General features: G+C 38.0%; 1 protein-coding gene across 5 annotated transcripts; it reads right to left on the bottom strand.

The window, feature by feature from the left end:
• Nucleotides 1-19,334: 19,334 nt before the first annotated feature.
• Nucleotides 19,335-71,624, bottom strand: AKAP11 (A-kinase anchoring protein 11). 5 transcript variants are annotated; one of them, XM_009248613.4, is made up of 12 exons: nt 70,886-71,624; nt 56,251-56,350; nt 50,127-50,243; nt 46,892-46,939; nt 45,441-45,575; nt 43,821-44,085; nt 38,753-43,253; nt 34,012-34,167; nt 29,467-29,550; nt 28,651-28,697; nt 24,904-25,064; nt 19,335-23,484 (listed from the first exon to the last, which is right to left on the bottom strand). In XM_009248613.4, exons 2-12 carry the CDS (start codon nt 56,299-56,301, stop codon nt 23,344-23,346), a joined length of 5,706 nt encoding a protein of 1,901 aa, XP_009246888.2. In that variant the 5' UTR covers nt 56,302-56,350; nt 70,886-71,624; the 3' UTR covers nt 19,335-23,343. The 5 variants fall into 5 exon arrangements, with proteins under 5 accessions (XP_009246888.2, XP_009246889.2, XP_002824265.2 ...); XM_009248614.4 differs by lacking the exon at nt 70,886-71,624 and adding an exon at nt 70,587-70,679; XM_002824219.6 differs by lacking the exon at nt 70,886-71,624 and adding an exon at nt 70,441-70,633.
• Nucleotides 71,625-72,089: the final 465 nt, after the last annotated feature.

The following is a 72,089-nucleotide window of genomic DNA, read 5'->3' as shown; positions in this document are numbered from 1 at the left end:
TATTCCCATTGCTGCTGTAACAAATTCCACAAACTTAGTGCCTTACCATACACATTTTATTATCACACAGTTCTGGAGTTCCGTCTGACATAGGTCTCACTGGGCTAAAATAAAAGTGTCATCAGGACTATCTTTCCTTCTGGAGGCTCTGAGGAAGAATCTATGTCCTGCCTTTTCCAGCTTCTAGAAGCCACCTGTACTCATTGGCCCTTGACCCCCTTCCTCCCTCTTCAAAGCCGGCAAGGATGCATCTCAGACTCTCCCTCTGACCGTGTTGTCCTCTGACCATAGCTGGGAAATGTTTGCTCAGTTTAAGGAGATTAGATTGGATCCACTTGGATAATCCATGATAATCTCCCCATCTCAAGATTCCTCCTTTTATCCCATCTGCAAAGTCCCTTTTGCCATGTAAAGTAACACATTTGCAGTTTCCAGGGATAGGGACCTGCACATATTTGGGAGATCATGAGTATGTCTACTACAAGTTTGGTTTTGTTTTCATTATAAAGACAAAAGAATAAATATTTGAACTTGAGGACTTGGAGACTCTATCAGGTTACACTGGAAAAACATTGATTGCCTTTTTCCCTCAAGTTCATTCAGAAAGAACAAAAATTTCTTCTCTTGGGTAAGAAAGACAGAATCACTTTCATGAAGTTGCACCCATATCCCAGGATATGAATTTTTTCCTCCCACAGGGCACTGACTCTTCATTAAAAATATTTTAATGTGTTCTAGATGCCAGACATATACCAATCCTAAAAAATAACCACAACCAAACAGCAAGAGGAAAATGATGGCATAAGGTGATGGTTCTTTTCAAAGGTAAGAGGGTTTTTTTTAAATTACTATTGTTTTAGTTTGAAATATTTTTTCATGTTGGATGCACACTAAGAGCATGAGATCTTTCCCCAGAAATGTTACTAATGAGAAGAAATAACCTAGGAAGAACCCAAATAAGCAATAGCAATTTTTTTAAAACCTTTTATTCATCAGAAAAATATCAGAGTCATTAACACATGGAGCCAGAGATCAAAATAGAAACATAATACCAATACATTTGAGACTTTCTTAGGGACATAATTTTTAAAGACTTAAAGATTGTGAAGTAAGTATGTTTATCTACATATATCAATGCATCTTTTGATGCTAGCTTATTACTTGCAAGTGTCCTGCCGATAATGCATATTGTCTGTCACCTGGCTTACGGCTTTAGCCCCTTTTGGAGGATAATCATAAAACCAAAAACTGTTGGGGCAGGAAGGAACCGCAGACCATGCAGTCCAGTCCACTCATTGTGCAGATTCGGAAACAGGCCATCGGGAAGGACAAGTGACTTGCTCAAAGTCTTACAAGTAACTAGTGGCTCAGCCAAAACCAGAGCCTAGACTACAAACTGTCAGAACATTGCTTTTGACCTGTTGGGAAGGGGTAAAATTCTCCCTAGGCACTCATTCATTCATCCATCCATCCGTCCATTCAACCAGCTTTGCTGAGTGCCCACCACATGCAAACACTGTTCCAGGGCTGGGGATGCAGCAGAGAACAAAACTAGGGGCCTTCTGCTCTTGGGGGTGAAGAGATAACAAATATATACTTATGCCAGGTGGTGAAAGGGCTAAGAAGGAACATAAAGCAACATAAGGGGCTCACTAGTGTTGGAAGGTTGCTGCTGTTCACAGGTGGTCAGGGAATACCATACGGATAAGGTGACATTTGAGTAGAGAGTAAATTTGGACTAAAATTTAGAGAATGCTTAGAATAGAGGCTAATTCTAAACAGCATGGATATCATGAAATGTTAATAGAAAATTCCAAAAAGGATAGTGAGGATGTATATGAAGGGGAGGCCAGTGGGAATCAGTGAAATAAGGAAGGAGGTGGCTTAAACAGAGAAGGAACGCTGGTGGTGGCAGTCTGCAGTCTGCTCACCTGAGCCTCCATGCACCTAAGCAAGTGTGACCTCCGAGGAACCCCCTGGAACTCACCTCTGCTGTCTGCCTGGCACAGGTCCAGGTGGTGCCTATGAAGACAGGCCCCATGACCACAGGGGAGCAGTTCTGGCCTGAATCTGAGGAGGGAACCTGGGCAGAAAAGGATTTCCTTTTCAGTAACCAAAGAACTAAGAAAGCCCTCCTGATTCTGAGTGGGGATGGAGGTGGATGAGCCAGCAAGAAAGGACCTCAAAGGTCAGGCCAGATTAGAAGCCAGCCTATTTGAAACAAGGAATGCAAGCGACTGAGAAACAGTTCAAATCGTCAAGCTAATTGTGCCCAAGGAAGCTTTTCACAAAGTGTAATTCAGGCTTTTTGTAAACCATAGACTGTGCTGCTGTACCACCTTGAGGCTCCAAGTAACACTGCAGCTTTAAGAAAGTAGAGTTGGTCATCAATGCCGCTGGACTTCCGTGGTCTCTGCCCAAAGCCTCCTTCTCACTGTGATAAAATTCTATGTACCCCTGGATTGGTGGCAAGCACCGCCCTGTAGTGAACCCCACGGGAGAGGCTGCAGGGCTTTTTTTGGGAGAGCAGTGTACTCAATGGCTGCCACTCAGCCCTGTGACGCTAAGACCAGCCCAGCCTGGCTGGGAGGTGCATGGGCACCAGTGTCTAGCGCAAACTGCCAGGATGGCCATCTTAGCCTACCCCGAGCTCAAGCACCTCAGATCCTGTCCCTTCACGCTCAATCACAAGGCAGCTTCTGAGGCCATCAGACGTCCCTACTCATGGCTGAGGACCACAGTGGCCATTCAGCAGCTTTGCCTTCCTCTGCATACCCTGTCCAATGGTGTCCTTCCCTGTGCCGGTATTTGTTCCGGCTAGAAACTCTGACTTAAAGCCCCCTCCTCCACCTCTTCCCTCATCCCACCCCTGCACTCTCCTCCTCCAATCCAGTCCCTTGGCAGGACAGCAGGCACTTCCTAGTTACAGCCTCGGGGTTGGGATTTGGATAGCCAAGCCTCTGTGTCAGGAGACGGGGTGGGGGCGTCCAGACGTGGGAATAGGGACTGGCGGAGTGGGGTGCAAGACCGAGGCAGAAATAAGACAGGCAACTGCAGCAGCTTCTCTCTGCCTGCCTCGGTGGAGAGCAGTCTTCCCCTCACCCTAACCCACCCCAATTTTAAGAGGCGAAAAAGAAAACCCAAGTAATGTGTGCTTTTCAGGAGGCAATTGGGGACACAGAAAAGTTTTCTGGCTTTTTTTTTCTTTTTAATAAACTACTTTCACTTTGCCTAAACTTTTTTTTTTTTTTTTTTTTTTTTTGGAGACAGAGTCTTGCTCTGTTGCTCAGGCTGGAGTGCAGTGGCATGATCTTGGCTCACTGCAACCTCTGCCTCCTGGGTTCAAGTGATTCTCTTGCCTCTCAGCCTCCCGAGTAGCTGGAACTACAGCCCGGATAGTTTTTGTATTTTTTTTTAGTAGAGACGAGGTTTCGCCATGTTGACCAGGCTGGTCTTGAACTCCTGGCTTCAAGTGATCCACCAACCTCGGCCTCCCAAAGTGCTGGGATTATAGGTGAACCACCACACCTAGCCTAAACATTATTTCTTTCAAAGTTTTATCTCTTGTTTTTGCAAAAATTCCAGAAGCCACCTTATTAATACACCCACAACCTCTTTGATCAAATCTTGTTGAATAATATATTTTAAACTAATTTTCCACCATGAAATACAATGTACATTTAAAATAGTATATAGAGGACATGTGCAATCTGAAGAAAGATCATAAATTAAAAATCCAGGGGCATAGAACTCATAGATAGAATATTACTAGTACCTTAGAAGCCTGTGTCATATCCTCCTCTCTTCCCCCACCTTTAAAGGTCACTGTCACTATCAGGAAATCACTATCCTGAATTTTATATACAATTTATTTCTACTCTTTTACCATAGAATTTTAGCTTGTTTTTTGAATAGTCCAGAAAAATAAACAAATACATGTATAGCCCTCCCTAAGAAATTTAATATGTATTCTGTTTTTGCTTGGAAATTGTTAGGTTTTTTTGAATCTATGGATTATCATCTTTCATTTCTGGAAATTTTCCAGCCATCATCTTTTCAAATATTAATTCTGCCCTGATTCCCTCCTTCTTCTCTTCCATACTTTTTAGGCATGAGTTAAATCTCCTTTCCCTCAAGGTCACTTAAACTTTTTTCATATATCGCATTTTTGTCTTTCTGTGCCTCATTCTGGATAAGTTTTTCTAATTCACTAATTCTCTCTCAGCTATGTCTAATCTGCTGGTAAACTCAGTTGTTGAGTGTTTTATTTCAATTATCTTAGTTTTGATTTTTGAAAGTTTGGGCCAGGTGCAGTGGCTCACGCCTATAATCTCAGCATTTTGGGAGGTCAAGGCAGGCAGATCACTTGAGGTCAGGAGCTCGAGACCAGCCTGACCAACATGGTGAAACCCCGTGTCTACTAAAAATACAAAAATTAGCCAGGCATGGTGGTGGGCACCTGTAATCCCAGCTACTCGGGATGCTGAGGCAGGAGAATCACTTGAACCCAGGAGGCAGAGGTTGCAGTGACCCAAGATTAGGCCACTGCATTCCAGCCTGGATGACAAGAGGGAAACTCCATCTCAAAAAAAAAAAGATTATTTTTTGAATCAGTATACTTTCAGCAAGTAGATGACCCTCCATGTTGTGGGTGGGCCTCATTCAATCAGTTGAAGGCTTTAAGGAAAACAGACTGAGGTCCTGCAAGGAAGATGAAATTCTGCCTCCAGACTGTCTTCAGACTCAAGCTGCAACATCAGCTCTTCTCTGGGTCTCCAACTTTCCTGCCTGCCCTGAGAATTTTGAACTTGCCAGCCTTTGCAATTGCATGAGCTAATTCCTTAAATAAGTCAATCTCTCCCTCTCTCTCTCTATATATATATATCTATAGGTCTATAGACAAAGATACACACACACACACACACACACACACACACACACAGACACACAAATATCCTATTGTTTCTGTTTCTCTGGAGAAACTGACCAATACATGCAGCTTCTCTCTCCCATGCCGCATCAGCCAATCAAACCTGAAGCTCAAGTTCACTGGGCTTAGCAAATGCCTTCAAAGCCAAAGTTGGTTTTACTGCCTGCTTACACATTTCTACCTTCACTGGGTTTTTGGCCTGCGTAAATCTTGCCTTCATGCCAGCCCAACAATACATTTAGGAATATTTTTTATATTTTATCCAAAATGTTTAATTGTTTCCCATGGGTGGGTTGGTCAGAGTGGCTCATTCTGCCATATGAGTACAGATGAAGTCAGTAAATGAGCTGCTTTATTGTGCTTTTCCTTAACTTACCTTGCAAACCATTTAATCATGAAATGTGGCTCATCCCTTGGTGACCTCTATCATCTGGGCATTGCTGAGCCATCTTCTTTTTGCAATATTCAACTTACTGCATCAAATAAATAATAATAGTAATGATTATAACAATATAAATCTGATTCAAAATCACCAAGAAGCAAGGTAAATCCTTCCTTGCTAAAGTTCTCTGATGGCTATGGAGTGTGGGGTTACATCGCATCACATTACGAACATCTTTTAACATTTCACTTTCTCTCCCATCCCCCCTGGATGGAGGACTGTTTGCTCCCCAACACCTGCCATCTCTCCTTCCTCTCATGTTATCACCCCGCTTTCTCTCATCTCTTGGAGAGAGGAGGCGGGATGGAGAGGAGGAGGTAGATAATACTCAGAGATCACTGGAAGGTGTTACACCTGAATGGCCAGCATAATGTAGGCAGAATACCTGGAAGAGGTGCTGGGGCAAGATGAGCTTGATTTTAGACATACTGGACTCTAAAGACAAAGGGAAAAGGGAAAAGACCACCCAATAACTGAAAAAGAGGGACCAAGAGCTTGAAAAGGACATTCGTTCTTTCGGTAATTTTTTCTTCAGACCATGTTTTGAGAGACATGGAAACCATGCATGAAATGGCCTCTATTGCTGTCAGCTCTGATGGGCAGCAAAAGAATGAAGGCAAAGAAAGAAGAAACCCACATAGTTAAGCTGAGATAATAATAATTTGTGCCTGGTTTCTGGAAGGCACCCAGAGATCCTTTTTACGTGTTGTCCTTCTCAAAATTTATCTACTTAAAATCCTTACTTTGTAAAGATTGTCAGCTGTATCAATCTGAAGCTCAAAGCAACACCACATAAGAAGACAAAGAGAATCCGACTATGTAACAGTCAGAACAAAGAGCCCCAACCAAGATACTTCCAGCCATGACAATGGCCAGATTCATCATTGCCAAACTTGAAAAGGCTAAAGATCAGTGTGGGGGTTTTAAAATGTTTTTGACAAATATTTATGAAATAAGGGAAATTTCACTTGTTTAAAATATGTATGTGGGAGTAAAAAACAGGAAAGAAATATACTATTAAATAAATAATTGTTATCTCTATGTGATATGGTTTGGCTGTGTCCCCACCTAAATCTCATCTTGAATTCTAGTTCCCATAATCCCCACGTGTCATGGGAGGGATCTGGGGGGAGGTCATTGAATCATGGGGGTGGTTACCCTCATGCTTTTCTCGTGATAGTGAGTTCTCACGAGATCTGATGGTTTTATAAGGGGCTTTTCCTCCACTTCGCTCTGCACTTCTCCTTGATGCCACCGTGAGAAGAAGGACATGTTTGCTTCCCCTCCCACCATGATTTTAAGTTTCTTGAGGCCTCCCCAGCCATGCTGAACTGTAAGTCAATTAAACGTCTTTCCTTTATAAATTACCCAGTCTCGGGTATGTCTTCATTAGCAGTGTTAGAACAGACTAATACACTATGTGTTATTACAAGTGATTTTAATTGTCATCTTTTTATATTTCTGTTTCTAAATATGGTGATAGATTGTAGTACAATGGACAGAACTTGGGCATTGGAGCCTGCCAGACCTGGGCATTCATTACCACTATGTTAATTGGGTAAGAAACTTAACACCTCTGAGCCTGAGCTTCTCACATGAAAAACAGAAATAATAATGACAGGGTTGACACTGGATTCAATGATAGGAAATGATTGCCATAGAGAGTAAACAGGAATTATTATATGAGCCTGCATTATAATTTAGGTTCTCACTCTTTCATTTTCTATTTTAATTATTATTTTAAACAGTGCTTCTTTAGTATTTCCTTATAAGCTCAATTTCCTTCTTACAAAAGTAATATATCCTTCAGTAGTTTTTCTCAGCACAGTTCATTGTAAACTCTTTCAATCTGTTAGAAATTACTTTAAATTTACATTCACTCTTGAAAAATAGTTTTGAAGGATATGAAATTCTAGACTGACTTTTTTAAAATCAGCACTTTGAAGACATAATTTCCTTTTGGCTTCTATCATCATCTTTGAGCACACTACTGTGAATCAATTTTGTTTTGCAGGTAACCCATTTGTTTTCTCTGGTTGTCTTCAAGATGATCAGTTTTGCAGATATTTTTTAGATGCGTGTGCATGTGCATACACACGCATGATGTGAAATATATACACAGAATTGCTTAGAATCTATCTGGGCAGTTTAACCACAATCCAAAGTCAAGAAAACAGAATATTGTTGGCACCATGGGAGGCTCCTGTACCTTCTTCTCCCCTAGAAGTAACCAGTATCCTTACTAAACGATTTGGTCATTTCCTGTTTTTTGAAACTTTCAGATTTGTATCCAACTACAAATTACAAAAGCCAATCTAAGTTTTGAAAAGTCCTGTATAGCACAGTGCTGATGGAACAGAAACTGGTAACAGTGGTTATCTCTGGGGGTGGTGGGGGTGCTCGGTGGCTAGAGAGTGGTGAGAGGGATACTTGTCACTGTACATTCTTGTACCTTTTGGAATGTAATACCATATGCATATATAACCCTTTCAAGAAGATAAATTAAAATGTAAAAGAAAATTAAAAGGATATTAACAGTTAATCACATGGAGCTAAGCAAAAAATAATAATAATAAAAGTCCTTCATGTGAATTAAAATATTAGAAGTAATTAAGTTGGATAAAATATGAAACATCTGGAGGCCCAGTGGCTCAAACCTGTAATCCCAGCACTTTGGGAGGCCAAGGCGCGTGGATCACCTGAGGTCAGGAGTTTGAGACCAGCATGGCCAAGATGGTGAAACCCCGTCTCTACTAAAAATACAAAAAATTAGCCGGGCATGGTGGCGGGCACCTGTAATCCCAACTACTCCGGGGGCTGAGGCAGGAGAATTGCTCGAACCTGGGACGCAGAGGTTGCAGTGAATGTAGGTCGCACCACTGCACTCCAGCCTGGGCGACAAGAGTGAAACTCCGTCTCAAAAAAAAAAAAAACACCTTCTTGAACGCATTTTTTTTTTTTCTTTTATTATTATTATTATTATACTTTAGGTTTTATGGTACATGTGCGCAATGTGCAGGTAACTTACATATGTATACATGTGCCATGCTGGTGCGCTGCACCCACCAACTCGTCATCTAGCATTAGGTATATCTCCCAATGCTATCCCTCCCCCACCCCCCACCCCACAACAGTCCCCAGAGTGTGATGTTCCCCTTCCTGTGTCCATGTGTTCTCATTGTTCAATTCCCACCTATGAGTGAGAATATGCGGTGTTTGGTTTTTTGTTCTTGCGATAGTTTACTGAGAATGATGATTTCCAATTTCATCCATGTCCCTACAAAGGACGTGAACTCATCATTTTTTATGGCTGCATAGTATTCCATGGTGTATATGTGCCACATTTTCTTAATCCAGTCTATCATTGTTGGACATTTGGGTTGGTTCCAAGTCTTTGCTATTGTGAATAATGCCGCAATAAACATACGTGTGCATGTGTCTTTATAGCAGCATGATTTATAGTCCTTTGGGTATATACCCAGTAATGGGATGGCTGGGTCAAATGGAATTTCTAGTTCTAGATCCCTGAGGAATCGCCACACTGACTTCCACAAGGGTTGAACTAGTTTACAGTCCCACCAACAGTGTAAAAGTGTTCCTATTTCTCCACATCCTCTCCAGCACCTGTTGTTTCCTGACTTTTTAATGATTGCCATTCTAACTGGTGTGAGATGGTATCTCATTGTGGTTTTGATTTGCATTTCTCTGATGGCCAGTGATGGTGAGCATTTTTTCATGTGTTTTTTGGCTGCATAAATGTCTTCTTTTGAGAAGTGTCTGTTCATGTCCTTCGCCCACTTTTTGATGGGGTTGTTTGTTTTTTTCTTGTAAATTTGTTGGAGTTCATTGTAGATTCTGGATATTAGCCCTTTGTCAGATGAGTAGGTTGCAAAAATTTTCTCCCATTTTGTAGGTTGCCTGTTCACTCTGATGGTAGTTTCTTTTGCTGTGCAGAAGCTCTTTAGTTTAATTAGATCCCATTTGTCAATTTTGGCTTTTGTTGCCATTGCTTTTGGTGTTTTAGACATGAAGTCCTTGCCCATGCCTATGTCCTGAATGGTAATGCCTAGGTTTTCTTCTAGGGTTTTTATGGTTTTAGGTCTAACATTTAAGTCTTTAATCCATCTTGAATTGATTTTTGTATAAGGTGTAAGGAAGGGATCCAGTTTCAGCTTTCTACATATGGCTAGCCAGTTTTCCCAGCACCATTGATTAAATAGGGAATCCTTTCCCCATTTCTTGTTTTTGTCAGGTTTGTCAAAGATCAGATACTTGTAGATATGTGGCATTATTTCTGACGGCTCTGTTCTGTTCCATTGATCTATATCTCTGTTTTGGTACCAGTACCATGCTGTTTTGGTTACTGTAGCCTTGTAGTATAGTTTGAAGTCAGGTAGTGTGATGCCTCCAGCTTTGTTCTTTTGGCTTAGGATTGACTTGGCGATGCGGGCTCTTTTTTGGTTCCATATGAACTTTAAAGTAGTTTTTTCCAATTCTGTGAAGAAAGTCATTGGTAGCTTGATGGGGATGGCATTGAATCTGTAAATTACCTTGGGAAGGATGGCCATTTTCATGATATTGATTCTTCCTACCCATGAGCATGGAATGTTCTTCCATTTGTTTGTATCCTCTTTTATTTCCTTGAGCAGTGGTTTGTAGTTCTCCTTGAAGAGGTCTTTCACATCCCTTGTAAGTTGGATTCCTAGGTATTTTATTCTCTTTGAAGCAATTGTGAATGGGAGTTCACTCATGATTTGGCTCTCTGTTTGTCTGTTATTGATGTATAAGAATGCTTGTGATTTTTGCACATTGATTTTGTATCCTGAGACTTTGCTGAAGTTGCTTATCAGCTTAAGGAGATTTTGGGCTGAGACAATGGGGTTTTCTAGATATACTATCATGTCATCTGCAAACAGGGACAATTTGACTTCCTCTTTTCCTAATTGAATACCCTTGATTTCCTTCTCCTGCCTAATTGCCCTGGCCAGAACTTCCAACACTATGTTGAATAGAAGTGGTGAGAGAGGGCATCCCTGTCTTGTGCCAGTTTTCAAAGGGAATGCTTCCAGTTTTTGCCCATTCAGTATGATATTGGCTGTGGGTTTGTCATAAATAGCTCTTATTATTTTGAGATACGTCCCATCAATTCCTAATTTATTGAGAGTTTTTAGCATGAAGGGTTGTTGAATTTTGTCAAAGGCCTTTTCTGCATCTATTGAGATAATCATGTGGTTTTTGTCTTTCGTTCTGTTTATATGCTGGATTACATTTATTGATTTGCGTATATTGAACCAGCCTTGCATCCCAGGGATGAAGCCCACTTGATCATGGTGGATAAGCTTTTTGATGTGCTGCTGGATTCTGTTTGCCAGTATTTTATTGAGGATTTTTGCATCAATGTTCATCAAGGATATCGGTCTAAAATTCTCTTTTTTTGTTGTGTCTCTGCCAGGCTTTGGTATCAGGATGATGCTGGCCTCATAAAATGAGTTAGGGAGGATTCCCTCTTTTTCTATTGATTGGAATAGTTTCAGAAGGAAGAGTACCAGCTCCTCCTTGTACCTCTGGTAGAATTCGGCTGTGAATCCATCTGGACCTGGAATTTTTTTGGTTGGTAAGCTATTGATTATTGCCACAATTTCAGCTCCTGTTATTGGTCTATTCAGAGATTCAACTTCTTCCTGGTTTAGTCTTGGGAGGGTGTATGTGTTGAGGAATTTATCCATTTCTTCTAGATTTTCTAGTTTATTTGCATAGAGGTGTTTGTAATATTCTCTGATGGTAGTTTGTATTTCTGTGGGATCGGTGGTGATATCCCCTTTATCATTTTTTATTGCATCTATTTGATTCTTCTCTCTTTTTTTCTTTATTAATCTTACTAGCGGTCTATCAATTTTGTTGATCCTTTCAAAAAACCAGCTCCTGGATTCATTTATTTTTTGAAGGGTTTTTTGTGTCTCTATTTCCTTCAGTTCTGCTCTGATTTTAGTTATTTCTTGCCTTCTGCTAGCTTTTGAATGTGTTTGCTCTTGCTTTTCTAGTTCTTTTAATTGTGATGTTAGGGTGTCAATTTTGGATCTTTCCTGCTTTCTCTTGTGGGCATTTAGTGCTATAAATTTCCCTCTACACACTGCTTTGAATGCATCCCAGAGATTCTGGTATGTTGTGTCTTGGTTCTCGTTGGTTTCAAAGAACATCTTTATTTCTGCCTTCATTTCGTTATGTACCCAGTAGTCATTCAGGAGCAGGTTGTTCAGTTTCCACGTAGTTGAGCGGTTTTGAGTGAGATTCTTAATCCTGAGTTCTAGCTTGATTGCACTGTGATCTGAGAGACAGTTTGTTACAATTTCTGTTCTTTTACATTTATTGAGGAGATCTTTACTTCCAAGTATATGGTCAATTTTGGAATAGGTGTGGTGTGGTGCTGAAAAAAATGTATATTCTGTTGATTTGGGGTGGAGAGTTCTGTAGATGTCTATTAGGTCCGCTTGGTGCAGAGCTGAGTTCAATTCCTGGGTATCCTTGTTGACTTTCTGTCTCGTTGATCTGTCTAATGTTGATAGTGGGGTGTTAAAGTCTCCCATTATTAATGTGTGGGAGTCTAAGTCTCTTTGTAGGTCACTCAGGACTTGCTTTATGAATCTGGGTGCTCCTGTATTGGGTGCATATATATTTAGGATAGTTAGCTCTTCTTGTTGAATTAATCCCTTTACCATTATGTAATGGCCTTCTTTGTCTCTTTTGATCTTTGTTGGTTTAAAGTCTGTTTTATCAGAGACTAGGATTGCAACCCCTGCCTTTTTTTGTTTTCCATTTGCTTGGTAGATCTTCCTCCATCCTTTTATTTTGAGCCTATGTGTGTCTCTGCACGTGAGATGGGTTTCCTGAATACAGCACACTGATGGGTCTTGAGTCTTTATCCAGTTTGCCAGTCTGTGTCTTTTAATTGGAGCATTTAGTCCATTTACATTTAAAGTTAATATTGTTATGTGTGAATTTGATCCTGTCATTATGATGTTAGCTGGATATTTTGCTCGTTAGTTGATGCAGTCTCTTCCTAGTCTCGATGTTCTTTACATTTCGGTATGATTTTGCAGTGGCTGGTACCGGTTGTGCCTTTCCATGTTTAGCGCTTCCTTCAGGAGCTCTTTTAGGGCAGGCCTGGTGGTGACAAAATCTCTCAGCATTTGCTTGTCTGTAAAGTATTTTATTTCTCCTTCACTTATGAAGCTTAGTTTGGCAGGATATGAAATTCTGGGTTGAAAATTCTTTTCTTTAAGAATGTTGAATATTGGCCCCCACTCTCTTCTGGCTTGTAGGGTTTCTGCCGAGAGATCCGCTGTTAGTCTGATGGGCTTCCCTTTGATGGTAACCCGACCTTTCTCTCTGGCTGCCCTTAACATTTTTTCCTTCATTTCAACTTTGGTGAATCTGACAATTATGTGTCTTGGAGTTGCTCTTCTCGAGGAGTATCTTTGTGGCGTTCTCTGTATTTCCTGAATCTGAATGTTGGCCTGCCTTGCTAGATTGGGGAAGTTCTCCTGGATAATATCCTGCAGAGTGTTTTCCAACTTGTTTCCATTCTCCCCGTCACTTTCAGGTACACCAATCAGACGTAGATTTGGTCTTTTCACATAGTCCCACATTTCTTGGAGGCTTTGCTCGTTTCTTTTTATTCTTTTTTCTCTAAACTTCCCTTCTCGCTTCATTTCATTCATTTCATCTTCCAGGGCTGATACCCTTTCTTCCATTTGATCGCATCGGCTCCTGAGGCTTCTGCATTCTTCACGTAGTTCTCGAGCCTTGGTTTTCAGCTCCATCAGCTCCTTTAAGCACTTCTCTGTATTGGTTATTCTAGTTATACATTCTTCTAAATTTTTTTCAAAGTTTTCAACTTCTTTGCCTTTGGTTTGAATATCCTCCCGTAGCTCGGAGTAATTTGATCGTCTGAAGCCTTCTTCTCTCAGCTTGTCAAAGTCATTCTCCGTCCAGCTTTGTTCCGTTGCTGGTGAGGAACTGCGTTCCTTTGGAGGAGGAGAGGTACTCTGGTTTTTAGAGTTTCCAGTTTTTCTGCTCTGTTTTTTCCCCATCTTTGTGGTTTTATCTACTTTTGGTCTTTGATGATGGTGATGTACAGATGGGTTTTTGGTGTGGATGTCCTTTCTGTTAGTTTTCCTTCTAACAGACAGAACCCTCAGCTGCAGGTCTGTTGGAGTACCTGGCCAGCCGTGTGAGGTGTCAGTCTGCCCCTGCTGGGGGATGCCTCCCAGTTAGGCTGCTCGGGGGTCAGGGGTCAGGGACCCACTTGAGGAGGCAGTCAGCCCGTTCTCAGATCTCCAGCTGTGTGCTGGGAGAACCACTGCTCTCCTCACAGCTGTCAGACAGGGACATTTAAGTCTGCAGAGGTTACTGCTGTCTTTTTGTTTGTCTGTGTCCTGCCCCCAGAGGTGGAGCCTACAGAGGCAGGCAGGCCTCCTTGAGCTGTGGTGGGCTCCACCCAGTTCAAGCTTCCAGGCTGCTTTGTTTAGGTAAGCGAGCCTGGGCAATGGCGGGCGCCCCTCCCCCGGCCTCGCTGCCGACTTGCTGTTTGATCTCAGACTGCTGTGCTAGCAATCAGCGAGACGAGACTCCGTGGGCGTAGGACCCTCTGAGCCAGGTGCGGGCTATACTCTCCTGGGGCACCGTTTCCTAAGCCCGTCGGAAAAGCACAGTACTCGGGTGGGAGTGGCCCGATTTTCCAGGTGCCATCTGTCACCCCTGGAAGGGGAACTCCCTGACCCCTTGCGCTTCCCGAGTGAGGCAATGCCTCGCCCCTGCTTCGGCTGGCGCACGGTGCGCTCACCCACTGACCTGAGCCCACTGTCTGGCACTCCCTAGTGAGATGAACACGGTACCTCAGATGGAAATGCAGAAATCACCCGTCTTCTGCGTCGCTCGCGCTGGGAGCTGTAGACCGGAGCTGTTCCTATTCGGCCATCTTCTTGAAAGCATTTAAACAGCTAGTAAGATATTCAGGATGCAATGGGTTAAATATCTAGCAAAAGCAAAGAACCCCAAGAAGTAAACCACTGAGCATTCAAAGCCACTCTTTCATCCTAAGACTATTTGTCAAACCTGAAGGAAAAAAAAACTGTGATACAGGATAGTATTTTGGCAGACTCACAAGGCCAGAAAGGCAAAAGTCAGTTCTCCCCACCCCCTCCAACAAAGAGATTCTCATAAACCATCCCCTCTCTACTTGTAACCCCAAAGGGCTACACCTTCCAGACACAGGCCCTGGACATGCAGCACATGCAGCACATCAAGCCACCAGAGGGATCCAAAACCCTCAAAGCTTGAATTTAAATTAAGGTGCTCCAAGACTAGCTGTGCCCCCATGCATCTGCCAGAAGAAAATGAAAATTCCCCAAGATACCATCATCCTGGGCCTTTGCTCTGGGATTTTAAATCAAGTTCTTTTGACCCCAGAGCCCAGGTTCTTAACAACTTTACTAAACGACTGTGGAAAAAATTAAGTAGTGTGTGGGAAAGCACGTGTTGGAACACAAAGGTCACCTAATCCAAAGTTATAAGCTGTTTGGATTTCTTATCAAAACTTTCAGAAGTGATCAGCCAGCACTGCGGAAACCTCTCCAAGGGCCAGAAATGCTCCTTTTCATTAAGGGGGTCTCGCTCATATTGCAAAGCTCCAATTTTTAGAGCACAAGCTGAAATCCACTGCTAATTTCTCCCCATGGGACCTCATCCCCTCCACTAGGGTCACAGGTTTTAATCTGTATCCACTAAAAGCACTTCATATATTTAAAGGCAGTTTTGAGGTTACCCCTACATCTCTCCTTCTTTAGGCCATACAGCCTTTTTGTCTTTCACTGAACTCATTTAATACATTTTTAGCTCCTTGGCCTCATCAGACAGTCATGGATGTATATGGTTCCACGTATCTGTCCTTTGTAAAATGGTATCGGGAACTAAACACAATACTCTAGGCATGGTCTGGAAAGCACAGTGTCAAGTGAAGACAATCATCCACCATGCGTTGGACTTAAAACCAATGATTTGTGTTGTAACAAACTACAAACACTTTCTTGGACCACCTGGCTGACAGCCAGCTAGATGTGTGTTTCTCAAGATGTGTCACTTCTCTTCATGCTTGAGCCAAACTGGTCTTTGGTTTTCCAAAGAAGTCCTGTACTCCCGGGCATTTGTGCATGGCTTTTCTCTAGTGGAAACCTCTTCTCCCCACCTGCCCTTCTCACCTCCACCTTCCAACTCCCCTTGTCTGGTTGGTTCCTACTCAGCTCAAACCTAGCTTAAGCCTCAGAATGGCTTTAGGGAAGCTTTGACTAGATTCCTCTGTCTTTAGCTTCCAACACCTTTAAACAACAGTAATTAAATATTTACCTCACTTCATCATAAGGTTGATGAGAAAATGATTTCATTATATGGCATTTTGCTTAAAGTTGCAGTTTCTAAGATCCTCTCAATGACGTAAGCGAGGACTTCACTGTATACAATCACTCATTTAATGACTCTCTGCTTCACTAAACAAGAAGCTGCATAAAGGCACGGACTATTTTCATCTCCTACCACTCTGTACTTATGCAAGACCTAGTATTTACCCCACCTTATTAGAGCACTTAGCCATTTGGGTCTATGAAGGCCTAATTGGATCTGTCTTCCCACATACTATGTCTCACCAGCTCTGTATCACTGCAGACTTTGTCAGTCAACCAAGAGCCCCCTCCTGGAAGCCATGGCTTCTCAGGGTTCAAGGACAGTGAAGTCCACTGGGTTTCAGATTAAGCAGCTTAATTAACCTCCCAGCGTTTGTCACAAGCCATCTAAAGTTGACTCAAAGAAGATTTATAGGTTGGAAAAGCTATTGTAACATCACGATCTCCTGGAATCCACATTCACCTGCCACAACCACCCACATCCCGTTATAAACAGAAAAGAGGTTAAGAGGTTAATTGTAGATATTAGTGGTTCTGGTGGCCCTTTTTTTTCTGATAGCATTGTGACTCCTCAAAAGTCCACAGCATTTTAAGCTCTTATAGGATTTAAGCTCTTATAGGATTCCTTAGCATCAGTTCCCATATATTTAGAAGTCCCGGGTTCATATAATTTACTAAGTAACAGGGAAATAACTAAATTTACATCAAGAAAGCCATAAAAATATAGTATTTCAAGGAAAATATTCAAGCCCTAGTTATAAAAAGGCAGTATGTAAACACAGAACCTCCCCACTTTTGGAGGAGAATGTCAAATCCATGGCTGGTCAAAGGACAAGGGGAAGAAATAGACTCAAAAGTCTCTTATCTGCTCTCCCAGTTTATTTCAACTGTTTGAATATTATCCCTCAGTATGGTTACTATGTAATACTCTAATGCTTTTTGACATCCTTGAGGAGCTTACTCCAACAAAATCTTCACTCCACGGCTGGATAAAAAGGCCATACATGAAATGGCCTATGACACTGATACGATCGGGATGTGTCCTCACCCAAATCTCATGTTGAATTGTAGTCCTCAGTGTTGAAGGTAGGGCCTTGTAGGAGTTGATTGGATCATAGGGACAGTTTCTCATGAATGGTTTGGTATCATCCTCTTGGAATTGTCCTCACAATAGTGAGTTCTCACAAGATCTGATCATTTAAAAGTGTGTAGCACCTCCCCCATCCTTCTCTCTTGCTCCTGCTCCCACCATGTGATGTGCCTGCTCCCGCTTTGCCTTCTACCATGACTGGAAGCTTCCTGAGGCCTCCCCAGAAGCAGATGCTACCATGCTTCCCGTAGAGCCTGCAGAACCGTGAGCCAATTAAACTTCTTTTCTTATACTCAGTCTCAGGTATTTATAGCAATGCAAGAACTAATATAGACACATAGCACTGACCTCCAGGTAGACAATGCTCTATTAACCACAAGCCTTTGGGAACACATTTCTCAAAACATTAGGAAGCCACAGTTATTCATTCCTTCTCTCCATATTAAAATGCCTCATTAAAATCTAGATACTGTATCTCTCATCCTCTAATATGTCAAAATAACCCTACTGAAAATGAAATGTAAATCTGATAGACTCTGCTCTTGGTAAACCTATGCTGGCTCTCCCTTCTCCACATACTTTAAAAAAAATAAAACTATGCTTTTAACAATTACTATTTGTTTTCTATTCAGGAGCAATAACCTCAGCAAGTTCGTAATTTCTAGAATGTTCCTCCCCTCTTTGAGCAACCCTAGAGAATGAGTCACTAGAATGTTGTTCGGATTTTCTAAGCACATTATCTTATCTGCTTTGAGTCAGTGGGTGCATCTCAACTGTCTACAAGGCCCCAGCAGGCAACAGAAATGAGGGAATTGGAGTAAGTCATGCCAGAGGCAAAAAAAGAACCTACTCTGGGGTTAAAGGGGCAATCACTATTCAGCTCCTGCTAAATTGTTGCCATATAAGAGTCCAGTCACTACTTCAGAGCTTTCAATTGTTTCAAGAAGATGAAAATACAAAACTTATTTAAATGTGAAATCTTATTTTTAAGTTTGGTAACTATTTTTAAAAGATTCTACACCAGACCCAAACATACGGATGGGCAGAATTCAGTACACAGAAGTCGGGTTTTAATCCCGTGCTTTAACAAATTCATTTAGGTGTCTGTTTAAAAGGGGGTAGGGGTGCAGAGGGATGAGTTAAAGTCAAAATTGGGGCTTCAACCCCCTCTTGAAACTGTTTTTCACTCTCTCCAGTCTAAAGTATTACCCTCCTTGACCAAAAGTTAAAATGAGAGGTGACTACAAAATTACAAAGGGTAGAGAAAAAAGTGCAAAATATTACTCTTTATTGTTCTTGCTGTAAACTCAATGACGCAAAAACACTGATTTTTACTCTTTTTGTATTATAGGAACAACAGTACATTCATCCTTAGATAAATGACCTCTCCATCTCACACTAAAAAATCTGAGGTAATTCAAGCCCTGTCCCTCACCTTCCTCTCTGTCCCAGCTAAGATACAAATCACATATGATCCCTGTGTAAAACTGTCAAATGTCCTTTGCCACATTTCCCATTCTTTTTGAGACATACTTCCTTTCTGGCATTATAATCTATGGAATCTTGCTTACTTCTTGTCAGCACTTTTGGTTTGCTTAGTAACTGGGGTGCACTTACAACCAAACCTTCTCATTGTTTGCTATTATTTCCTAGCATTTTAAAACATTCATGAAAAAAATTTTAAAACCATTTCCTAATTTCTGGGCTTAAATTACATTAAGATAGGGCACAATAAAACTGTTTGTATGATATTAGTTATGTACATATAATTATGCATTTGTCCAAACCCACAAATGCACAAGAGTGAACTCTAATGTCAACTATGGACTCTGGATGATAATGGTGTGTGTGTCAACGTAGGACCATAGATTGTAACAAATGTCCCACTCTGTTGCAGGGTGTTGACAGTGAAGGAGGCTGGGGAAAGAGGGTATACGGGAGCTCTGTATTTTCGGCTCAATTTTGCTGTGCACCTAAAAGTGCTCTAAAAATAGTCTATTTAAAAGGAAAAAAAAATTCTTAAGACAAAGTCAAATCCATTAGTAATTAAAAAAAAAACAACAAAAACCCAGCAGCTTTTAAGTACCTTGTATACATGGTTTAACAGAGGTATGGTCTTACTATGGAGTGTTCAAACCAAGCCAGAAGAATTGCATAGCCATGTTCATATTCAAGGCAACCATAATATTCTACTTTGCAAAAACAGGTTGGGCAACCAGCCTTTTAAGTCACTATGTCCGCATTTGGGGTATCTATAAGTAGGTAGAATCTAGTGTCCAATTGAAAATATTTCTAACTTCTCTTGTTCTCAAAACCATGATCTAGCACTTTGGTCCTCTTATGTGGTCTTCTGTCATAGCAGTCCCACTCAGTACAGAGCAGTTAATGAGATATTATAGAATGAAAACCAAGACCAGGTATTTCTTAAATTTATTGAAGAACTCTTAGCTGGGAGAAGAAAGATCACAGGCTTAAACAATTGTAAGATAAAAGAACAATTAATTGCAAATAATTACAAAAGTAATTTCTGAAATTTTTTGAGCCACTGCTAAAACAAAATTTTAGTGCATCTCAAAGTTCGTATTTTGTTAAGTGAACATATTAAATTACTGAAAAGCAAAAAAGAGTTACTGTTACACAGTACAAGATCTTAATATAGTAACTGAGCACAGCCAAATAAACAGCTATAATTATTCCAAGCTGCTTTTGCTATGTACCTGGTATGTTAAACAAGAAAGTGGATTACTTTTAACACTGCACAAGTAACCAAAGGTAGCAAATCCAGCAATATTAAAACCGGATATTAAATAGTATTCAAACATTACAACAAAAACAAAATAAGAACCTCTAGAACTACAACTCTACCCTATGAAAGGAATGTACACAGATGGTTAAAAAAAACCCAATAAATAAATAAAGTGACAAGAGTGACTAATTCTGTATCCACATCTTCAGAGCAGGAATACAGTAAATGAGTAAATGCTTAGAGGAGTTCTGCTGAAAATGAGAAAAAATGCATCTCACTTTAGTATAATTTTTCTAAATTCTCACTGAAGCTCTAATTCTCTTGTGCTGGTAACAGGTGGACAGGGTTTTTAAATGCAAAGTATTCTCTCTACACCCTGAGTATGGATGCATCAGTTGTTTAAAATTCTGTGGAAGATTTCCTTAGAAAAACGTAATATTTAAAGTGATATACTGATGGGAAATTGAATATATTAATTGTGGAAGAATATCAGCTAACTAATTAACTAAGTAGACATTTAAATCTGGACTCTGTTGAAGAATCAAGGTTAAACTCTGCATTATGTGCACTAATGTCAGCCATCTAATATCAAAGTCAGATAAGTAAACTATCTTTCACTTTATACATAGTGCATTTAGTAAATAAATTCTCTTACCAGCAACATAAAGCCCTTGTTGGAGCAAAATTAAAGTATTAAGAATTGAATTAACTTACAACAAATATCTGAAGGGTAAGTGGAACATTTTTCAAACTATAAAGATGTTATCACATATATTCACCATCAATCCTCTTAAAGGTTTTATAACGCCATTAAATTATATCAAATATCCAACAGATATTGTCATTTTCTTCTGTGATTTATAAAGGAAACATTCCTTTTGTATAAATCAGAAGTATCTTAAAAATCAACCTTAACACCAAAATATACATGTAATTTTAACTTGGTTTAGGAAAACATGAAAGAACTGTCACATTTCGGTGTGAACAAGGTTCTGAAAACCCCCATCAGAGGTCTCATTCACTTTTTTCCACATACCACTTGAAGGTTTTGAAAATGGTAAAAAGATAATTCAGCTCGATGTACATCAACACTTTAACAGTTCTGAAAAAGACGTATTTCGTAAGGGCCAAAATGTACAGCACAGCAATATTACAATCTTACAGTATAAATATGGCAAGCCAATTTGTAAGAAAATAAGACAGTTGTCTTCAAAAGAGCTGTTTGACTATACAGCAACCAAATAGATCTAGCACATCTTTGGGAAAACCACAAAGTGCCTTTAAAGAAAGTTAAGTTTAGACTATACTTAATTAAAAGATAATGCTCTAAACTCAAAATTCTTTTCTCTATATGAGAAATTTTGACACTTCTTTTCACACCTGCCAATATTTAATATTTTTAACTCACACTTCTTTTCACACATCTGCCAATATCTAATATTTTACTCTATGCCCCTGCACTGAATTGATGTAAGTGTGAAGTTCCACTATTATTATTACCACACATGCTAATACCTAATAACTGGTCTGTCATTATGTAGTGGTTAAATAAGCAAATGCTGAACTCAGCACAGCTCTAGCAAAATGCAAAGGAAATAAGAAAAGCCTCACCTCAGAATGATTACAGCATAAACAGAAATAAACATTTTCAAACACAAAGTTTCACAAAATAATATACCGTCACTTTAAAAGAAATTCAGAACTCTATTTTGCTGTTGATCAAACTTGTGCATACACTCAAGTTACTAAACACAATTTGATAGACACTTGTAAAAATGCATTCTAAACTTAATAATCAATTAATTCACAACTAACAAGAGCAAACATTCCTAGTCCTAACATTTAAAAAAACCCAGTCCAGTGCTGCCACATCTCAAGTTCTGAAAAGCTAAAGGCAGAAACAATTCTGGTTATACAATTCCTGCATTTCTCCACCTTAAAAAATACTTGAAGAAACTTTAGGAAACTTTATATTAAGGCTTGCTGTATTTCTGTATCTTAAATTGAGAAAAATCAAAACCTACGATGTAACCTCAAATTATTTAAATAGCTTTTGGCATTTTTCTTCAAAAGCAAATTTGAATCTTTCACTATAAAACATTTCTATACCACAATTACTAATTCACATTAATGTGTAAGTGCCCTTATTCCCTATTCCCTGGCAGGCACTATGTCTTCTACGTTTTGTGCAGCTTTCAGAACAGTCAGTGCTCAGAAAAAATGAAAATGTAATGGAGCAAAATAAAAGCCCCCACAAAAAGTGATTTATCCTAGATTACAAAATCCAGTAGTGGAAGAACCAACATTTACACACCCAAATACACACACACCCACACATACACAGGACAGAGAGAGATGAGAGAGAGTGGGGGGGCAGGGGAGGTGAGAGACAGTGGGAGGAGGGGGAGGGGGAAGAGAGTGGGGGGAGCAGGGAGAGAGTGGGAGGAGGGGAAAGAGAGTTGCAGGGAGGGGAGAGAGAGAGACAAAAGCAAGACACAACCTTGGTCCTCTATTCATGTCAACTTGCAGTTTCTGGACACAAACTAGTAGGAAGTGTAGAGCCCAGAAAGATCATGTCAGAGAACTTGACGACACAGTGTAGATATAGTTTATCTGGGCGGGGGGGAGGGGGAGGTGGAATCCCAATTTTTCTAAAAAAAAGAAAAAAAACCATATTCTTGGTAGAGTTTTTTTCAAAAATCCAACAATAAAAACTATTGGGTTTCTCTAAATGCATTTCCATATTAACATAAATTTTTAAAATTTCAACACGTTTTACAATTTCAGTTTTCACTTGTAAGATAAGTTGGGAACCCAAAATTGTCAAAAAGAGGAATAAAAATTCTTACTGCACAATCTTTATAGGCGTTTTATTTTAAAGCACCTTTTTAAATTTTAACAGTGGGTTTCTAAAAAGAAAACAGTAAAATAAAAGAGGGAACAAACTGGCAAGGTTAAAGTACTCCTTTACATACACACACACACACGCACACCACTTTCATGCCAGAATGACTGGCAGCATTGGCAAATAATGTCATCTGATGAAACGATGGGGGAAACTATCACTTATAGTGTTTATAGAAACCTAAAATACTAATGTTTCTGCTAAGAAATTAAATAGTTTGGGGAAATCAAAAAGCTACCAATAGCTGATCTATGAAATATGAAAATGAAACTGATTTTTAAAAACAGGAAAGAAAGACCAAAAATCTACTAGAAATTTTAAAAAATCAGCCTCAATTTTATTTTCTGATGTCAGACTAGTTATTAATTAGATACGATTTGTTTGCAAAGGAGCAAAATTATAATTCTATCACTGGAACCTATCCTCAGCCACTTCAGTACAGTTTCTAGCAGCACTATTTGGATACAAAAAGAATGTGGTCAGACAATGCCCCTGAAAACCCCCTGGTTAGACCTTCCTTCAAATACATGTTCTTAGGGTCTTGACACACTACACACGTGTATAGAAGAATAAATGAAGGTAGTATTTTGACAGATTACAAAAGTATGAACTATATACACCGAGTGATAACACAAAGCGCTCAGAAAGCTATATTTACTTGCCTCCCAACTGACTTACAATGTTAATATTCACTATTCAAATTTTATCCTAAATATCTTTATTGGCTTGTTCCCCTCCCCAAACAAATACTAAAATATACTGGTTTGGGGTTTGCTCTATGCATTTTCCAAGAGCCAATCAAACAGCGACTTGCATCTCTCCTCACTGGAAGCTTTTTCCATCACTTCATAGTATTGAAGCACAGCCTGCAGGAGGTCTCCCACTTTCCATCCTTTCTCTTGTAATTGTTTTGAAAGCTAAGAAAGAAAGATGTGTCAAACATTAACCAAAAACAATTTTATAACAAAGCTTTTATTTTTATTTTCAATATTAGCTGAAACTAAGAATCCTGCTGTTTACAATTAAATACCGTTTCCTAGTTATAACAAGGTCTTCCCCTCTAAGACCTCTAAGACCCTAAAGGGTCTACCCCTTTACCCAAATTAAACATTTTCCCTTCTTCCCCTTTATAAACACATCTCCTCCAGAGAATGACACTTTGGGATCGCTGGAGACAGAGCTCCACAAACCTCACCAAGCAAATAGTCTGCGTGGGCGTGCAGAGGCTGAGTTTCTACAGGAAATTCTTCACCTAACTAAATACAACTGCCACACCCTCAATTAGAACATAAAATAACAAAGACAACGTCAAGCTCAATAAAAGGATGTGGATTTTCCTTCCACAACATATAGTGTGGTATTTTTCTGGAATACACATTCTAGCCTCAATGGAAACATAGCTTTCTAAGTTAAAGAATGTTAATGTTTCAACAACAAAACAACAAATAAATAAATAAATAAATACAAGTTTAAATAAATCCTGTTTTCACCACTCATGACATGCCTTTATTCATTTCTTTTTCTACTAAGTTCTGTAAAAGCTCTTAAGTTTTGAAAGATCTGTCAGTTAAATTCTGAAAAACTACTTTAATTTTGTGTAACATATATATGCTTAACCTTTTTAAAAACAGCTTTATTGAGATAAAACTCACATAACGTACAATTCACCCAAAGTGTCCTAGTCAATAGTTTTTAGTATATTCTCCAAGTTGAATGCAACCATCACCACAATTAGAATATTTCTACCACACCAAAAGGAAAGTTCTGATGAAGAAAATTATGGAACAAAAACCTTAAGACTGTAAACTGAAAATCTTGACTAATAAGGTACTTGGCACATAGTAAGCATCTTGTTTAAACTTTTATCAGCTTTTAATTATGACAGCTTCTCATACAAATGAAACTGGATTATCAGAGAAAGAGATATATTATCAGGTACAATGACGAATCAATTAAATACAGAGAATAATTCAATTTTTTCATAGGAACACACACAATGCTTATTAATAGCATCTACCTTTGAGAGCTTAGTGTTATGCCAGGCATTAGACTAAGCATTTTTTTAACATTATATTTAATCCTCATAAACCTCTGTAAGGTAGATTCTATATTCATTTGCATAGTGCAGTTAGGGGCAATGAGACAGACTAGTGAACCTGCCTCTGGTTATACTGCTAGAAAGTGGCAGAGCTGATGTCTGAACCCAAACTGTTGGACACTACAGCCTAAGAATTTAACCACTCTGCCATCACCAGGCATCTTGTTAGACCAACCACATGACAAGAACATCATATACTGTTAAATGTATCCTCTCACACTGTAAGGTAGGTACTTACTAGCATAAACTCCTTATTTGCAGAGTCATGAAAATAAAGTTCTGCAACTTCAGCCTCAGAGGCAATGAGCCATTGAAGAATAATCCTTAGCTGGGGGTCTACCGCGCATGGCTCCATGTCAATATTCGTAATTAGCAGTGTCTTTCCATCTTGCCCCACACCTAATATTTAAATGTAAACAATATAAAGTAAAACTCATCAATTTAACTCTCAATACTCTGGTTGTCAAGTAGATACAAATATTTTCTGTTTCTTAGGATTCTAATGAATGGTGAAAAAAAATCCATCTTTTTCTAACCACACCATAACCTCAACTAAAACTTTTAAAGGGCAAAATAACGTAAAACAAAGGAATAACTTTGATCATTTATTGATTGCAAAAATATAAAACACCATTTTAACATACTGAATTCAAGTTCTATAAATGCCATAATTTGATACAAATTATGACAACCAGTGGGTTAGAGAGAAAATAAAACTATAAAGCTATCATTACAATAAAAATAAAAATGAGGCTGGGCATGGTGGCTCAGGCCTGTAATCCCAGCACACTGGGAGCCCGACGTGGGCAGATCACTTGAGGCCAAGAGTTCGAGACCAGCCTGCCCAACATGGTGAAACCCCAGCACTACTAAAAATACAAAATCCAGCCAAGCGTGGTGGCACATGCCTGTAGTCCCAGCTACTCAGGAGGCTGTGGCACAAGAATCGTTGGAACCCAGGAGGCAGGGGTTGCAGTGATCCGAGACTGCACCACCCAGCCTGGGCAACAGAGCAAGACTCTGTCTCAAAAAACAAACAAAACCCCACAAAAAAACAAAAATCTCAAATAAAGAAGAGCAGCAACATTTGTGCAGCACATATTCCATCCTAAGTATTGTTCTAAGCTCTTTATATGTACAAACTCCTTTAATCCTCACAACCACTCTATGAAGTGGAAACTATTATTGTCTCCATTCTATAGGTGAGAGATCTGTGGCAAAGAGAGCCCCAGAGTCTTTCAGCGGGGAAGTGGCTGAGCCAGGACATTTACACAGGCAGTCTGGCTCCATGCTCTTAATCACTCATTCTTCAGACAAAAGTAGGGGGAAATGCCATATTCTACCACTTACACCCAAAAGCCAGATCAGGGAATTTTCTGGTATACTTCTAATATCAAGATTATCTCAAATTTATTTTCTTTTTTTATGATAATTATGTTTCATCACAAAGAGGGATCCATCACAAAGAGGGATCCATCTCTCTTTGACTTATGGGCCAATATCATGCGTTTAACATTCCTGCTGCTTAATGATACCTGAGCAATAAGGAGTGCTGAGACCAGGACCCCTCCACCCCTTAACACACACCACAAGAGGTGAGCACCAGGGCATGCTGGCAGACATCATGCCAATATGTACCAGTAATGGAAAGGTTGTTGACAGGTGTCTCTGATTCTCTGCTACAGCTTGCAGGCCATTCTGGACCACTATTAATTATTTTTAGGAGTTGTGTTGGTCCCTAATTTTTAATTAAAAAGATTTGGTCCACATTAGTCTCTAAAAATAATGTATTGTCTTTTCCCTCCCCTCTCTCAAACACTCTCAATCAAAAATAGGTTTGGCATACCATGGTACAAGGCATGGTCTCTGGGCCTTTTTGCAATCCTGAGGAGTTCAGGGGGCTAGAAGCTAATCACCCCACTGCTTCTTTGCACTGTTGGTGTTTTCTCAGTTCAGGACTACTGGTTGCCTGGCCTACAAGAACCTCCAAACGGCTCTCTCTTTAGAGAAGTTACTAACCATTAGTGAAAAGGGGAGGGACTGACATCCTGCAACTACAAAATTATTTTTTTAAAAAAAGAAGTTTGTTGCCTTAGGATTTCCATAATTTTGAATCTTTCTATAAATCCAGACCAATCTATCTCCTAATTTACCAATCTCTAACAAATTTAAAGTTGGCTGTAACTTTCTATATAATGAGAAATACCTATAATCTCAAAAACTCAGTAATGACATATCAACATATAATTAATCTCCTGATTTCTACCAACTACAAAAGAAATCCTTAACAGCCTGGTTAGTGCCAAAAGTAATCTTTTTCAAAATAAATTTCATATTTACATTAACTTGTATCTTCTTTTTTCTTAATCATTCCTCAGTAAAGCTAGTTAAGCAATTGCTAGTTCATTAGAGAATACTTACCACATGCATTTATACCATGTATAGCCTTTAGAATAACCGTTCACAGATGTTACTTGAGAAAAGGCATAACTTTTATAAACAAAGTCAACACTTTTTTAGTGAACAAGAATGAAACAAATATTGCAGTGGGGAATATCAATATCAAATATCAATAACACTAAAAATATTGCCCCATCTCGACTTTATATCCGATGAGAAAAACTGACTTCTAGAAGCCTTATATAAAGAATGTCTACTTACAGAGGCATTAAAACTAAAAAATAATAATCTTAAGTCTGAAGATTGCAGCTTAAAAATTGGGATGTGACTTCCCTAAACAAGGTGTTAAACTAATTGAAAATTCAGGTGTCATAAAGTAAATTTCGAGAAATTCTTTTTAGCTATTTTCTGTTTGCCTGCTTCTAGAGAAGCAATTTTTAAAACATCACTAGTTCAAAAACAAATATCTCAAAGAGTACAAATACTTTTATAAGTTCACTTTACAGAGGACATTATTGGTATTTTCAATATTAAGAAAAAAATTAGACTTCTAGAAAAAAATTCAACAACCATCTGAATATAATGAAAATTCAGATTCAAAGTAAAGTTTCTAAATTCACTCAGATGAATAAACTCAGATACTCTAACATATGAATTAAGGATTACAAACTATGGTCCAAAACTCTGTGGCCAATGATATCTAGTATTGACATACTTGGAACTATGTTCATTAAGGAAGGATCTGAGTATTTTCTTCAAATATGTGTATGCATGAGTGAAGCACTGGAACTGGGGGAAGGAAGAAGAATTAATTTAGAAATATCTTTTAGAAAACAAGGTAAGTAAAAATATTACTTACTGACTCATGTAAGTTTGACATGAAACCCTGGTTCTACAAGTTACCAGTTTGGAAGGAAAATATTATGAAAATAATATGTCATAGTTATAATAAATTATCTTATAACATGAGTAAGAATTTTAGCTTTTATATTTTGAAAATAATTATGTAGAGGGATTGTAATTAATTTCTCTCAAATAGTCAAATAATTCTCATAAAGTATTCCTTTTTTTTTTTTTTTGAGTCAGAGTCTCTGGCTCTGTCACCCAGGCTGGAGTGCAGTGGCATGATCTTGGCTCACTGTAACCTCTGCTTCCCAGGTTCAAGCGAATCTTGCGCCTCAGCCTCTCAACTAGCTGGGATTACAGGCGCCCGCCACCACGCCCAGCTAATTTTTGCATTTTCAGTAGAGATGGGGTTTCACCATGTTGGCCAGGCTGGTCTCGAATTCCTGGTCTCATGCGATCCACCCACCTCAGCCACCCAAAGTGCTGGGATTATAGGCGCGAGCCACCGTGCCTGCCCGGTATTTCTTTACACCAATGACAATTTCATTAGTGTAGCAATCAAATAAAACTACTCAACGAAGGATCTAAAAGTGGACAAACAAAATTAGTTCAAGAATACCCTGATTTATAATGTTTTACACAGATAACCTAGAGCCTATCTGATGAAAATGCATAAAGGCTCTTCTAGGAAACCTTATACAAAAGACATGCCAACACTTTGAAAAACAAATCAAATTACCTTCTACTTCGTCCTCATGCTCTTCATCTTTATCATCTGGTCCATCACTTATGAATAAAATAGCAGAAGCAGTTACCAAAAAAAACTTTAATTAATAATGGTATCAAAACAAATTCTTAAAAATGTGGTAATGAATGAATGTTACAATATGACATATGACATTTAGAAAGGGGAGAAATGACAATTAAAAAAGGAAGCTTTGCTTCTCACATCATTTCGTGTTAAAATCTGAATTGCAAATGATCCCTAAAGTTATCAAAACCAAGAAATCCTACCTTACCATGATATATAGTGCCATGTAATTTCATAATAATATTCAATTTAAAATCATTTAAAGTTGAAATAGTCTACTAATTTAATGTAGCATTTGAATATTACAAAATGCCAGGAATAATTTGTTAATGGTTTAGCTGATGCAATTTATATATATTTTTAATACAGTAAAAACACTTTTTACCTATACTTTTCTTATATATAAAATAGAATCACATACAAAAATAAAACATAACAAAAAAACCCAACAGAAATCCTGTAGGAAGCAAGCTCTTTTGAATGAAATAATTGGTAGAATGAAAAATAGCAAGCAGAGCAATACATGCATAACAGTGACACATTTTGCAATTAGATGTCAGTCATATCTTAGCATAGTTGAAGTTTTTCATTAGATGTGAATTCATCAAGCAGAATCATGTCAAAATATAGGAGAAAAGCAGGTTGATACATACTGGCACTGTAACCCACATTCTTTGAAGAATATGACATCATGCATTAGTGGTGACAGACTCATCAGTTTTTAAGTTTCTAGACTGGACCAACCTGTCTGATGTTGGAAAGGATAAATTGTCCTCATACAAATCTCCTTCTAAACCAAGACTGCTCCAGCTACTGCTGTTACCATTACTGCCAGAGGAAGAAAAGAACAGAGCTGAACTAGAAAATGAATAGTAGAAAAGACCTTTGTTTCCTTGGAACAGCTTCTGCCCTTGATAACTGCAGATGTTCTGAGCTGCCACAATGAAGGGGAACATCCAGAGAGGAGAGAGACCATCACTCCTATGCTAAAAGGTGCCTGACAAGTTCAGAGATTCGGAAGTTTTTTCTCTCTTCTCAATAGATCATGAAAATTATCTAAACTTATATTTTACAGATTAACAGAATGGCTTTTAGGACAGCAAATGAATGCACGAAATAGTAAGTTTCACAGGAAAATTAATGTCTTAGGACCAATCTGGAACTATAATTTGTGAAATGCCAATACCTTTCAATTTGGATTAAGTTAAAAAAAACAGGTTAACATTCTCTCAGGTCTTTAGATAGTGCAAAGCAGTGACAGGTATGGGTGAGGGGATGTTGGGGGGAGATGGGATGGAAGGCTCTATAAAGACATAGTCCCAAACAGACCTTTTCTAACTATTTGAGCAAAACACGTTCTCAGATTTTAAAATACTATTATGTGAATTATCTTCATTTCATACATTATGTATAATTCAGTAGGTGGCAAATAACAAACATTTTCTTCAGAATACAGCTAGAATAGCGAAGGCTTAATCAAGCATTATACTTGTCTAGTTGGCCAGTCACAAATGCCATATACAGGTAATGTTTTACACTACCTAATCAACTGAAGAAGAAAGCAACTATTTTCTAAAACTGCAGCAAAGCAATTTTTTAAAAAAGCAACCACGTTCAGAAATAAAATTAAATTCAAATTTTCAGATTAAAACCCTCAGCATGCAATTTAAAAATTCTAATCATTTCTAATTATTAAACATTAGTAAGCACATTAGTTTGCAGTGATAAGCAGCTATTTTTCCCAATATTAGGCTAGGCAATTATAAAAAGTAATATTTATACAAACCAAAATTTTGGTTCTAAAAAAGTAAACATAAAATCATTTTATGTACATCAGTAAATGTTTATATGGTTACCAAAAAAAGGTGATTACTTCCAGTTCTAAAAAACTTCCAAGCAATCTCAAATAATTTGCATAGTTATATTCACTCTAACATAAACTGTCACAAATCATAATGTATTAGAGAGTAAAAGTTAAAACTGAGCAGGGTCTTTTAAACATATGTTCAAACGAATATAGCTCTATTACAAAACTGTTAAAACTCATGTAGTTCATTGTCAGATAAACTAAAAATAAGAAAATACACAAATAAAGAGTGGACAGACAGCTGTGAGCAAAGGAGAAAAAGAAAATTAATCATCTCACTCTATTTACTTCTATTAACAGAATGATTATAACAAAGAAAAAATATATAAAATTTTTCTACCCATCACACATTCTTCCACTTAATAATAAAAATCCATCACCTACCTATTACATAAACATTAAAAAAAACCCAGCTAAACGAAGTAAAGACTAAAAATTCAAATTCCCTCTAACCTTATCCCCCCTCCCTCTTTGTGCCTCCAAATGGGTATCTGAAGTCATTCTTCATAAAATGCCACTTCTAACTAGGTGACTGTATACATTTTTCATCTAACCAGGACACTTTTTTAAATGAAAGACCTCACCATTAATAATTACAACAGAACAGCAGAAGTAAGCCAAACTATCCTAAGTGGGAAGTATGATCACCCTGTATTAACCCAACATTAAAAAAACTTAATTTCTTCACTTAAGAGTTTACCTACTTCACTCTTGAAACACTACCCTGCTTCCATCATTTTCTTTTATGTCTTTTCATATTTCCTGTGTCTAGCACAGGAGTACTCCAACCAGTGGTATAAGTACTACAGTGGTCCAGTACTGCAATGCTTTATTGTAGCTTTTAACCATATCAAGACTGTTTTCAATTCTGATACATCTCACAAAAATTATCTGAAACATTCTGCAAAACTGGCCCCATCCCTTAACCTAATCTAATTCATAACTCCTAAGAGAATAACAAACTACCTAAATATGTAAGAGAGTCACAGACAGAGATCAGGTCTTTTCTGATCAAATAATTATATAATCCTCCTAAACACTTTTGAAAATCTGAAATTAGTGTGTTTTTTAGTTGTTGCCCTCCACTGAACTTCCTGCTCATAGTGAAACTGCAAGGTGTTTTCAAATTGCCAAAGTCTTTTTTTGTTTGTTTTTTTTTTTGACGGAGTCTCTCTCTGTCGCCCAGGCTGGAGTACAGTGGCACAATCTCAGCTCACTGCAATCTCCGCCTCCCAGGTTCAAGCAATTCTCCTGCCTCAGCCTCCCAAGTAGCTGGGATTACAGGTGCCTACCACCACGCCTGGCTAATTTTTTTATTTTTGGTAGAGACGGGGTTTCACCATGTTCCCCAGGCTGGTCTTGAACTCCTGACCTCAAGTGATCCACCCCCATCGGCTTCCCAGAGTTCTGGGATTACAGGCGTGAATCACCGCGCCCAGCCCAAATTGCCAAAGTCTTTATCTCCTACCTTGATCTCTGTAGCAGAAAAGAACAGTATAGATAGCAATTGTCATCAACAGATGCAACATATCTTGTAAATCAATATATTTTCAAGTGAGGTCTCTGAATCACCTGCACTGAAATCATCTGCGATGCTTATCAAGCATGCAGATTCTCAGGACCCTCCACTGACTTCATAAATCTTCATCTCTGGAGGTGAGACCCTGGACACTGTACATGCAACAAGCACACCACCAATCCTGGATGAGCCCCGCTATCTTTTCCTCTGTGCCAGAACCTTAATGCCACGCAGCATTACATTAAGTCACATTACAACTGTGGTCTATGGAAACACAGGTCTTTTTCTGACAAAATGCCATCAAGCCAGGTTTTCTCCCCACTTAAGTTCAAATATTAATCATTAATTTTCTGAACCTAAATGCATTTATCCATGTTAAACATAATTATTTTAACCTCAGCCTGATTTGGTCTTTTTAACCTTTGTTCTGTTAATGAGATTTTTTCAGCCTGTGTTGAATCATCCACAAATGAGTATTCCACATCATTAATACATAATGCTAAGGAGGACAGAACCAAAGACAGAAACCGGTAAGACGACTCCTTTTTCTCATCAAATTAGATAACATTCAGCACAGTTGTTCAACTGCCTACAAGTCCTCTTAATGCTGCTAGCCTCTACCCACTTTTAACACCAGGATTTCCTAGGCAACATTGTCAACCCCACTGAAATCCTAGAAGCCTGTGTTTCTCAAAATGAAAGAAACTAAATGTTAGTATCCTTTTCTAGATAAAGTTATAGAAAAGGGCCAAATCATGATTTATGACATTGCCCCCACTTGCTTCTACCAGTTTTAAACACTGTCTTTTTGAACCTAGATTTTAAGAAATATTGGTGGTTTATATAGCACCATAATAAACTATGACAAAATATACTTTACAAAAATATTAATATTTCCAGGTTAATCCAAGCATCAAACAAAAATCTCCGAGATGAAGTGTTCTATCAGGTGAAAAGCCATTTCCTTTCCTTATGCTACCTCATTCCCTTTTCCAAGAGTCGCCTTCCCTCCCACGCCTAATTTGCCATTTCCAGGGGCTAAGTTCAACTAATGGTTCACAGGTCCTTTCCACACGTGCCTGAAACCAGCAATATGCTGAGAACCCTTTCCTCCCTCAAGACTCTGCTACAAATGGTATCTATTATTTCCAGGTATCAGTTAATGTGGATAAAGAGTTTATAGAATTTTATAGGTTAGTCAGAAATGCCTTTAGGTAGAGGTTAAGACTATAAGAAACAACTGTCTCATAATTAATAAAATAATTATTTATTATTAATAATTAATAATATAATATAATAATAAAATATTTCAAACACCACTGTTATGAACAAAGATAACTAAGATAACTAAGAAAAGTTATATATGAGGTAAGTGCCTTGTGCTATACAAAATCACATTTTTATAATGGCTTTGACTTACGTATTTTCAATCATTCAAGCATAAGTGTTCTAGGTCAAGTAAGGACCCTCGCCCCAACAAAAAGATACTATTTTAACTAATATCAGGAAAATTACAGGGCTACTTTGATGCCTTTTACAGATACCTGTCCTTTTTCTTGTTCTTTAAAGAAAAAAAAGGACCCTTTTTAAAGTGAAAAATATATATATATATTTTCCTCAGAAGTTCATAAAAAGTTTGGGAGAAGCTTAAAAGGCATAAAATTAAATGTATGCAATATTTTTCAAATCAACTATTGGCACACCCCAGTAAAATTAGCTGGGCTACTTACTGTATTAAATAAGTGTTAAAAACAATTAGAAATACATTGTGAATAATAAAATACATTTTGAAAGTAACAGCATATTTTCAAATTTAGAATTTTTAAATAATAATGTAAATTTATAGCTCGCTTCTAAGATCTGAGGACCTAAATTACACAATTATATGCAAAAGTGTAGTTACCTTTCACTTAGATGATGAAAACTGCTGCTTTCATCTTGGTGTTCATCTTCAAAACTTAAATTGGACCAGCTACCAGTGCTGTCATCACCAATACTGAGGTTCATCTGCTGGCTACCGACAGACTCGGTTGACTGAAAGTCTTCTATTTCTTTTGAACTAAAAAGAAGAAAAAAGAAAAAAAATCAAATTGAAAGCATCCCAGATTCTGAACTTACAAGACTATCAATTTGATGATAAAGATGATAAAAACAAGAAATGGTATTCAGAATCAGACCAGTGGCTCACGTAATCCTTTATTTGAGTCTGCCAACAAAGAGACTGTAGGATAGCATATTAATTTCAAAGTTAACTGAGGTACCCACCAACAGCCATAACTTACTTTGTTAGTCTACAATGGATCTATCCCTAGGGCATTATTTCTCTAAATTCTATTTAAAGCAGTTCATTTTTCAACTGAGATACCATGGGGGAGTACAAGTTCCTAAATTTATCATCTGCTTTGTAAAACAGTACTTTTATTTATGTTAAAGAAGTCTCTTTCTGGCTTTAAGAACAAAAAAGTCGCTCAAGAAATTCTAGTATTGTCCATCAAGCCTGTATTCAAACTAACCAAATCTCTCCAAGATTTTGAACATAGATCATAACCCCTTTCATTTTTCTCAATAAGAGGCATTTATACTTTTATTCCATCACAAGAAAGTCTGTTCACTGCTCAACTATTTTAATTGTCCCACTACATTTTATGTTCAACGAAGTCGTTCAAAGTGATGTTTTCATAAAAAGAAAAAATGTCAGTCTTCTGATCAAAACTTTCCAATGGCTTCCCACCAAGCCAAAGAGCCCAAATCCTTAAAACATACTGCCTGTCCCCTCTTATAACATGCATCTGAACTCCCACTGTTCTCCCTGGCCCACTCCTCCCACTTCAGCAACACAAGCCTCTCTGTTGTTTCCCAAACATGCACAGTCCCAACCCTAGGCCTGGAAATCTGTTCTCGGTGACTCCCACATGACTTATTCTCATTTCACCTTTGGTTTTTGGCTCAAATGTCACTTTGCCAGTATTGTTTCCCCTGCTACCTATCCAAAACTGTAAACCAGCCCTAACGGCCACCGCCACTGTCACCACCAGCACTCTCTAACTCCCTAACTCCCTACCTTGCTTTATTTTTCCCCCAAAGCACTTATCACTATGTGACATACTATATATTTTACTTACCTATTGTCTTATTCCACTATAACATAAGCTCCAAGAGAATGCAGATTTTTGCCTGTTTTACTTACTTCTGTATCCCTAGTGCTATCCCGAGAATAGCCCCTGAATTGCCCCCCATTTTTTCAGCTATTCTAATTTCGTAAGATACAGAATGATACTGAGCATTCCAAGCATAAGCACATTATAGTTCTGAACCATTAATAGATTATTACTTTGTTTTTTTGAATACTTTTCCTAATATGTGCCACATTCTCATGGTTTTTGGCTGAAATGACCCAAAGGATGAGGTCCAGAGAAGAGTTTATAATGACTGTGAGGTTATTTTGGCTCGGAATGATAGCTCAGAATATAATCGTTTTGTTGGCTAAAAATGCACTATCAGCCGGGCACGGTGGCTCATGCTTGCAATCTCAGCACTTTGGGAGGCTAGGGCAGGAGGACTGCTTGAGCTCAGGAATTCAAGATCAGCCTGAGCAACATAGTGAGATCTCATCTCTACAAACAAACAACAACAAACAAAAATAAATAAAAATGTACTATCACATAATTTCCCACTTGCATTCACATGCCACCTCTCTGTTCATTACAGTTTGTGAAATATTTATGGTCATGTTCATGTATCAAACAAAAAGGGACATCAGGTGAAATAATCCAAATAATACCTTAAAGAATAATCCATCTGAATGAATCTCCTTTCAAGCTTGAAAGACAAATTTAACTTTAGAAATAAAAAATGTTAAATGTAAACTCTACACACTAGAGTCAGCTTTCCTTAGTCAGTACTTACAAAACCCTAGCACAATTATTAAGAAGAGAAGCAGGAAAAGAATTACTCCAGCCTTAATAAAAAGCTGAAATTGGACAGCACTGGCTTACAGGAAGAACTTTAGGGGCTATCTACTCACCCAACTCTAAGAAGGAAAAGTGGAAATTACTGAGAAAATCAATAACAAAGGCATTTGCTAGCCCCTGAGAGTGATGTCTTAAAAACTTTAGAGGACAGTCTCTTTTCCTCCCATGAGGGTGGGAGGAAAGGGGGATGGATGGGTCCGTAGGGCAGACAGGACTGAACTGAGGAGGAGTAAAAAGTAAGATAGCCTGAAGCAACCTGTATGAGGAAAATTATTTCAATTGTAAAAAGGCCTAATTTATTACCTATTCATGAGAATATTTATTAACCATTTATTATGTTTATCATCATACTAGGAACTGCTATGTAGTGAAAAAGAAAATGTGGATCTAGGACAGAGGTTCGCAATTGTTTTCTATAAGAGGCCATGAGATGGTTTGGCTCTATGTCCCTACCCAAATCTCAACACGAACTGTAACCCCCAGGGAAGGACCTGGTGGGAGGTGATTGGATCATGAGGGTGGCTTCCTCCATGCTGTTCTCATGACAATGAGGGAGTTCTCATGAGAGCTGATGGTTTTAAAAGTGTCTGGCAGCTCCCCCTTCTCTCTCTCCTGCTGCCTTGTGAAGAAAACACTTGCTTCCCCTTTGCCTAGTGCCATGACTCTAAGTCTCCTGAGGCTTTCCCAACCATGCAGAACTGTGAGTCAATTAAACCTCCTTTGTTTATAAATTACTCAGTCTCAGGTGGTATCTTTATAGCAGTGTGAAAATGAACTAATACAGGCCAAACAGGAAGTACATAGGCACTGCTGGTCATACAGCCTCTGTCCCAACTACTCAACTCTGCCATTATAGCACAAAGGCAGCCACAGAAATGTGTAATTGAATGAGCATGGTTGTGTCCCAATAAAACTTTATTTATAAATACTGAAATTTGAATTTCATAATTTCCACATCACAAAATATCATTTGTTTTTTTTTCAACCATTAAAAAAAAACATGAAATCTGTTCTAAGCTTGCAGTCCATACAAAAACAACCAGTAGGCCACATTGGCCCACAGACTGTAGTTTGCCAACCCCTGGTCTCGGAGAAAGAAGGCTGCCTGATGAGGGCAAATAGAGACCTCTCCTAGTTCACCAGAAACCTACAGCATCTCTCATCTCAAGTAGACGCTATGGAGCAATTGGATTCAAGAATCCTGGCCAAGCTGTATCTCCCTATTTTAAGATGGATAAGAAAAGAGGCAGACCATGTCATGGCTTTAACAAAAGCTACTCAAAAATCTGTAATATCATGTGACTCAATTAAATTCCACCTCAACTTAAAGCATTTTCTCTTTCAAGCAGGACTTACAAATATCATCCTATCAACTAATAACACAAGTTGGTCCTGATATCTTCTCAGGGACAAGGAAGGTTTAAAGTGAAAAACTGTAACTAACTTGTTATTAAAGAATCACTGAGCATGACTGGTTGTGGTGGCTCACGCCTGTGATCCCAGCACTTTGGGAAGCTGAGGTGGGCAGATCACCTGAGGTCAGGAGTTCGAGACCAGCCTGGCCAACTTGATGAAACACTGTCTCTACTAAAAATACAAAAATTAGCTGGGCGTGGTGGTGGGTGCCTGTAATCCCAGTTACTAGGGAGGCTGAGGCACAAGAATCACTTGAACCTGGGAGGCAAAGGTTGCAGTGAGCTGAGATTGTGCCACTGCACTCCAGCCTGGGCAACAGTGCAAGACTCCATCTCAAAAAAAAAAAAAAAAAAAAAAAAAAAAAAAAATCGCTGAGCACAAGAGATAGCTACTGAAAAACAGTGTCCTGTAGGACTACTAGAAAGAACTGTCCTCTTAGATTGTGAACCAATCAAGAGAAATGGTGTAAGTATGTAAAGAATTTTCACTTTCTTCTTCAGAGCAGTTTAACCATGGTCTTTATAAGAAAACTTACCCTTGTGAATGAAGAAAGGTGTACAAAAATTTAATCTCAGAATAGTAAATTAATATAGTAATATTCTACATTTACTATAGAATAGTCCCCCCTTATCCATGGGGGATATGATCTAAGACACCCAGTGGATGTCTGAAACTGCAGATAGCATCAGGCCCTGTACATACCAGGTTTGTGGACCTGATAACTGAGATACCTTCTAAGTAACTAACAGGTGAACAGCACATGTAGTGTGGATAAACTGGACAAAGGGGTAATTCACATCCTAAGTGAGATGGCGTGAGACTTCATCATGCTACTCAGAACATGCAACTTAAAACTTATGAATAGTTTATTTCTGGAATTTTCCATTTAATATTTTCAGATTGAGGAAAGCAAAATTGAGAATAAGGGGGGACTACTATATAAAATTCTCTCGCTATTTATTTAATTCAACTTTACCTACTTTATAGCTCTATGAACTTGGATAAGGTGATTATTTTCTCCAACTCTCATTTTCCAGCTCTGTAAATGGATAACACCTTCCCTCAAAAGGGATCAGGAGACCAAAATATATTAAAGTCATGTGTAGGATATGAAACAATACATAAATGCAATAGGGAAAACTTTTGTTTATGTAGGATTAAAAATAATCATTCCTTTATGAACAGGACCTAAGACATATAGGATCACATTTATCTTTTTCATTTATCATTAACAACCAAAACAAACGCGCAACTTACCTGCTAACAGCATGCCCAACATTTGTGACAGCTGCTGTCATGATTTCTGTGGCAAGGCTTTCAGCAAAGCTGGCACCTTCCTGTCCGATCCCACTGTCGGCTGCCAGGCTGGTACTACTCAGCTCTCGCTCAGCTTTTTCAATGGCTTCAGCAACTATCTTCTCAGCAAGCACTGCCTTCTTATCAAGATTAACATGAATCTGAGGGACACTGAGATGAAAAATCCTAGATTTCTGATAGCGGCTGCTAAATTTTGGATTAGAAGCTGGCTTACTACTGGCGAGAGAACCCTGTCTGAAAAAGTGCTGAGATGAACTTCCAGTGCAATTGTGGAGTTCTTTAAGGTCACAATATCTGCAAGCTTGACCTGTAAGAGGTGACAACTTTTCTGCATAAGTGACCCTGTCTGCTGATTTTGTGGTCTCAGACACTCGGAACACTGTAGATCCTAGAGTTAGCTCTAGAGTGTCATCCACTACTTTTTTGGCATACTGTTCTACAGCTTGAACAACATTGTCTCCACAACCATATCCATTTAAACTGTCAGTGCTGTGGTAAAACCTGTGATTTTGTGAGGAAGGCTGAAGAGACTTAGGCAATTCTGGAGTAACATGACACTCATTATCTTCTTCACATCCAGATTTTTCAAACAAGCAAGAATCTGTTAAGGATTTTGGTAGGCCAACTAGAGAGGCTGTCAGCTCTTCTTCAGCATCTTTTGTTATGCTGTGAACGAGAGAGGTTGAAAAACCATACAGTTCAGAGCACTCATTTCTATATGGATCCAGGGTCCTTTCGCAAGTTTGATTTTTACAAAAGTAACCTTCATTTCTTTTACTTTGTCTTTTTTTGTCTGCTTCTTGGTGGTGCTCTTTGTTTGAAAACATTAACAGTTCCTTGTTTGTTTTCACTCGTGAACTTGGCACAGGGAACATTCTTGAGTTGCACTGCACTTTGGCTGTCTTAGATGCTTCTTGTAATCCTGATTTAACAGATCGGTAGGCAAGCCTATTGGCATACTGATCCATTATCAACTCACTATTACCACCTTCCTGTTTTAGTATCTGAATAATGTGACCTGCAAATTCATCTGTCACACTTTCACAGCTGGGATACTTATACATCAGACCTGACATACAAGAACTTGGTGGTAATGAAAGAATAAACGGATCCACTTCTCTTGGGTGCACTACAGCCTCTATATCCAACTTTTCTTCTACTTTATAATCTTGGTCACCATCAACATAACAACTGTTCTTCTTTTGCTTGAAAAGCATACAATTTTGGACTTTTGCTATTTTCTCAGCTTCTGTAATGACTTCTGCTGCCAGATCACCTGCAAAATTGCATAATGTTTTCAAATTTTCATCTGAGGGGTTTAAAAAAGTAGGCGACACACTTCTTTGACTTTGCACATTTAAGCAAGCGTTTTTAACCTTGGGTTCTTGAATTATTTTATTATCTAAATGGGAAGCTGCCATTTCAGTTGCAAGAGAAAGGATGTGTGTAGCTAATGCTTCTGCAAACTGAACCTTCTTCCCTGAGTGCTCCGACTTCACATCCACTTCTGGGAGCTCTCCACTTTCACTACTCTCAACTTCTTCAGAAAGAGATCGCATGAGTTTCAACATGAACTCTTCTTTTTCTATAGTATTTTGTTCATTCTCAGACAAACTACCAACAGATGAGTTGTGTGGAGTAGAAGGTGGTGTAGCAGGTGCAAACTCTTTGGCTAATTCTCCCTTGAGCTTTTTAGTTAACTTTTTGATATCCCATTCAGAACTAGCCTGGGATGGTACTAGAGGAGTTGATGGAGGAGTATCAGGTATGACATTTCTGTCTCTGACTTTCTGTTTATCTTCCACATGCAAACCATCTACACAGGTAAGTGCTGTAGATGAGAAAGTATGTGAATGAGGAAACGGGTTTTCCTGTCCAAAAGACAAGGGCTCAAGCGATGTATTATTCAAGTTATGCTTTTTCAGTGGTTGATCCTTAGCAGATTCCTTCAAGTCAGATTTCTGACCTGTCACAGCTGGACAAGATGGCAGTGTCTCTAGGGAGGATCCATGAACCATAGAAACTTTACATTCTGGAACACAGTCCTTTGCAGCTGAAAGTGAGCAGTGAGTTAAGTGATTTTGAGAGTCAGGAAATTTGGGAGACTTTTCTGGTGTCAACTGTGATTCTTCTCCAGAAACAGGCAAGCTTTCCTTGTATACTGCATTTTTATCTATATTTGGGATCACTGATTTGCTCTTATCTATGGAATGTTTAATAATAGATTTAGATAACCGGTCAGCAAACATGTCCTTATTGCTACTAGCTTCACTGCATTGCAGCACTGCCTGATCACAGTGGGAAAATGGAGGGGTTTTCTCCTTTACAGATTTAGTTAAATAATCTGTACGTTCATCAACCATTTTTGTAACTTCCAATGATGTCATTGACTCTAAAGTTTCATTTACTATCGTATGCACCATTGCTGCAGAAAAGTTGCTAATAACTGCAGGATCATTTGGTAATTTTGAGGAACTCTGCATTTCAGTATCATCATTAGTTGGCTTAAAATCATTCTGATTACCTGGATTGTGTTCTGAAGGTAAACAAATATTTCTGAGACAAGCTGCTTTTTCTTCTCTGTTTTTTGTGGCAATATGCACTTGGGCAGAATCACCATTTGAATTACTATCATCAGATGACAGATGAGCCTTGGCCTGACATGCAGTAGATGAAATATGATATGGGAGAAGGGCACTTCCTGCCAAGGGCACTGGTATAGAAGTAACAATTCCAGAAGTACAAAACAAGGCCTGCTGCACTGTGTATTCCTTTTTATATTCCTGCACTGGTTTTGTCACCATAATCGCTTGATTGTGAAAAGAAGGGGAAAACGTGACAGCCTGTGTCGATGGCACTACACTTTCTGCACTCACATACTTGATATTATCCGTAGAGACACTAACTGCTGCCTTTGTTGTAAAGGTCACATCAACTTGTGATAGCTCAATGAACGCTTCCTGTATTACAGATTCAGACAAATCTTTTGCATACGACTTCACTACTTTGTCTTCAAAGTCAAACGACCCACACTGTGGAGATGCAGGCGTTTGAGGATATGAAAACTGACACACTTCCATGATGCCTTCAAAAACAAGCTCTTCAGCAAGATCTGCAGCAAACCTAGCAACTGTGTTTGTGAATATCTGCTTCTTTACATACTGTAAATCTTTTAAGGCATTTGATAAAGCTTCACTCACCAAAAAGTTAGCCAGGCCACTAATGGCACGTTCTTTTAGTGAAAATGCACGCTGCCTTCTCAGCTCATCAAATGCCATCTGAAGAACAGATGATGTCAATTTGATGGCTAAGTGGCACAAAGCATTGGTACATGAAGAGACTCCTTTCTGTAAGTCTTTAAATGCACTGCCAAAACTTTTTTCCACAAGATCTGCTGCAAATTTTTGAATGCTATCTTTAATCATTAAGGATTTATTTTTAGATTTATTTTTTTGTTCAAGGTTTCCATGCTTAAAAGTTACAGTTTTATTTTCTCCATGTTTAATACTGTTAATATTTGATAGGGCATTAGTATGCTGGGTACGAAGAACTGAGCCTAGTACTTCACATGAAATGCTATTTGCATAGTCTTCATAGGTGTAATAAACAGAATCATGATTTTCATGAATCCTATCTCCACCAATATCTGTTTGGCAAAAACATTCAGCTGGAGTACAGCCTCCAAGAGGACTAAAAGCAGAGGCTCGAATAGGACTAAATAAACCACTATCTTCCCTCGATGCCTTCACTGGGCGAGGAGAATCCGGAGCATCACACAGGTTACCATATGGAGATTCTGGTTTACGAGGAGTTGGCTTTCTAACATTAGCTGGGAGAGCTGGACGATCAAACTTGAATTTTTGAGGATTCATACATGATTTTCCATGTTTGTGTCCTTTCTTCTGCGATGACTTCCCTATGACGGGATCTTTGTTAAACAGGTAAGTCTCTAAAGTTTGTTCTAGTTCATCAAACTGATCAAAACTATCAAAAAATTCACTTACTTCTGAATCTGAATCCTCTATATCATCTTTCATCACAGGAATTTTAGGCAGCTCAAGTTTTGCTTTTAAGCTTTTTTGATATCCCTCTTCATCCAAGAAAATAACAGGACTTGGACTTGAACATTCTGATTCAGATGAGTAGGCAGGAGAAGACGAAAAAAATGTTTTCTGTAAATCACTATCTTTATCTGAAGCATTAGATGACCTATAGAAACTCCTTTGGGTCCAAGGCTCTGAAATTGATGTTGTGACTGAAGTTTTCACAGAAGGTAGTTCTTTATGTCCCAGGACATCCACTGAGGAAGTTGAGGGTTTAGCCAATGACTTCTGCTGTCTGGAGCTAATGAGAATCTTTAAATCATGGGTTTCTAAATGATGACCAGTAACTGTCTGGGAAGCAGCGTCACACTGGCTCCTTAGCACAGTAATGTTCATTCCTATAGGAAAAGAATGAAATGGTGAAATTATTTTTGAACAAAACTTTTTGGAAATTAATTTAAATCCATGGAATAAACTGACTTTAAACATATAATATTTATGTGTATCTTCTAAACTACGTTTAACAGAAAGAGTCACCCAAGTAACATTTGAAAGTAAATATACTTTTTATAAAATAATTTCAGTTTACTCTATGTCTAGGGATACCTGGTCTATGGGATGTTTTGCATGCTGTCACACATGTTAGAAAAATTACTGTGGTGACTCTGCTAGCTAACTCTTCCAAAATTTGAACCTAGGAATGTTCCAGACACTTAATGATGTAACCAGTGCGTTGAATAGCACCAACTAAATAAGAAAACCTGAAATAAGCAAAACTGAAAACCAGATTACAATGAACTTAAAAATCATAAGGAATTTCCTCAGGTAATCAGAAAAAAAAGTTAAAAGGTTTAAATTGAATCAAATCTCAACATAAATTTCAGTTGAACAAGTCTGCCTTAAAATTTTCAAAACTGAAAAACTTTAATTCCCTATTTTAGGAAAAAGTCTAATGAAAAACAAACCATCATTGTATGGCTTTGAAGTCTCTTCCTCTTCTAAGTGCTCAAAAGCAGTGACAAAGTCATCCTCTATGGATGACACAGACTGGTTAGTATCATCATCATCTTCATCAGTGGTCTCAAGTTGGTGCTTCTGATGCAAGAATGTGTCCAAGGTGTACCTTATACCAGTAGCATATTGACTTAGGAGACTAAAGATAAAATCAATCCTAAGTCTTGGTGATGTAGGTGACACTCTCATGACACAAAGCATTCCAGAAGGATGACTCTTGGGAAAGATAAAAGATAATAAAAGCAATTTTAATTTCAAATACAAAACATCATGAAGTAAAGCCTAGATATAAGACAATCTCAGAGAAAAAAACAAACAAGAAATTCATGCATCCTGAAAAGCTCCTTGGTTTTGTAATGTTTACTTCTTTATTCTTTCTCTACATTTTTCACTTTCCAGTCCGTTTTTCTCCCATCTTCTTTTATCCAGGTATTCAAATTCTACCTACTCTCCTGAAATGTTATGAAACTAACTATCCATTCCTTTGGGCAATTATGTTTTCCTATATTGCTGTTCAGCCCTATGATTTTCCTTAATCATTCACCTATCTCACTAACTGTTATAAATTGTTTGGGGGCAGCAACCAAGTTCTATTTTCTTTTATTTTTAATCCAATTTTCCCGTAGTTTCAAGTATGATGCCATCTTCCTTCCTATCACAATTGTTAAAAGTCTACTCCTTTTACTTAAATTTCCCTAGTATTACAACTTACAATGTTTATAGCTTTAAAAATACAAGTAACCAGATTTTCCCCCTCATACTACTTTTTTCAAGTAAATACTGATGAAATGATTTATTCAAAGAACTAGAAATCAAATATAATAGCTTATCACCTCTTATATCCTAGCAAATAAAGCAAAGTAAATAAGAATAAAGAACATAATTAAGGAAATGAAGAAAGCAGTTCTAGTTTTATTGGCAGATCTTATAAAGAACAACACAGCAGTTTTTTTAAAACTAAAATAATCCAAATTTTAAACTTTCTGGTTCAATTGTATATGTCTTATCTCTTAGAATGCAAAGCATTTTCTCTGATGCATTATCAACAAAATCATACCTGGTAAAGAACTAAATGCTGAATATTATAAAACTAACCACCTATAAGAAATGGTAACATTTTTATTTATAAAGAACACATCAGATGTCCACTTTACATGGAATTTTTTTAAACCAGAAAATGAACTGAAGTACATTCTCTAAAACATATAGTGTAACATTTATATAAATTTGAAATTGGCCATAATAGGGAAAAGTCACTGTAGCCTATACAAAGGTGTAAGTAGTTCAAGAAATCCAGAAATAATAAATTTTCAGAAAAAATTAACATGTACTTGCATACCATCTACGGAACTTCACAGATGAAAAATATAATTTATAAGACATGATCAAAATTATTATATCCTTCAGGGATGTCAATGCTTCATGAGTTAGATTTCTTATGAATCATATTTCCTTGAGATACCATTTTAAAAAAATAAATGTCATCCAAGCATTTAAAAGTTTAATCACCTTTATCAAATATAGTAAAATTTGCCCTAAAAATCTCATTGGAAATTATCTACAAAAGTTACCTGATTTAGAGGATCACTGCTTATATCTGATGGTTTATTTATATTCTTCATACAAATAATTTCATTTTCATTTAGACTGCAGAAGTGGAGTGAATTCAGAATATCTGGAAGTTCCAAAGAAACTGCAGCTAAATCCTAATTTAAAATAATAACAATAAGTAACACTGTAGAGTAACACTTTTGTTAAGGTTCCTATAATGTGGACCCTATCCAAAAATGTTAAGGTCTACTGGCTAGTAAATTTCCTGGTTCATAATAGTTAACATACATAGTTTATTATTCACAGATAATTTTTCAAAAATTCAAAAATAAAATATACTAAAATTATTAAATACTGGCTATCCCTGTAGCCTTTAAAATGTATTGGTATCAAGCTATAAAAAAATTTTACAGGGTACCTAACATATCCATGACAATTAAGCATATAATAGTTTTTAGCAATGTCAACATATAGGTTTTACTTAACTTTATGAAATTTTTTTCATACAAAATTTTTTGCTAGAGAATGTACATCCTAAAAACTTTTTTTTTTAACTCTGTACAATATAATCCGTTTTTCTATCTTTCCTCTCCAAGGTATTGTATTGGACTTTAACTGATAATTTTAATGAAGATTAAAGGAAAAGAAAATCGCTTTTATTTCTTCTTCTTGTTTGCCCTTTATACACAAATATTTTACCCAGCTAAAGAATTATTAAAGTCTTTGACCCTTTGTAGAGTACTTTCCTTTATAAACATGGTTTTATCAGTAACTCTTAAAGGAGAACAACAACATTAAAGAAATATCTTGGAATATTTCTCTTTCCAGCTCTGTATGTTCTCACGAATATATCATATCCTCTCTTGTTCCTTCTGTCCATATTATTCCCTTCAAGCAAGGCCACAATCAAAATATATAGCAGAGTTTTTGTCCATAATCACCTGATATGCATTATTATTCAGAAAGACCTAAAAAATGTTATTTCCTCCTCTATGAGGAGACACTTTACTGCCACAAAAGGAAATATGTAGAAATCACAAATTTTTAAGCAGCAGCAACGAGGGAAAAAGAAAAGCATGCCTATCATATGTACAGGAACTTCAACCACTGTTTATGTAACTGTGGAGCTTTCCTCTGCTGATCCCAATCTCAAACATCAGTCCCTCTTGTCAATAACTGCCTAAATCAAACAGGCTAAATTTTTGCATTAGCTAATTGTTAATTTTTACAAATCTTACCTTTTAAATTTAACTCAATCTTAACTAAAAACATAAGAATTTTTACTGTTAAGGTCAAAATTATTAAAGCCATCAAAATAAACAAACAAGTCATACATTCTATATTATACACATAATGGAGAAAAAGTCAGCCTGCGGTTTGCAACCTTCTCAGATAAACGACTTTTGTGGTCAAACCTAAAGCTGATTTCCATGACAAGAATACTCAGTAAAAATGCTAAAATTGACCATACCTGTATATGAGCGGCATCTGTCTCTTCATTAAAACCCAGAAATGTGACCTGAGTAAAGAACAAATAAACCTCCATTAATTTGAATTTTTAAATCTTTCAGGCTGGTGACAGAGCTGACAAACAGGAAAAAACAGACAAAGCATTAAAATGCTGTCTGCCTTGAAAAGGATTTTTTTCAAAGATGACCCAAAAATATTTTTCACCAAAGATTGGGCTCCAAAATGCAGTTCTTAAACCTCATCCATTCTCCCTCACTAGCAAGTTCAATCAATTCTAACCCCAAAACATACTTCAAATACATCCACTTCTTTCCATTCCCCGGCCACCCTTCTCACCTACACTAGTACAATCCTCTCCCACCTGGTCCTATTACCGTGCCACTTCCCTATTCAAACTCTTCCATGCTTCCCATGGCAAAATCCTAAGTGGGGTTACCTAATGCTTTCAACCTTCTACCATTTTCACTTACACACGAGCCCCCTTTTTCGGTCTGGAACACGCCCTGTACATTCCTGCCTAAGGACTTCACAGTTGCACCCTCAATCTGGATCTCTCTTCCTTGGATGGTTACATGCCTGGCTTCTCCTCATTCTTCAAGTTTCGATGCAAGTGTCACCTCCTCAGAGAGGCCTTCCCACTGGGTAGACTCCTGAGGCTACTTCTTCATTGACTCTGTGATACCACCATTTATTTCCTTCAATATCCTTATGTAGAGATTATTCTGCAGAACTTTATATAAACAGACTTTCTAAAGAATATCTAATGCATGAAGAACTGTCACATTATTAAGTAAAAAGGACAAGTCACAGAAAAATGACTTACAGCATGCATACAATTTCAACCTTATTTTTAAAAACATATGCATGGAAAATAATACTGGAAGGCAATACACCAAACTATAAGCAGTGATTAACTCTGGATGATGGAGCTATTTTTTTCTCACTCTTTTCCCCTCTGCATTTTTTCCCTAAGTCATAAGATCAATGATGGTCATTTTCTTTGTTCTACTTTGAGTATTTCTTATTTTTCTACAAAAAATATATACTGGCCAGGTACAATGGCTCATGTCTGTAATCCCAGCACTTTGGGAGGCTGAGGTGGATGGATCACTTGAGGCCAGTTTAAGACCAGCCTGGCCAACATGGTGAAACCTCGTCTCTACTAAAAATACAAAAAATTAGCCAGGCATGGTGGTGCATGCCTATAGTCCCAGCTACTCGGGAGGCTGAGACAGGAGAATCACTTGAACCCTGGAGGTGGAGACTGCAATGAGCTGAAATCACGCCACTGCACTCCAGCCTGGGCAGCAGAGCAAGACTTTGTCTCAAAAAAAAAGAAAAGAAAAATATATATATATATACTACTTTTATAACCTGAAAAAGTGTTATTTTTTACTTTTATATTCTCTGTGTATTTGGCATCACAGTAAGACATTTTTTCCATTTGAAGACAGTGTAGTAAACTGTCCACTAAGCAACCACTGTGGCTAAAAAATATACAATACTTAAATGATGGCAATATTAATAATTGATTATCAAGAATGTGGGGACAATAGTATAGTCAGAATATATAGCAACACTGAATGTATTTTCGATCTATTTCTGATGATTCAGAAGCAAGTCAGAATCTTATATTACTCTGAGATCTTTATTCTGATTATGGCTATTACTTCATGTAAGTGTTACATACAGTTAACTTCTAGGCATCTAGGTGAATTGCTAACCTCTAGGAGCCTGTCTCCTTATCTATAAAACTTAAGGCAATACAACTTCCCTCTCATAGTTGTGAGGTTAACTGGATAATGTAGAGGAAAGTGCCTAGCACATTACAGGCACTCAATAACAGATAGGCAAATAACTAATCTCCTTCCTTTATTTGAAAAGATACTTAGAGATTTGCACACCCTAAAGTGGAATAGAAATTCCATCTATTCTTTCAAGTTTCCTTTACTGAATACAAAAGAGAAAATAAGCTGGCATAGGGTTTTGAAGATGCCAGGGGAGTTTTATATTTCCCATTGGTCAAGAAAGGCCTCACCAAGGAATGTGGGCTTGGAAAAGCACTGCGACCTATCCGAGCTGGAAAACCGCTGGAGGACAGGACACAGGACATCATTTCATAGAAGACAAGCATATGTATTAGGCCTGTTATGTTCTGTCACTGTTTATTTGGAAACAACCAAGTAGATTAAGAGTGGCTTGGTTTTGCTAAAGTAAAATGAAAAAGGTTAGCAAAGAAAATAATAGTGAAATTAAGCTGACACAAAAAGAAGAGGATGAGGCAGCAGAACACTACAGGCCTAAAACATATGCTCATCTTCCTATGAAATGACGTCAAATAGAGAATTTCTCAAGGAATATTAAGAAAATCATCCACCCGAAAGAGAATACATACAGTCCCCAACTTATGATGGTTGGACTTGTGACTTTTTAACTTTACAATGGATTTATGCATTTTCAACTTAGAATATTTTTGATAAACAATGGATTTATCAGGATGTAACTCGATCATAAGTCCAGAAGCATCTATCTACAACCATGATTTTATTAGAACCCTTATTTCAAAATAAAATGTTTTAACTTCAAATATTCATCAGTTGTGAGCTGCAATGACCTAATACATCTCATATTTGGTAACAAATGTGATGATGAAGTATGGATATATTATAGAAAAAGATCTTACTCTTTTTATAGTAATAAATTCAAACGAAGATTTGAAACACTGGATGTAGCAGAGAAATAGGTGAGCAAGGTATATTATCTTATCCTCAAGTAATAGAGTAAGTATCTTAATTTCAAAGATAAATTTATCACTACTTTTTCATTTTTAATCAAAGCACTGAATTTAAACAGTCAAGAAAATAACCCAAAAAATCAACATAAGAAACATGCATTTGTTTTATGTTTCAGAGTAGAAAAATTCATATTAAAGTACCAGTTACTGAATATAGCAGGCATCATCTAATATAATGCTATATATCCAATTAGTACTCTGCATAGAATAAATGTGCTCATTTGTTTGAGTTCACTGTCAATTAAGAAAATTATTTTAGCCAGTATTTAAAACAGGTACTTCTTTTTTTTTCCCCTCTCCCGCCCATAACAGGTACTTCTGATACATGTAACAACAAATAGAGATTTTAGGCATTTTAAAAATAGATCATGGAGTCCTACAAAGATGCATGAAAATATGCTGTGCATTATTAGGAAAGGGTTTAGAAAGTAATATGTTAAACCTCAGTTAAATTGGCATGCTCATCCTGCTGTAAACAGTCCTCTGCTGTTACACTGCATAGTTCCTTCTCACTCTGCAATAAAGACTTTACAGACTGGAACACATCTTCACTGAAGCTCTGCAGGGGAAAGAAAACAAAGATATTTTAAATTTATTTAATTCTAAGACAAGGGTAAGAGATCCTGGAGATGTTTTAGATGGTCACTCATTCTCTAACTCACTGTTAATATTCACTGGCACCTTTTGATACTGAATGCGGAACCCAATTCCACTGAGAAGAAAAGCTCCATTCAGCTGAAAAGGTTTAGGCAGAGTTTCACATGCCCAAAACACATACTACTGGAGCCTGGGCATTCAACTCACTAGAAGATCACGTGAGATCTACTACCAGGTTCACTTACTCTTACCTTACACTAAAACTTAACAAACTGCATATATGATTTCCAAGTCACTGGTGTAGAATAGAAGCAACAATTTATATGATTGAATGAGATGATGTGGGAGCTATGGTAAGGTGCACAACAGTGATTACTCCCTTAACAACAGTAATTACTCCATTAACAAAGTTGGAGACAGAAAAATAAGATAATAATCCAAAATAAGGTTTTCCATGGATCTTAAGGAAGCTGTCTGATGAAAATGAGAGGGGATTCCAGATTTCAGGGTGAGATGTTTGTCACAAGTACAAGGAAAAAGTTATATAAAGAAAATAATGAGCATTATAGTCAGGCATAAATAGAACACTTATTTCCTTCTACCTTATGCCCCCTTCCACTGACTTGTCAATCTGCTGTTCATTCAGAAATGTCCTTACTTCCCAGTCTTCCCATGTAGAAATCCTACCCATCCCAAGACCTGTGAAGATTTTTCCATTCCTTAGTCCTAATAAATCTCTCTCAAAGTTCCTGCTGTACGTTGTGCATTAAGATCATTTAATCCACACCAAAACATATGTAATTATTGGCTGGGCACAGTGGCTCACGTGTGTAATCCCAGCACTTTGGGAGGCTGAGGCGGGTGGATCACCTGAGGTCAGGAGTTCGAGACCAGCCTGGCCAACATAGCGAAAGCCCGTCTCTACTAAAAATACACAAATTAGCCTGGCATGGTGCCACATGCCTGTAATCCCGGCTGCTCGGAAGGCTGAGGCAGAAGAATTGCTTGAACCTGGGAGGTGGGGGTTGCAGTTAGCTGAGATTGCGCCACTGCACTCCAGCCTGGGCGACAGAGTGAGACTCCATCTCAAAAACAAAAAACATATAATTACTATACTCAGATTCTTTCCTACCCATTAAAACAAATTATGAAAGTCACAGACTGTGTTTCACTCACTTTGTTTCCCCATATTTCAGAACCTCACACTAGATTAACTCAAACAGCTGCAATCTTAATAAATTAAAATAAATGGAAATCTTTAGTCGAAGAGAAGAGGTACAAATATTAACTCAAAGAACTTATGATAAAAAGCTGTACTGTTACATTTGAATCTGACCTGTCATTACAAATTCGTAATTCTTTGAATACATGTACTACCTTTTTCCACTGAAAAGTCTTAGAAACAATGACCTTCAGTAGCAATAAGCATACTCAGCACCCAGCTTTTGGTCTCTAAATATCTATCACCAATAAAAAGAACTAGAGTTCCCTGGGGAAATGGCTGGTTCCAGGTCTGAGGCTGAGAATGTATGAAGTGAGCCTGGAACATCTAACTGTGCCAGAATGCAAGGAAATGCTCAAAGACTAATAGGGTAATTTCAAAAAAACACAGAAGCCAGCTTGAAAGAATTCCCACTGGCCAAATATGGGACAACCTGGAATCAAGAAAAATGAAAATGGTAATGAATTATGACTACTGGATTAAAAAAAATCTGTGAGTCCATTAAAAGAGAAAAAGTGAGAGGAGCTCCTTTACCTAAAAATGCTAGCTAGTATGGACAGAATGACAAAGTTAGAAAACCCCATTTGTAAACTCCCAATGCAATTACTGATTTAGGAAAGGATTATCCATGTATCCTAAATCTACTGGGTTAAAAGCTGGGGAAAAGGACACTCATACTGTCTCAGAGGATCACCTTATAGTTTATTAAGTGTATTAATCATAAAGAGATTATGCGCATTTATATTGGAGATATCTGGTGGTTATTACCTTAACCACCTAGTCAAGCCTAACATCAACAATATGGACTTCAGATCTGATAGACTGGAATGAACACAACATCACCTTTCAGGTGTCCTGTTGAATCTAATTACAGGGAAAAACAAATGAACCCAAATATAAAAATATTCTACAACACAACTGGCCTAGACTCTTCAGAAGATTTGCTGCATGAGAAAAGAATGTAGACTATTGGAATGGTCTAGAATGGGGAAGACCAAAGAGATACAATCCCCGAATACAGTGTGTGAACCTTGACTAGATCCTAGAAGAGAAGCAAGGAAAAAGTTACAAGGATACTTGAGACACAGGGAAATCTGTGTTTGGAACGCATGCTAGATGATATTACTGAATTAATGATTTTCAAAGAGGTGGTAATGATACTGACATACTTAAAGGTATTATGTTAACCGAGGGTGAATCTGAGTGAAGACTATATGAGGTGTTCATTGTACTAGATTTTTTTCCCAACTTTTCTGTGGGCTTGAAAATATTCAATATTTTAAACAATTTTGTTTTCCTTAATAAATGGGGATTTTCACACTAATTTAGAAACAGGAAATCAAAACAGGAAAAAATATGTGAAATCTGAATGTGAACTGTCAATATAAACTCATGACACTGTAAGTGCAAAGGCAACTCCTAGTATCCAGATCTTGGGTTTTAAATACTATTCAGGGTTCTTTAAAAAAAAAAAATAGCCAATTTCAGGCCTGAGGAAGGTAAAGGAGGTGAAATTGGGTCATCCTGTACCAAAAGGATACAACCAGAAAATGAAAAAGCAATCAAAGTTATGAGGCTGAAACAAAAGGATACAGGCACCTACTTGGAGGGGCTCTCAGGTATCAATTTTGGAACAATTTGAGCAACTTAAATAGATGAATGAATGAATGACTGTGAAGAAATAAAGGGTTATAAAATATAGAACTGCAAAAATCCATGAGTCCAGAGCATTACAAATAAATTAGTGAATGAATGTGGGGAAATAAACTCACTTGCTACCATTGGTGTTAACTACGATGCCCTGTCATTAATCTGAAAACTGGTAATTAAAGGGCATTTGCCCTGCCTCTATAGGAGATATTATATAGTTCATCTAAGGTGAATGAGGGAAGCTTTTCTTTAAGAATACCAGCAAATAAATGTGAAAGGAATGGTAGAATTAGGAAAATCACCATTTTGCAACTCCCATGAAACAATGAATTCAAGAAAGGGTAATCAAGGGATGCCAAAAACATTAGCTCAATGGTTGTTGGGGAAAAAAAGGATATTTGCACACAGCCAAGTATCATCACAGATTATCTGCTAACCAGAAAACAGAAAATGTACTTTTACAATGGACAATTCTAGCAGGGTTATCACCTTAGTCAACTGATCAATCATAGCATCACTGATCATGGGAAAACCTGAAATTCTGTCCTCACATCACCCTATAAAGTATTCTTGCCATAAATGCTTAACCTGATCCAATTAAACCTTTAAACATAACTTCTACTTTACGTGAAATATACAAGGGAGAGGATCAAATTAAATAGCAATATGAGAAAACAACCAGACAAATCCAGATGTGGAACATGGTACAAGAAAACAAAACTAGCCTGGCCTATTTAAGATGTCAGAATTGAATATAATGAAAAAAAGGAAAAATTCTTTCAAACCAAAAGAAATGCTAAGTCCTAACTGCCAAAGGCAACAAAGAGACTAAGAGGCCAGACTGGATCCAAACAGGGGCAGAGCGAACTATAAAAGATATTTTGGGGGTAACACAGGAAATCTGAGTATGGCTGAGTATTAGATATATGGGAATTTATTTTTCTTGGATGTGTTCATGGTATTAGTGTTATGTGGGAAGATGTTGTTATTCCTGGGAGAAGCATGCTGAAGTGTTCAGGGTGAAGAAACATTATGATCATAACTTGCAAATGGTTCTGCCTGAAAGTAAATACACACATACACAGACACAAAGCAAACAAGACAAATTATTAACTACTGTTGAATATGGGTGGTAGGTACGTGGGTTTGTGTGTGTATTATGCTTTTAACTTTTCTATATGCTTGAAATTTTTCATAATAAAATGCTAGAAAAAATTACTGGGGTAGAAACTACAGCTATTTTTAATTTTGCAACATTAATTCCCAATAAATATTTAATGTAGCTCTATATTTAATGCAAATTAAAGTGAAATCTAAAGAATTCAAGTATATCGTTCAATTTCCACAGTAGCCAATAGGGAAGTGTCTGACATTAAGATGCACCAAGATGTAGAAGGTGGTGTATGTGTGTGCATAACTATTTATATAAATAGTATGTAATATCTGGATTCACATACTTTTATCTAAAAGGGATTCCAATAATTCAAGTTGAATTCAAATTAAATCTTCACTGAGTGCTTAATATGGACAATATGTTGTTATACCACTAACCTGGTAATAATAGTATCAAATTTCAGCTGCTGCCTAATCCCTGAACCTCTGGCAATGTACGGGGTAAATATTCAAGTCAGGTAGCATCATTCTTGAAGACCATGGTTATCAGTTTGCTATTATATTTTGTATATATTATTAGTTATAATTATTAGTTTAAAGCCAGCAGTATAATCAATTTAAAGCTATGGGTCTAGTTGCTAATCTGAAAAAAGTATAATAAATACACTATAGTTTACAAAGAGTAGAAACAGAAAATAGTTTTTATTGCACTTTTTTCAAATTAAAAAGTGGACCTATTAAATTTAAAGGTAATTTACCTCAAAACGTATGGAGCATATTACTTAAAAATGTAATTGGCCAGACACAGTGGCTCACACCTGTAATCCCAGCACTTTGGGAGGCCGAGGCGGGCAGATCACGAGGTCAGGAGATCGAGACCATCCTGGCTAACACGGTGAAACCTCGTCTCTACTAAAAATACAAAAAAATTAGCCGGGTGTAGTGGCGGGCACCTGTAGTCCCAGCTACTAGGGAGGCTGAGGCAGAAGAATGGCATGAACCCAGGAGTCGGAGCTTGCAGTGAGCCAAGATCACGCCACTGCACTCCAGCCTGGGCAACAGAGCGAGACTCTGTCCCAAAAAAAAAAAAAAAGTAATTAACATACTGTTTAAGGATAAGTTTACTTTCTATTTTGCAGGCATCCTATAGATTTAGAAGCCATCCTCTTAGAGTCAGCAGTCAAACCTATACATCTTTTAGCTCTCTACATAAATGAATGGCAGGCCCAGAAGCTCATAGGAACACTGATAATTAGAATTTGGAAAGATTAGCAAAGGAGACAAGAGTTACCATAAAAGAGAAGGAAACCAAGAAAAACACTATAATGAAAGTCAAATATTGTCTTAACGTGTAAGGATTGGTCAATGGTGTCATATAATGCAGAAGATGAAGTCCAGAAAAAGAAATAACAAAGACTGTTAATTATCTTCCAGGCTCCATTCTTCCCTTCTTTGTTTATGGGTAGTGCCTCCAAAGTTTTAGCAAAGACAAAAATGTCAAGAAATGGAAGGTTAACCAAATTGTTTTAAGAAAGGAAGCGAGGAGGTTCCTCCTTAGACTAGAAGGAAGAAAGGATTAAGAATCATATTTTGTTTGCTTGTTACTGATTACCCAACATCTAACATATGGCCTGGCTTATAAGAACTCAAGTGTGTATTTGCTGAATGAATGAATAAATGAATGGTAAAGCTAAAGGTATATAAGAAAGCTTACACCTGACAGCCTATATTGCAAAAAGGAGATGGATATCTATGTGTAGATAAAAAATGGGGAGAAAGCACTGTGATCTTTAGGAAATAAAATCATTGTAATCATGATTTTGTATCACTATTTTCATACATGCCAATCTTTGCAGTAGTTCAATGTTACTAATTAAAATAATAAGATTCATTTAAACAAAACATCATAGCTGTAGGACTTAAAAAAAAAATCAACATTTTAATTAAAACTTTCACTAAAAGAAACCTAATAGAGTGAACTTACTTTTCTCACAGATGCTTTAGTCTTCATGTGACTGTTTCTGAAAGTCGCCATAACTATTTTTTGTTGTATATAATCAATGAAGAGTTAATTCACAAAACACCTAAAGAAAACATATTAAAAGAAAACAACTTATTTATTGATCTTAACAATTCAGGCAAGCATTTTGTGCTAAATTAATTTATTTTAACTCAGTCATTAAAAGAAAAATAAAAATGAAAACAAACAAAAATAATCTGAGCACCCCCCCAATTTACTTGCAATCCAGCAAGAATATTTGAAAAATATACGACTATTGGTCCCTTAATGAGATAGAAAATTATTATAAATATCTTATATTTTGGTTCAAAATTATAAAATAGTTTACACCTTTACCTATTCAATCTCACTGCCCTTTTTTATTGCAAAGTGTCAAAGAGAAAGATTTGAAAAACAGTTTTTTAAAAAACATTTTAAAAATAAAAGCTTAAGTAGAGAATATTACAAAAAGAATTCCAACTTCCCTGCCTCCCAAAAGTCACTCATCTCTATGGCAACAGTGAATGCTCTTGACATTCTTATTTCTTGGGCAGAAGGGTTTGATAATACACGAATGAGAATCTGCACATATCAAATTAGATAAATTCTTTATATAGGAAGCTTAAGAGCATACCATTGACAAAATTTCAGAAGACATCCAAGTCAAATGATTAACAGTACTTAACACACACACACCTGCCAGGTGAAACACTCAAAACTAAGTCTCAACTTTTTAAAGATGCTTTAACATCTTTGAGAACTTAAATCCACCCAGGCATTAACCACTCGGTATCTGCATTTGACCACAGTATCTTGTCCATTCATTTAAAATCTACTTGTGCTAGATGCTATGGATACAAGAGAAACAAGATAGATATGGGCCTCCTGCATTCAAAGCATTCAAAGGAAAAAGTTTTATCACAATAAAGAGTAGAAGTAGGGAACTAAATACTTTTTTTAAAAAATCAAATAAATAAAGATTTAAGAAATTCTTAGTTTCAAGTATTTTCAGAAAATCAATCTGGTCTTATAAAGAATTGCCTAGTTGAAGCCAGGCACAGTGGCACATGCCTGTAGTCTCAGCTACTCGACAGGCTGATGTGGGAGGACTACTTGAGCCCAGGAGTTCAAGGCCAGTCTAGACAATATAGTAAGACCCATTTTCTGAAAAAAACAAAAAACAAAAAAATGAATTCCTTAGCTGAGGTTTCCAAGACATTTGGTTAACATAAATTTATACTATGAGGAGATTTATACGCAAAAACAAACTTCAATCTAGCCCCCACCGTCAGAATTTTTAAAAAACTACATTTTAGTGAAGTTCAAATTGTATATTCTTTTGCTATGCAGCTAAGACTACAGCGTGAGTGCACAAACACACACACTTGTTTAGAGATTTCTACATTTTAATTTGTAGACAAAGAAGTACGATTGTATTCTATTCTGAACTAAGATAAGCCCTAGTGGTCTCTATAACAATAAAATCTGATTAATTACTGAAATTGAAGCAGCATCATAAGAAAGGCTCAGCCTAACACAAGGAGTTCCCATCAACACAAGGTAAAGGGTGATACCCCAGAATCCAGAAGAGGATCATGCGTCTTCCTGTGCTGCCTCTTATTAGCTTTGTTTCCTCTGGGTAAACTGTAATGTCTCTGGAACTTTTTCCTCAATGTATATGATACCGTATTTACCAGACAAGTTTACTGTGAGACTCAAATGAAAAATAATTTATAGGAGGTACTTTGAAAACTATACAACACAGGTAAAAGAAGACTTAAATATTTACCTATGGACCAAAATGATCAAGTGGACCAAAAATTATCAAAACAAGGTTTAAGTATAAAAATGTATAGTGGCCAAAGCACAAAGATAATCCTTTTATTTGTCCCAGGCCACTTCACTCTCCTTTCTTCTCCACAGTGTTCTCCTCAACTGCCAGAAAGCCTCAGATGCAAGTGGTCTTTTCTCAAATGTAACATAAAACATAGAAGCCAGCATAAGGGTTCCAAGAAACCAGAGACTGTCAAAGAGGGCTCCTAAGTAAAGTGGCACCTGCAAGGCAGTGTTGTAATGCATGTCAAAACCCTGGAAATACTTCTTTGACTCAGCATTTCTGCTTTTGGGAATGCATCAAAGCAAATAATGATTCTAGAGCATCTAGCTTATTAACAAGGGCTCATAATGCACCAAGTGTTCTGTTTTGCTAAGAGGTTTATGTAAACATCTCATGTTGTCCTTAAGACTACAGAATAGGACCCCAGTTTGACGATGAGAAAAACTGAGGCAAGAAGAAGCTTAGCAATTTGCCCAAGCCCACACAGTAAATAAATGGCAGAGGTGGGATTCAAGTCCAAATTTTCTAACTCCAGCACTGGGGCTCTTCACCACTCCTCTACAGTGCATAAAGGTTTTATAGTCTGGTTCATTACAACTCACAATAGAAATAAGAAGCAATCTAGATGCCAGAAACAAGAGAGTAATTAAATGATCTTAAGTTCATTCCCACAATGATGCCATGGCAGCCATTAAAAACAATACTGCAGGACGAAGGAATGGCACGCCTTACATCACTTAGTCTCTGAGTCTGCTCCTAACCTTGCCTAAAAGGGAAGTAGGGAAAAGAGATAGGAAACAACAATTACCTTTGCAGCTGCTGACTAAAGTCAACTGAGCAAAGATAAACATTAACTCCCAAGAGACTTCACCATCTAATAAATGGGACCAACTATCTAAATGAGCTGCTCACCCTCAGGTGCAACATGCACCTAAGGTAGAAGAAACAGTTTCAAAGTGGGGCAGGGAGAGGTGGGAGTGCTCTGAAACAACACCCGGGATTTGACAGGGCTGGCTACCCCAGTTCACTTTACCCACAATTTTCCTGAATAGCAGATCCAGATAAAACACCCTTATTCAAGATTGAATAATAAAGCAAAGGAATTCAGTATGGGATCTGTGAAGGAACACTGAAAAACAAACAACATATAATATACACAAAAAGAAAAAATCCAGACAAATATAATCATGCCCCTGAGACTCACATTATCTCAGAATTCAAATCATTGTTTGAAATTAATGAAAGAGAAACAGTTTAATTCTATATTTACACTCTGTTTCACTCATGGAAGAAAAACAACTTACTGCCCTACTCCACCACTTTTTCATTGAAACATAAGTAAAATACTGTCTCAGGAAGAAAGAAATCTATTAGAGAATATCTGTGCAACATAAAAGTGAATCCAATATGAGATTATATGACATACTTTAGTAAAGCAAAGAAAAAAATCATCTTTGGAAATGATGCAAAGATTGATGGGGCAAGAAAGGATAACAGCTAGTAGAGCAGGATTTCTTTAGCATCTTATATAATTAGAGAGCACATCGTTTTTGACAGATTTCACAAGAAGAACAAAAATACAGTATATTCACCTAAAATACATTTGTATTATGATAAACTTTTCATTTAGTGCTTTACTGCTTTGTGCCCTATTCTGGATGAAGAAACAAGAGTCCTAAGCAAAGAATAACTAAGTGCGTTATTTATAGTCAAAGAAATTAAAGTGAACCTACATGGCTTGGAAAAAAGAAGATGAGAGACAAGAAAGAGGCAGACAAGGCAAACTACGAAGTGAGCCACTATAGCTCAGGAAACACACAGAAAACTATCACTAAACAAATGAAATCCCCTTAGAAGTAACAAAAAAGCAGAACAAACATTGCTAAAAACAATGGAAAACCAAGATTTTAAGAAAAATCACAGAATGCAAAAAAGTAAACAAATGAAAGCAATTTGAGAAACAATTATAAAGAATACAGAGAACAGAGATATAGGGCACTTAAAATAAATACATATATCCTTTAGTCCTGCTATTTCACTTCTTAAAATTTATCCTACATATACCCTTGCACAAAATTCACAAAGATATGTGAAAGACTATTCACTGAAATAAAATGAAAAAACTGAAAATAACCTAGAAGTTCATCAATTCAAAAATTCACATGATTATTACTCAGCTATTGGAAATAATGAGTTAGAGTGATCCATACTGGCGTGAAAGAGCAAGTTGCAGAATGGTGTAAATAGCATGCTCTCACTTGTAATTTAAAAAAAAAAAAAAAAACTGGCCTAGCACAGTTGCTCCCAGCACTTTGGGAGGCCAAGGCAGGAAGATCACTTGAGGCCAGGAGTTCAAGACCAGCCTGGGCAACATGGCAAAACCCCAACTCTACTAAAAATACAAAAATTAGCTGGGTGTGGTGGTGTATGCCTGTAATCCCGGCCACTCGGGAGGCTGAGGCACAAGAATTGCTTGAACCCAGGAGACAGAGGTTGCAGCGAGCCAAGATTGTGCCACTGCACTCCAACCTGGGCCACAGAGTCTCAAAAAAAAAAGAAGAAAGAAAAGAAAAAATTACATACAGACACAACTCTGACACACATATGTAAATATTTGTGCATCCATAGGAAATGACTTGAAGGAGGTACACTAAACTGATGCCAGTGGTCACCCATGACAAGTGGGACTTTTAAATTTTATAAAATGTCATCTATCTACAATATGAGAACATGGTAGATCATTAAGTAAAATAAGACAGGTTCCGGCATATTAGCATTATCCCATTTTGTGAAAAATCTGTATAACTACGTGTGTATCTATATATGTAATATAAAATAAGACATACACTAGATGAGTACAGACATGGGTTTCATCTGGGTAGATACAATCATGGGTGTTTCATTTTGTGTCTATGTATGTTGACTTTTGTACTTTTCTGAACGAACATAAATTCTTTTACAATTAAAAAATATATATTCTCCAAGTCTTTCCTTATCTCCTCTGACCTAAGAAATGTTCAAGTTGACATCACCTATTACTTGACCTTTTTTGTATCAGGAGAATTAACCATGCCAGTCTGTGAAGCGCCTATCAACAATATTGCCATATCTTGACTCTCTTCCTACTGCACTAGTTCTCAAACCTCAGTACATGTACACATCAGCTTATTTCTAACACACACAACTCCCCCACCAGAAGATCCAAATTCAATAGGTCTACATGAAACATAGGAATCTGTAATTTTAACAAGTGCCACATGTAATTTCTGGTTGAGAAAAACCTGTCTTTCTATATATACATTTCCTTTCCTAAATTATTTCATAACTTGTTACTCAAATACTAATATTTCCTAGTCTTCATCCTTATCCTCGTCTCATTTTATTTAGTTTTTCAAGGACATTTTATCCTTACCTCTGGTTTTAACTTGCAAATAACCCCCTAATTTATTCTTCAGTTCTGTATATCTAATTTCCTATTAGACATTTCCAATTAAATATCCCAGTTACTCGAAAATTTGTATGTTCAAAAGGTAAATAAAACTTTCTCCCTAAACGATCTCCTCCTGTATTCTCTACCTCAGTAAGAGCCATTAAACCAAACCCAACCAGTAGGCCAAGCTGGAAACTGGTCTTCCCCTCAATTCCTACAGACTACCTCGTCTAGTAAATTGCCAAATCCTGACTTGTCATTCTCCTAAACTTCTCTCAAATCTACCCTCTCTCTTCCATCAGCTGAACTGCTACTTACTATTCACACATCAGTTCAAAAACTTCCCTCCCTAAAATAGACTTGGCTCATATCTCTCCTTTATCCCTCCTTGCCCAAATAGTAGCCACCTCCTTTGTGCTCCCTAAGTGGTTTATAGTTTAATCCTTTTGTGCCACTGTTTGCATACTTCCCTCCTGTTGTAAGTTCCCTGAGGACAAAAGTGTTTTATGTATTTTTACATAGTAGGCATTCAAATATCTGCTGAACTAATAAATAAAAAGTAACATATTTAAAGAACAAAGTTCAAAGCATGATGTAGGCTGAAAAACATAAAACAGAATAAAGAACAAAGTATGCCTTCAAATATTTAAATGAGTATGTCTACATTTAATGAGTTTGTGAAAACACATTTGTTTCCAATAATTTCTACTTTACAGTATCTGAGATCACATTTAAAGTAAATGCTCCAAATACACATTTTGACCAAATGCCAAATGGCCAAGTGTTAAAAATTAATATTCTGTTGAATATAACTATAAGAAAACAGGATAGAATATACATGAAACATTGGTTTTAAACATCAGACAACAGGCAACACGGGATTGTGATCCCTGAGAGAAGGGAAACACTGGCTGCCAGCTACTTCCAGGTCACAATACAGGGACAGGAAAGCCAAGCAGTCTGGTGGTTTCACTGAGTTTTAAACACAGATCAGTTTGGGGAGACCATGATGGCTAGAATTTACAGGGTATTATGTTGGAGGGAGAGCTGAAAGTAAGTGAGAGCCCTACAGATAAACCATAATATATTCCACCAGAATAGAAAAAACTTGTAATGTATCAGGCAATGATAGACTCCTCAGAAGAAGTAGCAGCCTTAGTAGAAGCAGCCTTAGTAGAGACAATAATTCAGCACTATGTTAAAAACTGTTCTGGACCCACACTAATAAATTCTAAAAGCAAGTCCTGAAACAATCCAACATATTCCGAATAACTGTGCACCCCAACTAAATCCAACACACTTCAGTAATATAATAAATCAAGCAAGCAACAGTATAAACTCAATGGCTGGCATACAATAAAAATTACCAAGCATGCAAAGGAAGAGAAAAATATGAACCATAACCAGGAGAAAAAAGGCAATAAATGAAGACCTAGAAATGACAGTGATGATGGCAGGAACAGAAAAGGATTGTAAAACTATAGTACAAATATGTTCCATATACTCAAGAAGTGAGAGGAAAACATCATCATGATAAGGAGAGAAGGAGAAAATAAAAAAGACACCAAAGTTGAACTTTTAGAGATGAAAATTAAATATACTGAAACAAAAACCATACTGGATACAATTAACAGATTAAACTAGAGAAGAAAAGCTCAGTGAACTTGTAGACAATGTAATAGAAACTATCCAAAATGAAACATGGAGAGACAAAACTTAAAAACAACAAACCTAGAGTGTAAGTGACTTTTTAAGCACCATAAAAGGTGAATAACTGGAGTTCCACGAAGAGAGACAGTGAGTGAGCAAGTGAGTGAGAGAGAGAGAAAGAGAGAGAAAGAAAGAGAAAGAGAGAGAGAAAGAAAGAGAGAGAGAGTGTGTGTGTGTGTGTGTGCACGCGCGCACACTGGGGAAGTGAGTGCAGAAGAAAAAAATATTTGAAGACAAAATAGCAGAGAACTTCCCAAATTTGATGAAAACCATAAACTGACAGTACCAACGAAGCTCAGCAAACCCTAAGAATAAACATAAAGAAAGCCAAGGCAAATCATAACCAAATGGCTGAAAACCAGTGATAAAGAGAAAATATTAATTGACCAGGAAAAAAGTACACATTATATACGGAGGAACCAAGGACAACAGACTTCACATCTATATGAACCAGAAAACAAGACAATGGAGCACTATCTTCAAAGTACTAAGAAGAAAAAAAAAAGCATCAACCCAGATATACTCAATGAAAATATATTTCAAAAATTAAGGCAAAATAAATTTATTCAGATGAATAACGGCCGTGAAAATTCACCACCAGTTGACCACCACTAGAGTAACTATGGAAAGAAATTCTTCAGGCAAAGTAAAACAATACCAGATGGAAATCTGAATCTTACACAAAGGAATAAAGAACATCTGAAATGGTAAATATGAGGGTAATAGAAGTTATTCTTCACTTTTCAATCCCTTTTAAATAGTTAAAATATAACTGTTTAAAAATAGTAACAATGAATTAGAGGGTTTAAGACAGACATATTGATAAAATGTATGACAAAATAGGATAAAAAATGTAGCAGGGGAGATGGAGACAAAAAAAGACTGTCATAGATTTCTACATTAAACATGAAGTGATGTTATTTGAAGAAAACCTGTAATAAGTTATCTTGTAAACCCTAACACAAACACTAGAAAAATAAAACAGAATAATACCTAATAGGTGAACAGCAGAATAAAAGTGATGTTATCCCCCTTTTTGCAAATAAAGAAGCTAAGTTCCTTTCTTGGGTACAGACCTGTTATTTGACTTACAAAATCTAAAACTACTACAGCTATCAGATACTATTTTGTTTTTCAAAACAACAGTCAATCGTATAAAATGATTTTAGTATGTCTTAATATCTATTAAGATATTTGCTTCTTTATAGTTTCTGCCTTTTTCCTTTTTAATCCTCAACCTCATTCCTGCATTCACAATATATATGTTCTTACTGCTACAGGGTTTCTCAATCTCAGCATTACTAACATTTTGGGTCAGATAAGTCTTTGTTGTAGGAGGCTGTGTATGCGTGATAGGACACTTAGCAGCTTCCTTGGCCTCTACCCACTAGATGTCAGTAGCACTCACTCAGCTGCAGTAACCAAAGCTGTCTCCAAATATTACCAAACATTTCCTTGGGGGGCAAAATCACCACTTGCTCTATTTTAGCACTTTAGACTACAGTGCCTTATGTAACAGTTAAATGTCTACATGTCTATGCCCTGCATTGGACTGTAAGTACTACCAAAGTTCAACACATATATTCACCAAGCATCTAAGTAACAGTGATTGGGATACAACACTGAATTTCCTTCCATCGCCATGCCTTACTCATCTCTGCATTCCCCAAAGGCCTTACTCATAATAAGCAACCATACATTTACTGAAGTGAACGAGCTGTACAGTGAAGAGAAATTTCATCAATGACATGAATGCAGACAGGCACTTGGTGGCAAAAGCAACATCACCAAATAGAAAATAGTTAGGGCCACTTACCTAACGACTTTTTATAAAATTAATCCAAGGATATTTGTTCTGTCACTTTTGTTTTCCCAAACAGTCATAGAGAAAATTATTGATTTTTCAACTGCATTCCAGATTGAGATCTACTTATAAGGTATGTTTGAGCCCAACTAGCCATTGGTATTGAAAGGAATAACATGAGTCTAGTTGACAAAGTACTAAGTGTGAATGGCTATTGACTTCAAAACTACCTATTCAGCAACAATAAACACAACTTTTAAAAACAGCATGCAACGGTCCATTGTTAGAAGTTAATTAGAATAATCAGATGAAGGCAGGAGGATAAAACAGTTAACATTTTCATAATAAAAAACTCATTAGACCTACATTTGAATATAGTTTTAAGAAACCACTGTAAAGGATATACGCCCTCAAATGATTATCTTAGTTTCACTATTGAGTGTGCAGTTGTAATATATTTGACTTTCAAAAATATTTTCAACAACTGATTTATAATAAAACTTTGTATACGTGTATGGCAATATTATAAGGATGATATGCTATAATTAAAATGCTATGTAACTGAATACCTACAAAAAAATGCAACAACAAAAAACTAAAATCTCGAGATTGTGCTTTCAACATGAATATGCTCCCTAGAAAATGGAGTAACATTCTTAATCTTGTACGTAGCCCTATCCACAAGATTATTTCTAACAGAAAATGTGTTCAGAATTTTAACCCAGGAACACATTTCTTTTTATCAGTGACATCTATGACACCATGACTCTAAGAGTATATTGCTGAAAAGGCATTTAAGAAGCTCTTACAAACATAAGGATCTATCCTAAGCTGCCAGGAGCCGAAATAAGTCAACAGATCTACTTTGCAGATGGGCCGGTCACAGGAAACACCCAAAAGCCCACACAGAACCTATTAACTAACAGGGTATATTAGAGCATAAAAAAAGAAGAATGTGAAAAATAACTTTTAAGGTTTCAAGCCTAGGTTGCTGAAAGAAAATTTCTTTGCAAATTAGAAGGTAAATTAGAAGGCTTTGCAAATTAGAAGGTAACTGGAAGAGTGTTTTATATCAACATAGGAATATCCAAGAGGCTGGGTACAGTGGGCGCATACCTGTAATCCCAGCACACTGGGAGGCCAAGGCAGGTGGACGGCTTGAGCCTAGGAGTTTGAGACCAGCCTGGCCAACACGGTGAAACCCCATCTCTACAAAAAATATAAAAATTAGCTAGGCATGGTGGCACACACCTGTGGTTCCAGCTACTCAGGAAGCTGAGAAGGGAGAATCGCTTGAGCCCTGGGAGGAGGTGGTTGCAGTGAGCCAAGATTGCGCCACTGAACCCTAGCCTGGGCAACAGAGCAAGACCATGTCTCAAAATATATAAATTATATAAATAATAATACCCAAAAAAAGAACTAAAACTTAAGAGATTTACTTGGGGTCAGAGCTGGAGATGTTACTCTAAGAATAATCCACATATAGAGAACCTGAAAGCTGGTCTCAGAGACTGGGAAAGAACAGAAATTCAAGAGAGCATCTACGGAAACAACCACGATAAAGGGTTCCAGGGCCGGTATAAAAGGAACCACAAATAAATGTCAGTCAGAAACGTAGGTGAGGTAGAGATTTAGAAGAATTTAGTGTCGCTGAAGTCAAGAAATGGTTTTAAGCATGAGTGGTCAGCACTAGACTTCTAAACCTCTTGAGTGCAGAAATTCTTTCCTCTCTGAACATGACCTGTATCACAGTACCTGCCACACGGTATGCTCTCGACAAATACTAATACTGTACCCTTGCATTGTGCCTGCCATATGCCAGCCACTGTTTAATTGCTTTACACACATGAATTCATAATTCTCACCACAGAAGGTGCTATTATGCCCATTCTACACATAGGGAAACTGAGTCATCAAGCATTTCAGTAATTTGCCTTAACTCCCACACCCAGGAGAATCTGTCCTGTAAAGAGACTACTGGTTAGATCTGGTTAGAACATTACCAAGCTGAGAGCAAGTTCAATGCAGTGCCAGAGGAAGAACTCAAATTGCAGGATGTTAAAGCACACCTGAGGTATCCATCACTTCCTCCCTGTCCACTCTCCTTTTGTTAAAGATGTTGGCATGGCCAGTTTAAAACGTGCAGCCCTGCAAACTGTGAGACAAATCTAAGTCTCTTCCTCATCCATTTTTCCCATTCCCATCTTTCCTCACTCCCCATCCAACTGTGCTAGAAGCAGAAACCTGAACAACTGGATTCTCTCTCTAGAAACATAACTGAGACTTGGAGATGTTTACTGAGAACCATGTTGCATAGTCAGTGAGTCTGGTGTTGGCATCATGGCAAACCAAAGTCTCATGCAAATCAAAGTCTTGGGGAAGTGGAAACCAAGAGCTTTAAAGAGAAGGTCAATCTGAAAGAAACTGGACAGACCTGCGGTGAGTAGCACAGACATAAGACCATGTGCTTCCAGAGAAAAACTGGAAGAGTAACTGCCTGAAGACTTTCTGGTTCCCAAAACGCTGAATTGGAATCATGCAATGGACTTCAGCAGCACTGTATGACAAATGCTTTCTTTTTAAGTAGACTAATTAAATTGGCTTTTTCTTCCTTGCAATCAAAGAATCCTCAAACCATTACGGGAGGCAGAAATAAAAACACTGAGTAAGCACTAAATTTTTGAGGTGGGTATGAAGAAAATGAGGCTCATTTAATTAATAGACCTGACTCCCAAACCCAAACTCTTTATAATATACCTCATTTTCATTCAAGTAACATCCTCTCTGTTCCAGGCCTCTACCCCATTTATTTTATTTCCCAAGAAACATTCTCAGATTATTCTAAAAATGATAACTTTTCTCCTTTTACCATGTCCAGTCTCTAATCTACAAATTTCAAATGCCTTTACTCCAGAAGTTTTTTGTTGTTGTTTTTTGAGGCAGAGTCTCACTCAGTCGCCCAGGGTGGAGTGCAGTGGCACGATCTCGGCTCACTGCAATCTCCGTCTCCCAGGCTCAAGCAATTCTTGTGCCTCAGCCTCTCGACTAGATGGGATTACAAGCATGTGCCATGACACGTGGCTAATTTTTGTATTTTTTAGTAAAGACAGGGTTTTTCCATGTTGGCCAGGCTAGTCTTGAACTCCTGGTCTCAAGTGATTCACCCGCCTCAGCCTCCTAAAGTCCTGAGATTACAAGTGTAAGGCACCAAGCCTGGCCCAGAAGTATTTTTTTAATAAACTTTTACATGTAAGGATGACTGGAAGAATCAAGACATTTGGATCTTCCCAGGCTGCTTTTAAACTGATAAAGCATTTTTCTTTCTCTTCCCCATATTACCAGCTTATTGACCCTTAACTCATGCCCAGGCTTAACTTAAAGCTTTTCTCGACCTGTCCTCACTCTTCAATCCTTCCAGGTAGTTGATTAATAAAATGCAGACCACAAGACAGGAAAAAAAACAAAATCAGTTACCCTGTCCAAAGTTACTTCAATTACTTTTGAAAAACCAAACACCACACACCCTACAAGTTTGAAACTCTTGCCAAAAGGTTATGAAGACCAGCCAAAAAATTTATTTTTCTATTTCTGAAAATTAGTTTGCTAAGATGGAGTAAGAAGGAATTTCTTCTAATCAACACTGGTCTCCTCTGCCCATTCACAAAGAGGTATTTTCTAAGTCTTTCACATTTTTGTCACGTATAGACAGAATTCCTCTACTTACAACTGGCATTTTCTCTTAAAATGGCCCTTAATATATTGTCCAAATTTGTTTGAGTTCCTTTTCCAGACAGTAAGTTCCTAAAATAAAAAAATAAAAAAATTAAAAGTACCATATTTTTTCCAGCCTCTAAAGGCAAAAGAGGACTTCTTTAGCCTCTAGACTTATCCCTGGAGTTCAGGGAGCTAGAGAAGGCTAGAGAATTTCTCACTATGGTTCCATGTCTTAGGCAACTTCCCATATCCTCAACAACTGCAAAATATCACTGGCCTAGGAGTCCACTGCTAGGCCCTTATCAATCTTGTCAATACTGCAGTTATGTGGGTACATACACTAGTCTCTAGCTCAGCTTGGGAACCCACTTCTTCCCTGATTCCCTTACACTCTTTGACCTTTCATAAATTACTGTTACAGCTACAATAGTGACATTCACTGTCCACCCCGGGTTAGTTTTGTCAGGAGGAACAACGACAAGAAAAAATGAATAATCAGGGTACCGTTTGAAAAAGTAAATGTGTTTTTCAAAAAAAAAAAAATCATTTAATTGCACTATTTTAACTGACACCAATCATGCCAGGCACTGGGCTGCCATCCTAAAATCATGACATTAAAAAAAATATATCTGTGCATTACTGATACCCCATTTTTTCTTAGTACTCCATATTTTGAGTATTTTCAGACATAACGAAATAATAATCGACATGACATTTCTAAAACAGTGGGAAGCAGCCAAGCAAAACGAGCATTTTGCAAGAGATTGAAAAGCTGAAAAGAGAAGAGGAATTAACTCCAGTTTGTACTAAAGCTATTTAGATATGTGTCTCAGCAGTCTTTCTCACCATGAAACTCCTTAACATCTAAAGCTAAACCACATCCAACTTTATATGGTTTTAGAAGACAGAGAAAGCAGAGAAAAAAGTGAAAGCTGATAATACGGGGAAGAGAAAAAATGTCAGCTTTTACTGTCATTGTCACCTTTTTTTTAATACTTCGGTTACATCTACATATTTTTTATAAAGCAGCTTAGATGCCTGGATTAACAGCAGTATACTCAATCCATTCGGAGTACTTTATGGCCAGCCTTAAGCCATTATTAGCCTAGGAGGGTATTTGACAGCAAATCCAAATATCAATACTTCGAGGGGCCGCTTGACGCCTTCCGTTTCTGTCACAAGATCTGAGCAGCGCCTGCTTCCAGGGCTCCGGGGTTTTGACAGTGAAGGATGCTGTTCGGGAACAAAGTGCAACGTCCTCCCAACCGCTGCAAATGTTCCTGTGCGCACACCACGAACACACACTAAGCACGCGCACCACGCACCCGGGGGCCGTCTCTGAAGACCACCCCGGGGATGGAAACAGCCTGTCATTAAAAGGTGCGGCAGCCCCACCGCCACACTTGGGACCCCAGGAAGACGCGTCTCGAGACCCAGCACCTCCCTCTACTCTGGGCCCGGTGCCGTGAGTTTCCTCCCTCGGCCGCGCTCCTCCCGCCCTCCTCCCTCCGCCATGCGAAGGCGCAGCTCTCGAGCGGCCCCGAAGCCAGAAGCGGGACCACCGGCAAGCGGAGGGGCTGGGGCGCCGGAGCCGGGCCGCTCCATCCATGCCGGCCGCACACCCGCCGCCACCCCATCTAAACGCAGCCTCCGCGGCAAGCACGTCGGCGCCCGGCTCACCTGGGGGCCGCAGCCTCCGCAGCTCACGGACATGTCACCGGCCGCAACGACCCGTGAGCGAGCCGGGCAAGCAAGCTGGCCCCCTCCTGCGCTGACCCCCAGCCCTCCCCCCTCCCAGCCCCGCGGCCCGCCCCCGCCCTGCCCACCCCTCGGCTTCCGCCGCCGCCGCAGCTCCTGCCCGCAACACCGCCTACTCTCCACGCCTCCCACTCTCTCTCGCGAGAGGGCAGCGCGCCTCTCGCGAGAAGAATTACGCGGCCGAGCCCGCGCAAAAGTGGGTGGGCGTTTAAAAAGGGAAAGAAGGAACAGGAAAAAAAAGCCTTCCCACGTGCTCCGGAGCAGCCCGCGGGGCAGCCCCGCTGGTCACATGACTTAAAGGGGGCCTCTCCATTGGCCGGGACCCGCTCAGCCTTGGGAGCTTTAAATTCGAGGGCGACCTACGAACCTGCGGCGGACGTCTTGCGCGCTTCCTGGTCCGTTGCCTTGGAAACGGCTTAACCCTTTCCTCTGGCAAGTCCCCAGGCCTTGGCTTGCTCCGCAGATTTGGTTTCAGGCTCTGCCTCTTTTCCGTCGACCCCTTAGTCTTAACAGCCTGGGGCCAGCTGGGCTCCTTCTTCGCCACAAGGCTAGTTTTGCTTTCTTCCGAAGCCCGGGGCTCTTCCCAAAGTGGCAGCCCCACCAGATCCGAAGGCCCATGGAAGGCTCATCCTTTCTGATGGCTCCGCCCCTTCTCCCAGCATCTCCAGGGAGGACCACTCACAGCGCACCGGGCAACCGGCCCTATCCCAGTCAAGAAGTAGCTTCCAGGGTTCTCAGGGCCCTAGTGCTCACCCTGATGTCTTTACATGGTATGGAAATCGGAAAGTAAAGCTTTGGTCACTGGGAAGCCTAGCCAGAGATGAAAAGCTGTTATGCTGATTATTTTCACCTAAAATTGGAAGGGCCAGTCCAGTCAAATTGCCCTAAAGGGCATCTGTTCCTCAAGAGAGGAAACACCTGGCAATGAGAAAGACATTTTTGAGCGTATCCTCGTTGTGAGTTAAGTTTTGCCCTGTTCAGAGGAGAGGGTCACGGACGAAAGGGTGCATTCATTTGTTCATTTCTTCATTCAACAAACACTACTCCAGGCTGTTGATTGAACAATGATGAAGACAAGTAGTGTAGATTCTAGGGAACTTATCTGAGGGTGAAAAGAAAAAAAAAATCTGTTGGTTTTAAGCTGTATGCAAAGAAGTTACAATAAGTGACGTGATGGTGATGGTGATTGAGTGGCTAGTAAAGGGGATGCCCTTTTAAGGAGGAGATATTTTAGCAGTGATTTGAATAACAGTCAGACGCAAAAATCAGAGCGTAGAGCATTCCAGGAAAAGCATAACACTAATTCAAAGGCCCTAAGTAAGAATTTATTCTAGTGCATTTGAGGGAAGAGGAAATGAGAAAGTAAACTTTCTTGAGCCTGGAGATGGAAACTGTAAGAGTTAAAGAAAGAAAGAAACACAAAAAGCAGCTTAACAGAGACAGGTTTATTTTGGAGAATAAACCTGAGAGGGGCTTCTGGCCGATTTCCGTCAGGAGTGTTCTCTTTTACAGACTAAAGGTATTTAGTGGTTTAGGGAGGGAGAGCATATTGTAGGCTTGGAATGTTTCTG

Source organism: Pongo abelii, chromosome 14 (assembly GCF_028885655.2).
Source record: "Pongo abelii isolate AG06213 chromosome 14, NHGRI_mPonAbe1-v2.0_pri, whole genome shotgun sequence".
In the NCBI taxonomy this organism is placed as follows: Eukaryota; Metazoa; Chordata; class Mammalia; order Primates; family Hominidae; genus Pongo; species Pongo abelii.
Note: the sequence above shows the minus strand (reverse complement) of the source record. Positions and strands in the feature narration are given on the sequence as shown.

Excerpts from the sequence above, each read along its gene's own strand:
- AKAP11 (XM_009248613.4), bottom strand. The coding sequence starts at position 56,301 with ATGGCGACTTTCAGAAACAGTCACATGAAGACTAAAGCATCTGTGAGA. Across the intron at positions 50,244-56,250 it reads CTAAAGCATCTGTGAGAAAA|AGCTTCAGTGAAGATGTGTT; the intron begins GTAAGTTCACTC and ends TTTCCCCTGCAG. Across the intron at positions 28,698-29,466 it reads TCCTTTCCAACATCAGACAG|TGATGGACCAGATGATAAAG; the intron begins GTTGGTCCAGTC and ends TTTATTCATAAG.